Genomic DNA, 72089 nt, shown 5'->3' with positions numbered 1-72089 from the left:
GAACAAGTGGTGTCCCAAGTTTGGGAAACACTGCTTTAAACCAATGGACTTTTCTAGAGTTGTGTGAAACCCCTCAGTTTTGCTGAGTATTTGCATGTAAAACTGGAGGAGATTTTCTACATTGGTGCCATCCTCTATTAAGGCAAATGGAACCCAAAATCTATTTGTTCTCTCCAGCAAAGCTTGGGGGTCCCATGGAAGCCCCCTGCAAAACATGGGTGTGCTCTGGCTGTCCTAGTGAGCTGAAATTCATTGGCTTTGGTAACTGGATGTTCCTCACAGTTCAGGATACATGGAAGTCATGCAGGTACTTGGGGAATGTTTTCAAAGTGCTGGTCAGAGGCCCCCTCTGTTGAGTCATCTTTACTGGGTGAGGGATGGTGGCCTGGTCACTTAAAGTGGTTTATGTTATAGACAATCCAAGGAGGTGCAGAGTGCCTCCTGCACCCCTGTCTCTATATTATCTTAGGGTTTTATTCTGCCGCCCAGCACTATAGCATCTGAGTAGCTTCCCCTCAAGTCAGTGGCAGTTCTGGGTGCTCATTGCTCACTGGTCTCTTTTCTCTTATCCAAACTGAGAGCCTGACCCAAGCATGCAAGTCAGAGATCTCTGCTCCTGTCAGAGCCCCAGAGGTGAGGACAATTTCATCTCATTGGGTCCAAATGTTTGTGCACAAGGGGCAGCCCAGCAGACTACACTGGCAGCTCAGTGTCCCAGCTAGCCTTGGGTAAGAGGTTTTTCAAGTGTGGCAGATGAGATCAATGAAGGGAATTTCTGAGAAAACCCTCACTCATTAAAAAGCATCTTGCAATAAGTGTGACTGACTGGCATCTCCATGCAAGTCTGTTAGTGACAGAGCTGAAGGTATATTTTCATTTCTAAAAGGGATCTGGCTATTCCCACTGGCTCCAAAGGAAAAAAACCTGGATATGTGTTAGCACTTGGTGAGTTTCTTGACTGGAGAATGAGATCAATATCCCACCTCAGAAATGCTCTGCTGGAGAGGAATGACCTGAAATGAAACTACAGGAGCAACCAGTGGAAAGGAGGCCACCAAGGAGGCATGGAAGTTTCCTGCCAATGAACAACAGCCGTTTGAGTTACTGTAACCAATATCTGTGGAAATGACAGACACACACATTTATTCTCCTGATTGTAAGTATGGGGGCAGCTCTATGCACATTGGTCCCTCTGGAGCTGGGAGATAATGAATCTCACTCCTAAAGTCTGGAGACTTGCACCCCTAGTCAAAGCCCTGCTAGCATCACAGACCACAGTGATGTGCACGTAGAGCAGAGGCGGCTAGTGGGGACAGGTGGGAAGAAGCGGGATGAGCAGGGCTGCAGGAAAAACTCGACTGAAACACTGAGCCCTTGGCGAGATACAAAACCCAAAGTGACCATTTTATTTCAATCCATCTGTGCGCTGCCTCACCCCAGCCAGACCAGGAACCAGGAAGAGCCAAAAATGCCAGTGCAGGAGCCTGGGTCCCAGACCAAAGCAGCTCCAATAAGTTTGCAGAGGCAGTTTTGGTTCTTTGACCCACCAAGCTTGCTCCTTTAACTAATGGTTTGCTTAGGCTAAGCCTCCTGGTCTTGTTCAGACACAATTCTGCCATCCCAGGATCCAAAAACGCACAAGAGATGCGTGGCTCGGGGGTGGATGGGAAGAGGAGAGGAAGTTCCTATGTGATCACCTAGGACATCTCCCCTGAACAGCACCCTGAGCTTTGCACTGTCCCCGAGTGACCTGCCCTAGCCCTCAGTTCCCTTTTCCCCTTCAAGATGCTTCCTTTGCACTTCCTCCCTCCATCTGTCCAAGGCAAAAGGACCAAGCCTAGGACCCAGACTCTGCTAGCCCTGTCACCAGCTCGCTGCTCAGGGCTGAAAGGGTTCCTTTTAATTAGCACCCCAGTGAAGGTCTCCTGAAGGACGTTTACACTTTATTAGTGACTTATTAATGTCATAATTAGAAAAGGCAGAGCACACTACACAGTGCTGCTTTTGATGGATTAGCCTCGCATTAGGATAATTATCCATACTCCTGTAAAACAACCGCCGCCATACTAAATAAGGCTCTTATGGAGGGGCCATCTCAGTGAGACATTTCTGAAGAGATTAGCCAAGTGGCACCTAGCATACGTTTGCAGAGGAATAAAACTCCACACAGCTCCTGGTCATATTTGGACAGAGCTGCTTTCCCCCCCACTCTGCTGAAGTGTATTGAATCCCTAGCGTTAAGTACCTCTCTGAGTGCAGTCTGGATAGAACGGTCTCTTTAAGGTTTGAGGTGCTACAAAAGGTCAAACTGAATTATCAAACTGAGAGGGGGCTGGAGAGGTTTCTCAATATGAAATCTCTGTGCACAGACTGAACAAGCCTGAGCACACGGCCCCCAGAAGGGACAGGACAGTGCCGCTGATGCTGGTGGAACGTTAAGGGGCTGGCTTACTCCTGCAACTTAAGAGTAGTCTAGGAAGCCTAGGCTGGGGGTAATACAAAGGGTTCCCATCCTGGGGGAATTTTTTGTTCCCATTTAAAAGCCACTAATTTGGGCTTTTATTCTTGAAAATGAAAACTAGAAAGAGAATCACTGGTGCTTTTTCTAGGTTTCAGTCCTGTTTTTAATTCATTCCAGGGGGACTCAGTCTAGCTCTCTGAGCAAACGAACAAAACAGAAGAAGAAGAACTGAGAGCCTTTAATTCTTCACTGCCCTGGTCAGGCACCTGACTGTAACAGCAAGTTTCCCCCCTTCCCCACTCCCCCTCCAGGAAGTGCTGTTCCCTAAGGACCTGCTGGGGCTGACTGCAAATCTTTTAAAGGGACACCACAGCATAGGGCTAATGAGAAGCACCTGATACTACTTGAGCTGAAGTCTTCCCTTAGCCCAGGATTAGGCTGGGCTGGGAGGGGTGTTCCCTTAGGGCAGGTGTTGTGAGTATCATAGTGGAGGATGAAAGAAGGTTTCACCTGTGGGGCTAGCGGTGGTTTTAGTATAGAGGGAGGTGGGAGGGGTCTGTCCTTGCCTGTAGGAAACAGGCTGAATTGAAAGGAAGAAAAGCAAACTAGGAGAAGGAGAGTGACTGATTTGTTCATGAGACTGTTCCTGTTGCTCCCTCTACTCTGCAGGCTCCCAAAGTGCTGTGCAAACTCAACGCAGGCCGTGCAGGGGGATGTTGGGAAATCTGCCCATCGGTATTACAGGGAGAGCGGCAAGGGAAAGTCTGGTCCCTTATTTAGATAAATCTGGTTCTTAATGTCTCCGTGCCTCCGTTTCCCTTTACTATAAAATGGGGATAATAGTATCTGCCTAAGTCACATGAGTGTTGTGAGGTTACAGACATGCTCACTTACTACAGGGATAAACATACCTTGCTAAGTCTGAAAAATGTACACCAAGGTGGCTACCAAAATGCAACCACCTCTAAGGTACCACGGAGCTCTTTAACAGTGCTTCACAACCCAGGTCTATCCAGCAGGGCAATAAAATACAGCAGCATTTAGTAGAGCCAGTGGGTGTTTCTCAGCAACCAAAAGGCACATGCCATGTGCCTGCCTGTGGTCCCATGTGGTTCAAGAGATTTTGCTTATTCCAGTGGCTTCTGTAGCATCACACATCTACTCCTGAGAGGAGCATCACCCTTCTTAGGAAAGCAAGCCAGCCACCAGTGCTGCAAAGGAGCGGCTGTGGCACACACCACACGCCTTGCTCTCCTCCCAGGGAGTACAGCTGACCTAGGACAGGAAGTTTCTCATGTATCAAGCTGCATAGGAAATGTCAGAGATGATCAATTAGGAGAAGAGACTTGCTACTGATGTGCCGCTGGAGACAAGGGGAGATAGCTGGAACCCGCATTAGAGAGGGGGTGATACTGACAATGAGCCTTAGCGGTCTGAGGACCGTGTGCCCGCCCTGGGACTGAATGCCCATGAGCACTCTGGGCTGGGGAGGTGCCCATCGGCTGGAGCTCACTGCACATTTTAAAATACAGAACCGAATGCCCCAAGACAGCAGAGAGCAGATTTTGTAAAAGTCTCCACAATTGTTCATGTTTATACTTCATTTTCTAAGGTATTCCAACTAGTTCTTTGAACATAGATGGACAAACTGCAAGTGGTATAAGCTGCTCAGGGCAATCAGCACTTGGATATATGATATCCTTCAATGCCATTAACAAATACATGCTAATAACTTTCAGGACAGGGTTTTTCCTCCCCCAGCCAATGACAGATCAGCATTGTGATGGAGGGTTCCCCTCTGGCTTTGATAATTCCCCCCTGTACATGGGAAAATAAATGTATTGAAAGAGCTCAGTGTGTGGCAGTACCAGGGCAGGGAGAGGAAGGAGAAAATATTATGGGGGGTGGAAAGAAAAGGTTTCTTCACCAAGAATTTCTGCTGAAAATTTGATAAACTCCATGAAATCAAGTTTTCTTATTTAACATGCTCTGAACGAATGCAATAAGGCTGTTCTGAGGCAAGTCTCCCAGTGGCTGCTGGAGCACATTGTGGGGTCGGGGGGAGTAGGCACCTTCTGCAGTTCTCTCTTACTAAGGGAGTATGTTAGTGCCTGGCTCCGGCCCCCCAGCACGGCTAAGTTAATAATGGAAGCTGCGAGTCTGTGGCTTTGACAGGAATGATAAAGCACCCTAGAGCTGATGCATACTAATGGCAGCAGTGGCTCCTTGGTGGAAGAGTCACAAACCCTAGAACCACCCAGAAAACAAGACTTCTGTTGCAGCTGTTCTAGCAAAGGCTAGGACCGTATGGACGCTGGATAGAGGGGGGCACGGGGGAGGCCAAAGGGAATTCTTGCTGGACCTGTTTTCAGTGAAACAAGGCTGAATCGGGGGGAGGGGGCAGTTTGTGTTTGGATTTGAAGGTGCCAAAATCTCAAACTGCTCTCCTGAGGATTTCATCCCAGCTAGTGGAAAACTTGCGAGGTTACCTGATCTGGACTACCTCCTCATGAGATTTTTACTGCATCCTAAAGAGAAATTGGACAATAGACTCCTTCTGATTTTAGTTCACCTGGACCCTAATCTATACAGGCAGACAGGATTACAGAGATTTTAATCCTCCTGAAATTTCAAGTGGCTCAGATCTGAGGTTCCTGTTTGTCTCTCTCTAATCAATCACCCATGGTAGGGAATTCATCTGACAAACTTCTTCTAGGGGAGAACCTTCCGTATCACCATCCACTTCCAGGATGGTGTAATCTGGTTACCGAACTCACTATGAACGGGTATCTTCTTGTCCTGAGTTCATGTTTTTGATGGGGTGAAAGAGATATGGGAGGATTAAAGTACTGAATTTATTTTGGAGAAGAGGATGTAGTCAGAAAGATAATTTTTAGGAGATATTTAAAGTTTAAATTTACCTTGTATTTCACCCTCAGTACAAATCTATTCCCTCCATTGCAGACTTACTATTGGCTTTTATTATTTATGTGGGAGCGCTGAGAGGCCTCATTTAGGACTGGGCACCATTGTTTTGGCCCCAGACAAACCTATAACTAAACATGGTCCCTGGCTGGGTTTGGAAGCTGACTAATCTGTAGAAATCTTTCTGTATTTAAAAGTCACTGATATATTTTTTCTTCTTGTGATAACATCAACAACTTAAAATTCACACAGCATCCTACAACCATGAACAGTGTGAGAGCATATTAGATCTAACCACTTTGAAGAGGAATCACATTTTTCTCCATGGGAAAATGGGGTACCTGAGGAGCACTGAAAATTCGCAGCATATAAGTGCATTTTATTCACTGTATTTTGGGACTGAAGAGTAGTCAATAGCCCAATCGCTCACTGTTTAACAGGTATTAGAGAGGCAGCACTACTCAGCCATTGTAATCCCAGTCTGTAATTTGTGATTCTTTGGAGAGAATACTTTGAAATTCTTTGGCGGTACTTTGGCGTGATTGCTCTATGCAGCATCCCATCATTTGGGCTAACGGTTTTGCAGCCGTCAGACCACACCTGGAGAATGACTTGTGTTTGGAACATGGAGCACAAAGGAAATGAGCTCTTATCTCAACGGTAGAGGAATTGTTCCCCCCAAATTTGGGGGCCTATCATCATGGAAGCATTAATGCATCAAGTACATACCCTGCAAAATAGAAAGAGGGCAAATAGACACTTGGCTATTGAGTTATTTAGCCAGTGCAGAGAAATCTTGTCCCCACTGAAGTCAATGAGGTTATGTCTTCACAGAAGAGTTACCCCAGGCTCTGACTTGGTGTTGCCCCAACCCCTTTCTGTCCACGCACATAACCTGCTCATCCAAGTTTGGTGGTGTTTTCAACCCGGGCTAGCTGGCTTGGCTCGGGGGGATGGGTAAGAGCCTGCATTCCGCTTTCAGTGAGGCTGGTTACCTGCCCCCTTTGCAGTGAGGATGCAAGCTAACCCATTCATGTGCTGATAGTCCTCCAGCACCTTCCCACAGTTCACCCCATGAGTTTAGTAGGGCAGACACGTTTTCCCACAATTCACCGGGAAAGAGCGTCTCAGCTCATTGCAGTGCAAAGACCCATGTGGTGTGCCCCCAGCGACACACATGGGGGAGTGCAGCAACAGGCTAGCACAGGGGTAGTCAATAGGCAGCCCGCAGGCCAAATCCAGACCGTCAGACACTTTTGAACAGATCCCGAAATCTTTTTAGTTACTTATCATTATTGTTATATTATTATTATTTTCTCTAGAGTCTGGACCTTGACAAAAAATAATTGACTGCTCCTGGTCTAGTAGCTAACACCCAGGCTAGACCATGTGGCCAGACCTGGGTGCCAATCACCTGGGTGACTGCTGCAGTGAAGACCTACCTTGGAATTTTTGCCATGGATTTAAATGGGGCCAGAATTTACCTTCAGCGAGAGTGCATTCACCTGAAAAACAATTGCGTCTGACAAATCCTTTTGAACATGAATAAATTTGATAGCTCTGCCTGAGTATGTTAAGATGACTGAAGACAAAATTCTTAGCCTTGTATAGTGAGGATTTCTAAACTTGCTTAAATGGCCTACATTTAAAAAAAAAAATCATCTTAATTGTAACATCAGTGCTGCTAAACAGAGACAGTCTTTTATTAATCAGATCCTTTTATTCCTGTCTATTCCCGACTCATTGGTTCCCAAACACACTCTGGCACTCAGCAGCCCTTCCCAAGGAATCTCTTTGGTTGTGTCAGTAATCTGTACTGCAGTGTAATCTGACTTGGCACTCCTGATGGTACCACCCTCCAGTCTCCTCTCCAACCAATTTTGTGGGTTGCCAAGGGAATTGTACACTTTTGTGTTGATCAGACCCAGGGAAGACAGATCTCTAATAAACAGTGTTTGATTAAAACATGCATGACAAGGTCTCAGATGAAATGGCTCAGGTGTGTACAAACATGCTGCAATCACAGAACATTTTATGTGGGATTAATCAAGTCAGAGACAGGAAGGGAAGGCTGTGGTGCTTTTTGGGTGTAAAAGAATTATAACGTCCTTTGGCTTAACTCTACAAAAATGCAGTCGCTAACTGTAATAAAACCATAGGTCCGGCTTCCCCTTTTGTCTATGTCTCTGCAAATCACAAGCAACTCCTTTGAAGTCAGTGATGTAAAATTACATTGGTGTAAATTATTAAAAGAGAGAGAGGAGAATCACAGGCCTTTGGCATCAAGCTGCTGCTCAGCACCAAACCGGTTTGGCATTGCTGCCTAGAAGAGCCATATTATATGCTTTTTTCTAGTCTCTGCTGTCACATTTGGAATCTGCTGAAGCCAAAACAATTGGCAAGTGTTCTTCCTATTCTTAATGCATAGTTTGTTATATCAGATGGCAGCAGTAGTGAATGGGGTGCAGTATAGCCAACACTTGCGATTTTATCATGAGTCTCACAATACTAGGTGTTTTACTTAAAGCACCAGCTCCAGAGACATGGGATTAGTGTCAGCCAGGTGCAACCCAAAGGCTCAACATCCAGAAGACAAATAAAAGATCCCAGCTAGAGCTGGGCAGAGAAAGGCAATTCCGTTTCACAGCGGGTTTTGATATTTTTAACTTTGGTTTCGTTCTGGCTTTGAATGAAAGCCAACAATTAAGAAATTCTCCATGAAAGAGAATGGAGGCCTGGCTCTGGGGCAGTCCACCTGGCTGACTTGTCCAGAGTCAGGGACCTTAAAAGGGAGGATGAAGTGATTAAAGTGCTCAGATAATCCAGGGATGGAGTCAGTATAAGTACATACAGAGATTCGTAGATTTTAAGATCAGAAGGGACCATTATATCTTCTAGTCTGGCCTCCTGCCTAACATAGGCTAAAGAACCTCACCCAGTGATTCCTGCATCCAGCCCATTATTACTGTTTGAGCAATAGCACAGCTCTCTCCATAGAGTGAGATCATCTTCTGCCTTTAACTCTAACAGCTGTCACTACCTTCAACTTTAAACAATTGCCATTGTCCTGTTACTAATAACATAAGAACGGCCATACTGTGTCAGACCAATGGTCCATCTAGCCCAGTATCCCGTCTGCTGAAGGGAGAAATTATCACAAATACTGACTCACTGAGGGCACTGGCTTGTGTTTCTCCTCCCATGCCTGCTATAGGGCGAAGCCAGAGTCAATCCTTTCAGGAGCAATGGTATGTGAATTAAATGCAACATTTTAGTGAACAGTTACAGGAATGTTTAGTTACAGGATCGACCTGCTTGTTGAGGGAAAAGATATAGTTTGGTTCATGCTCAGTCACAAAAAGACTGTTCTCCTCCTATGCCTTTCTCTAATTGAACTGGTTAGAGCAATGCAACCTTCCAACTAATGAGGCAGTTCATGACTTCAAGGAAGAGGCTAGCTTTTGATGTGTCCCCAGGGGCCAGGAAGCAGATACTTTTCTTCTTTTGATGAATCCGGGCTTGGAGCCAGCCCTCACTGACAATAAATTGGGAATGGAGTATCTTCCACAATACAGCCCAGCCTCTCCCATTTTGGGAATAATCAGTGTCTGCTTATACAGGTGTTTGTTTTGGGAGGAAGTGGAAAGGGGTGGCGAGTTGAAAGCAAGCTGAAGCTAAAAAGAATCACATTTTAGAATAAACATATTAAATATCATTGGAGAATCTCAGCTGAGCCCCCGTAACTACAGCTGAGTGGGATAGTGGTGCCTGCATTGCTCTTGCGTAGGGCAAAGCTAATATTCGTTGCAGACTGCACTATCAAATGTGCATTTGTCTGCATTCCTGGTCACTTTGCAGCACGCTTAAAGAATTACCTTTAACTAGCAGGGCTTCTGAAATTCTCTGTATTTTGCTGCCTGAGGCTTGAGTACGTACTGAGGAGAGGGGGTTGGGTAAGAAGTGGGGAACAGGAGTGAGAATACATGATGGCAAAATTTGGAGGAATGCGTCTGCTCAGCTTCCCCTTCCCAGTGGTTTGCACTTGTGCTCAAGTGATAGTGTTTTTCCCTAGTTCTCTGGGGAAGGTCTTCCACAGCTGAATAAACTAAACCCATAAGATGTTTTTCTTGCTATTCAGTCTAAATTTCCATTTGCCTATTTTGACTTCCAAAAGCCATGTTCTCCCTGTGGAAATGTCACCATTTCTCCTGATATTGAATCTCTGCCAGGACCTGGCACAGAGCTCACTTTTTGCATGCACATGTTTGCAAAGGGACACGGGATAGTTTCCCCATCAGTTGTCTATCAGTTCCCTTAACTGCGATAGCCTCTGTTGTTAGAAAGCAGTGGTGATAGGGTAAGCATAAGGAAATCCCAGAACTGGCATCATGATTTTTTCAAAAGGGTATAATTTGGAAATAGAAAAGCTATTTCCACTTTATTGGTTATTTTTAGTTGAACAGCTGTTCTCTCTCTGTGTTGATATAAGTCTGTTTCTATCACTTCGAAAGAAAAAAAACCCTCTCTTCCTGTGGCTGTAGAATTCAACTTTAGAGGTCACTTATTGTTTCCAAGTTCAATGTGCTCTGGAAAGAATCTATATTCTTCTCATATGGTTTCTAGGCATGAATGCAATCTCTAAATACTCAGAGGATAAAATGAGGTCAAACCTGCAATTCTGCAAGGCTGCTGTCTAGTGAAACCAACACTAAGACCTGCCGCTTTGTTTCTGTCAATGCAGTTTAGAAAACAGCACAGGGAAATTATTTCTCAATAAATAGAAACCTAAAAGCACAGACGATTCTGCAGCCTTGAGTTCTTCTGCGATATTCCCCTACGAAGAGGCTGAGAATTTCAATTGGCTGGACTAAATTTTCAGTTGAATGAAGAGCCATTTCAAATACAAAATATTATAATTGCATCATTTTCAAAAAATCACTCCTGTGGAGCAGAGACTCCTCATTGCAATCTTTCCATCAACATAGGACTCCAGAAACAAAGCTTACCTCTGCACATGGCTTAATACAGATGCTTAACAGATAAGGGTGGGCTACAACAGACAATATTGTGCAACCTGTACAGAGGGTGAGATCTTCTCTCTTTTCATTACCTATCAGTGTAAGCAACGGAACAGGAGGAATAGCTCCAAAAATATCACTGCAAATATTTGCTTATATAAAAGAAACAGTGGCTCAGACCTTCATCTGGTTTCACATTGATTTCAAGGGAGCTATACCAAAATACACCAGCTGAAGATCTGGGCCAGCAACCTTTAAGATAATATCAGAGACTATTTGTGGAAAGTGGATTTTGAACTTGAAAATGTGGCGATTTAAGAATTACACCTATCTCATGAGAACAGGAACGAGACCATGAGCTGTACTTGCCCAGTCAGAAATAACCAACACATCTGGAACTGCAGCCAGAGAACATTTGCAATGAACTGCTCATGACCAAGGCTAAGAATTCAGCAGATGACTTCAAAGGGAAAACATTTTGGAGAAAACTAAGGAGAATTTGTGAAAAGAAAAAAGACAAAATATGTTGAATAAATTATTTGTTCTGTCTGAAAAAGGAAGCAGCAGCCTCTGGATATAAAGGGCCTTTGAAATGGAGGCTCTTGTATATGCCAAGCTGTGTTGGAATTTAGCTAGTGAGGGGTAGGGGTGAGTGTGTGTGCATGCAAGAGAAGAGCATTTACATTGAGTGTGATGTCCCAGGAAAGATGTCAGGGCTCATTCTAGGCCCAGAAGGCCTCCGTCAGCCATGGTATCTTTCTGACATTCCTGACAGGACTCTGTAAATGCACTGTAGCCAGTGAATCCTTCCTGCTTTGCAGTGTATTCAGTCACATTTCACACTCCACTGTTTAATGTGTTTCCTTTAGGAAGAGATTGTAAACTATGGATAAATGCATTAAAGGGTGTGAAGTGCTTTGAGATCTACTGATGAAAAGCATTATGTAAGAGCTAGGCACTGTTACAATTACTACAAGCCCAGACACATTATTTCAACCACTGAGTTATTTAAATTAAGTAGAGCGGTTGTATCTGACAGTGCTTATAAAGATGTGACTGTCACGTGTCATGTCACAGTAGCAGATCTTTCTTGTGCTAAGGGGATTGCAGGGAATGTGCAGCCAGACACTGTATCCACACTTAGATTTACAGTCTTCCCTGTGATTTTGAACATTTATAGTAGGTGAGGTTTCCCCCCCCATGATAGGAATCCAGATTTGGCACTGTCTATCTAGACAAGTAGAGGAGCCAGGAGTTTCTCTGGCTTGATATATTAACACTTTTTGTCCGATAGCTAGGCACCAGCACAACAACTCAGCAGACCCAGAGCAGCTCAGCGGTATGTCATGGTAGGGAATAGCCTTACATGTACTAAAGATCTGCCAGACCTTCATAGTAACTGATTAAATAAAAGTATTTAAGCTAAATTGAGAATCATAGACCGGTATATAACAGAAATAGTGGGGAGGTGGGGAAAGAAGGGAATATGCTACCAGCATAGACTATATATTCTATATACAACCACTACAGAAATTCTGTTAAAGGGCCAGGAATAGAACCTTGCTGATTTATACCAGCTGAGAATCTGGCCCCAAATCTCTCCTTGATCTCTGTTTTGCCATTTGACCCGCCCTGGTCTACAACTAACAAAACACAGGACTTGGTAGTGAGGGGCAACTAACTACCCAGACCTCTAATGGGAAAAGAACACAGCCAGCCACAGACTATTCAACAAGTTCTTCGACTCCATCGGAGACAATTTTTTATTACAGAGGGTGGAGAAAGTGACTAGAGGAGAGGCTGTTCTAGATTTGATTCTGACAAACAGGAAGGAACTGGTTGAGAATTTGAAGATAGAAGGCAGCTTGGGTGAAAGTGATCATAAAAAGACAGAGTTCATGATGCTAAGGAATGGTAAGAAGTAGGGTTACTAGATAGCAACTGTGAAAAAACAGGACAAGGGGTGGGGGTAATAGGCGCCTATATAAGAACAAGTCCCAAAAAACGGGACTGTCCCTTTAAAAACGGGACATCTGGTCACCCTAGTAAGAAGGAAAACAGCAGAATAAAGACAATGGACTTCCAGAAGGAAGACTTCAGCAAACTCAAAGAACTGGTAGGTAAGATCCCATGAGAAGGGGGAAAAGAGTTCAGGAGAACTGGCAGTTTTTTAAAGAGATATTTTTAAGTGCACAAGAGCACACTAACCCAATGCATACAGGAAAGATAGGAAGTATGGTAAGAGACCACCTTGGCTTAACCAGGAGATCTTCAATGACCTGAAACTTAAAAAACAATCATACAGAAAGTGGAAACTAGGTCAAATTATGAAGGATGAATATATATTAATCCCCTGCCCCCAAACATGTAGGGACAAAGCTAGAAAAGCCAATAACCAATCAACTTGGAAGCACCTAAAAATAATAAGGCAATAAGTAACAGTCAACATGGATATGCCAAGATCATGTCAGGCCAACCTGATATCCTTCTTTGACAGGGTAATAGCCTTGTGGATGGGGGAAGGGGGAAGTAGAAGATTTGGTATATCTTGGCTTTAGTAAGGCTTTTGATATGGTCTCCCATGATCTTCTCATAAATAAAGTAGGGAAATATACTCTAGACGAACCTACTGTAAGGTGGGTGCACAACTGGTTGGAAGATTGGAATCAGAGAGTAGGTACCAATGGTTTAAGTTTAAGATCTATAAAATGAGGGCTGCTTCTCCCTCAGCAAGTGCAGGTGATCAGAGGGGAAGTGTAGGAGGACGCAGAGTGCTGGATCTCCAGGCAAATACATGTTGGTTTCCACACACATTTCAGCTGGGTTTTGGGGCAGTTTCTCAAGCCCCTTAGCTCCGGGCCATTCCTTTCCCAGTTCAGAGGCAGGAGAGCCCCAGTTGCAGTGTCAGTAGTCATGCAGAAAATAAAAGTGACAGGCTCAGCCGCAAACTTTAATCAGCCACAATGCTGGGGATTAAATGCCTAATTACGGCAGTTAACAGCATTAGTGCCCCCTGGAAGCCCTGTGACCATCGCTAATTATTGAGGATATTTCTGATACAGGGGACTGTGCCCCACATCCTTCCCCCCCCCCCCACATCCTTTTCTTTAACCCTTTCTGTGCTGCACAAGCACAGCACTCAGTGGGCCATGCTGTTTTAAGGGAGCAGCATCCCTTCTGCAGTGGGACAGTAACTATATTATTGTCCAGTCTTCTTCTTTAACGGCTGGCAGTGGGGACGGCTGTCGGCATGAAGCCTCACACATTCTCATTGCTCCATCAGAATGGCAGCAGCGCTGACCTGACCCTCAACAGGCACAGCCAGTAAGTGTATGTGGACTGTCAGTGGCTCAGATCCTGGGTGTTCCAGAGGTTGAGTGCTGGGAGAACAAACTCATTCCTTCTTGGAAGGCCCTTAGCCGTATGTTTAGGAGCCATAGCTGTACCTAGATAGGCCCTTTGTCTTATCCTCCAAATAACCTCATTTTGCATCAAAAGAGGAAAGGGCTGTGAAGGGCCCTCTGCCAACCCTCCGAGAGTCAGTACATGGGATCCAAGAGACATCACTGGCTGGCAGCCGTGGCTGGAGAGAGACCTGGCAGATCCAGGGGTGAAACAGAGGAACACCCTCCTCCCATCCAAAAGATACCCATAGACAGCAGTGCAGGTGGAGAGTGTGTGCCTTCCAGAGAGCCCAGGCACTGGGCACTGGCTTGAGGATGGTGATATGGTGCTGTGAACTGAGGCAGTCTCAGTCTGCAGAGAGGTGCAGAAGGAAATTGTGGACCCAAGGAAGTGACCATCATCCATGCAGAGAGCCATAATGAGGAGGCTGGGGCAGCTGATTGCTTGGGCTGTGCAAAAGGTCCTGTGTGAAGCCCAGGAGCTGAAACCACTAAGGGTGTGGGGCCGAGCTCGACGCCGAGTGCGGTACCTGAGGCTGGGAGGTCGTGTTCCCTGCACAGAGCCATTACAGAGGAATTACTTTTAAAAAGCACATTTGGGTGATTATTGCATTTCTCCTTCTGCCCCCCTCAGTGTGGGGATGGGGACTTGATTTGAAAGCAAGCGTGCGTGTTAAGCCAGCAAAGCGCAGGGAAGGTGCGTGTTTATAAACCTGAAAGTATCGATTAACTAGGGCGGTGAAGGGAAAGGGCTGTACCAGCTGCACTACCACCACCCTGCAGTGGTGCAGACCCGAGCCTTCCTGCCCCGGCCCTGCCCCAGCATCCTGTGGGGTTTGCAGTACCAGAGGCCTGCTCATTTCACTGGTGGGGCTCCTTTCCCTCAGTCAGGCTTTTAATCTCCCATCCATTAACTTCTCTCTGGCCCTTCAGGGCTCTCCAATGTTCTCCCTCACTATTCTAACCCTGAAGAACTGCAAGTTCTTTCTTGGAGGGAAGAAAGCCAAGATATTTCCACCTCTTTCTTTGCCCTGGCAGACCCACACAAGTCATCTCCTCCCAGTTTACCTATGAGTTAATTGGCAGAGCCATGTGAGGGCTCTCAGGGCTGACACAGAAGGGCCATTTCAGGTCAGGATAAGTTGCACTGTTAGGTGGGTGGGAGGCAGGACTGTAAAACCGGGTTGCTGTTCTGGAGTGTGATGCAGCAACAGAAGGGATGCATTGTGATGCAGAGGGTGGGGAGCCGACATTAAAAAGGCTGATATTGCCTCTGGCTCAGGCTGATAATATGAATGCCTCATTTTCATGAGCACCGAATTCCACTCATCAATTTAAAACAGAGCCATGGATGGGCTAAGAGGCATGATGAAAAAACTGGCTTTCTGCAGTGAAACAGATGAAAAGGGATTCTATTCTGTATTCCATTCTATTCAGGTTCTTATACTGTGCCCATCGTCTTGGTATCATTGTATATGGTGTGTATCAGGAAACAGCTGCTGAAGTGGTATAAGTGAGCTAGGACCAGCTTTAACTATGGTTAAACAACTTGGGAGCTGTGGGGAAAGCTCTGAGTGGGTGGCAGATGAATGGCTGAAATGAACTTCAGGAAGAGTTATTAGCAAGTACACTACAGCTCCCACATGTTACTCAGAGAGGCTGTACGGTGAGAGGTTTGTGCGCAGGGCTCTAATAAAGCACTAATTGCCAGATCGAGGCATTTAGCTTTATTCCATGTGCACTTCATCTTGGAAACCTCCATTGTGTCTGAGGCTAAGTAGCGGTTTTAATTACACTACTCTCGTTTCCAAGGTGGATATTACAATGGATATCCTGTTGCAGCTAGAGGAATAAAAAAATCATTAATGTTCCATTTGGAGAAAATAAAGCATTTTCAACTCCCCCCCAAAAGTACTTAAAATTGTACACCATTCAGCATTTGCAAAAGCTGCAGTTAGCTAAGCTAATGCCCTGCTTGGCTGAAATAGCTGACTTGTCTCCTTGCCTATACTCATCATGAGGCTGTGAGTGCTGTTCTGTCCAATTACCTGATTGATTTGCTGAAATTCATACAGTAGGAAGCTTAAAATCCCAGAGTTTTTCCTTTAACCCCATCTAATGGGTCTCCCCTCTACCTGCCTCTTGCTTTCTTCCCGCTTCCTTGATTTCAACTAGCCAGAAATGCCATAAAAAGCAGTTCCCCCCACAGTGTTTTGCTGACTCTAGTCCTGGCTCCAATCAGGAATTGCAGAGACAGCAGGAGCATTGTAAAAAGGAAAAGTTGAGTGAACTTTTCCACTCTCTAAAAGAGCTCAGTTCTATTTCCAGCTTTGGATAAGGGCTGATGCCAGTTCTTATTTGACCCAAAAGAGTTTTCCCACACTGATTTATGATGATACCTGATTGATAAGATGCTTGGCAGGCAATGAACTTCTGGGTGATTAAAGCATGCTTTATAAGTGGTTTATAAAACATGGGATCAGATCCTTTGGTGGAGTAAATCAGCATATTTCCATTGATGTAAATGCAGCCACACTAATTTATACCAGCTGGGGATCTGGCCTATGAGATTAGTGACTCAGTGACGTTAATCACTTGAGTGCAATAATTCCCTACAGATAGGAATTTACATATAAACAAGGGAAAGTCAGATTACTGCATTTCCTGGAAATGGATACCCCCGGAGCAGGCAGAGATGACTGATGGAGTGAATAGGATATTATTTCTGCAGCTGTCAGTCATCCTGGATGTGCTCAGAGCTTTCCTGATCCATTCAGAATCAATGCAGACCAGAGCAGCAGTTTTTCTCCTTACTGCAATATAAAAAGACGGATGCTCTTTGGATTTTGTGTAAAGAAGCCCTAGGAGATCCAGGAGCAATAGAATTCCTACGTTCTGTGGTGTTTCTGCTATAGCACATCTTCTCCCTCCTCCGAAAGTGTGCAGCATACCCCTCTCCCCTTCAAATAGCATATACCAGCCAGAGGTGCATGCTCCCCTCCTCACTGGAGCACACACTTCCCTGCCTCGCAGCTTTATTATTGTGCATACAGGAAATACATAAATAATTTTAAAAGCCCCAAATAGCCCAGGAAAATCCGCGTGTTCACCCTGGTGAGTTGTCCGATTCCACTTCTACATTCATTCCACTAATGAGGCAGAAGGGAATGTGGGCTGGCAGACTTCATCTGGCTCGATACCTACTTTAACCTAACACTTGTAAAGTCAGTTGTATAATACTCTGAAGATAGATGTTATACTTGATTTCTCCCTAGTGACTGTAATGCTGATCAATTGCTATCAGAAATGTATGACAGGAAAGCAATGTAGCTGCCACTCAGCAACTGCAGCCTACCACTCTAGATGCTTAAAAACCAGCCGCACAATCCAATAGAAAGCCTGGAGCTCTCATACAGGATCAAATTCATGTACTGTTCTTTTGGGTAACGAGTGTATGAATTGCATACAATGTGCTGAAGTGACTTAGACAGGTATTAGGTTAGTGTCGTGGGGTCCACTCACCGCTGGGGCTCCTACTCCACTCAGGTCTGATGCACCTATTCTGCTGCTGGTTGCTCATACCACATTCCCTCCCCCCCTCCAGGATTCGGGGTGCTCTCTCTTTGTGACTCAGCCCTCTGGCCGGGTCGGTATAGTGCTCCCCTTCTGGGGTATCAAAGTGACAGTCCCATGGGATCAGCTGTCTCATCCGCTCCAATCTTCCAGTCCTGGGCCAGGTTCTGGGCCACGTTCCCAGTGGCTAGCAGGGGAACCCAGGCCCGCCCACTACTCAGGGTTCCCGTCCAGGTACCCTGTGTCTAGCAACTACGGTCTGTTTCCTCCCAGACCCTGATGATATTTCCCTGGACTCTTTCCTACTACATTGCTCTGTCATCTGGCTGCCCCCACCCTGGCTTTACCAGCTTAAACTCCCTCCCCTGGGGGGGAAACTCTAGGCTACTTCCCTCTCTGGGGTTACCGACTCTGGCGAGACATCAAACACATCTCCCTTCTCCCAGGAAACAACCACAGACTATTTGCCCTGCAGCCCCCTGCTGTGCTCAGCTTGCTGGCTTCATCCAGGCTCAGCCTGCCCCAGCCCAGCTGGGCTTCATCATCAATTAGCCTTCCAAACCTGGCTTGCCCCCAGGTGCAGCCTGTCAGATTTCTTGACCCTAATTTAACGTGCTCTGCCTTGTGTGAGGTGGACACCCCACCACAGTTAGATATTAGGAAAAACTGTTTAACTATTAAGGATAGTTAAGCACTGAAACGGGTTTCTTCAGGAGGCTGTGAAATCCCCATTGTTGGTGGATTTTCAGATGAGGTTACCCAAACATCTGTCAGGAATGGCCTATCCTTCCTTAGTGCAGGGGGCTGGGACCAGATGACCTCTTGCAACCCCTTCCAGCCCTACGTGTCTATGATTATGTACCTCTCCAGGAAACATTTCGGGTGCATGATCTTTAATCACATTGTGCTGTTACATTGTGCTGTTCATCCCACAGAACCCAATAAAGTTAAACTGATATGCTATCTATAGATACTAGATACACCCACCACAAAAATGCAGGCACCTCTGGTATGAAATGCAGTAGCTGTTTAACAGTTCATAACAACTTTACAAATCCATTATGGACATGAAGTGAAGAAGAGTACTTTGTCCTATTGTAATTTCAAGGGGAATTTAGAGGCGCAGTAGGAGGTATTGGTAACGAAGTTACAGTATGGCCGGGACTGTGGGATTAAATCATAGGATCTAGAGATGTGAATGACCATGACCATTCTCCTGCCACAGCAGATCCTGCAGAAAAGGCCATAACACCTTCAATGAGACAAGTACCCAGGTCCTTATCTCACTTAGAAAATGACATCTGGTTTGGCACAGTGCCCCTCAGCGCGCTGCTGAGCCGTTGGTTCTACAGGGATATGGCTGGAAAAGTGCCATGTACCGAATCACCAATAGCACTGCTTGGGGTACCTAGGTAAACAGATCATGCTTGGAGGTATACCACCTATTCTGATCCTTCTTAGCTTGTGGGACCTGATGGGATCATGGCTAAGGTGGTGTGGCTGCAGTCTACCTTAACGTCAGATACCCAGGCCATCCCCATTAATCAGACTAAGGGAAGACTCATCTCCTAAGAGGGTGATATTCACCCCTAGGAAGAGGATCAGTACAAGGTTTATGCATCGTTTAAGCCCTCAAAGTAGATCTAACATGGGACTACAGTGGTGCATAGCTCTTGTGCTGAGTAAATTACACCCACAGTGAGGTCTAAAATTCCCCTTGTTAAAGACATGCCAAGCATTTCTCCTTAGCTCTGCATGTGTACAAAAGAAAAATGCAAGAACTCTCATAATGTTACTGTTGTTTTATCAGCTGGCAATAATTATAATTTTTCAGAATTGGGCAAAGGATTAAAGTTTCTCAAACTAAATGTTCGCATATATAAAAAGAGCTCTTGTCACTAATGTTCTGCCTCATGTTTGCTCAAGTTTGGCATTCTACTTGCTCTATCCTGTTCAAAACCTATAAATCAATATTTTTAACACCACAGAAGCAATGATTAATTACATGAATTTATTTGTTGCTTTCTCTCCATGTTCTTGGGCTTATTTTAGGAGGTGTTTTTCATCTTCTAAATAATCTGAACAAAACCCCAACAGGCAACTGCCCCAAAAGTCCAGGTGAAACAGTCTTTTCATACAGCTCTGAACATTACTGGGATTAGAAACCCATAGGTTTCATGATCCCAGATGGAGAGCTTAGAGGTGACTGAACAGGTTTAAAAGCCATGACTTTCTAATAAAAATATAAAATCCTCCACTATCACTTCTGTGTTTGCAGTTGCATTTATTTTTTAATCACTTCTCTAATCCAAATACAGTAAAAATGTGTATCCAAATCAGAGACTTGTTCCTCTCAACTCCCATAGACCTCTGCACTGGAAGATACAACATTATGTGCAATGTCACTGACAAAAAGAAACAATCCGTAGAATTTGAATTTAACATAGAGAGCTGTTGTATTGATTTTAAGTATTTGCCACTGATGCACTTACACGTGCATTCTGGAAAGTTGTGTGTGTTACCGTTTAGTTGCTGGAGGGGTGGGATTCAGATTTCTGATGTGACCTTGGGACAACACTTAGGTCCATGATTTTAAAACTGCCCAGTAATTTTGGGTGCTCGACTTTAGAAATCTAGAGCCCAGTTTCTCAGTGGTGATGAGCTCCCCTGGTCTCCACTGGGAGTAGTGGACGCCCAGCCCTTCTGAATCTCAGTGGCCATTTCCCCCCCCAAATTGGCCTTAAACCTCTCTGTGCCACAGTTTATCCATCTCTAAAATAGGTATAATATTTCTTACCCGCCACTTGGGGAGGTGCTGGGATGCTTAATGAATTAACAATGATCAAATTAATAGATTCCAAGACCAGAAGGGATCACTTTGATCATCTAGTCTGACCTCTTGTAGAGCAGGGGCTAGAGAACTTCCTCACAATAGTTCCCAAAGCAGATCTCTTAGAAAAATGTGCAATCCACCACAACCCTTGGTGAAGTGTTCCAATGGTTAATTACTCTTAGCGTAAAAAAATTACACCATATTTCTAGTTTGAATTTCTCTAGCTTCAACTTCCAGCCACTGGATTGTGTTCTGCCTTTCTCTGCTAGATTGAAGATTGCATTATTAGATATTTGTTCCCCATGTAGATACTTATAGATTGTAATCCAGTCACCTCTTAACCTTCCCTTTGTTAAACTAAATAGATTGAACTCTTTGAGTCTATCACTATAAGGCAATATAATCCCCATAATGTATATAATTGCAAAGTATCCTACTCTGTATATACAGAGTTGCTGTAGCCATGTTGGTCTTAGGATATTAGAGAGACAAGATGGATGAGGTAATATCTTTTATTGGACCAACTTCTGTTAGTGAGAGAGACAAGCTTCAAGCTTACTCAGACCTGAAGAAGAGCTCTGTGTGGCTCGAAAACTTGTCTCTCTCACCAACAGAAGTTGGTCCAGTAAAAGATATTACCTCACCCACCTTGTCTACTTTGTATGTGAGTAATGAATGATTGTGGATTAACTCTGAAGTCTGCAAAAAGACATTAAAAGCACAAGATTTAAAGTGTAAATTACATTTGACAAAATCTATTTAAGATAATTTCTAAGGCTGATTTACCAGCCTGCCATTCCACACCCTTTTCAGGAAAGATGAATACATTTGCTCTATCTTGCTGACAATTAAGGCATCAGCTCTGTTTGAATGCCCTTTTGTAGTTTGGAAGCCAAAGACCTGGGGCTGCGTCTCTTGCAGAACACTGATCTCCATTGGGGTACAGTTAACGCAAGGCTGAGGAACAGAATAGCAAGATTGGGAAGTTATTATAACCGCCACCCCTTTTTTGGTTTTGGTTACACTGAGCTATGGCCAACATCTGACGTGCATTTTGCTTAAAAATTGAAGTAACTCGGTACAAGGGGTTCATTGTAGTAAAATTCCCTCAGAATGGCTTTTTCAGATCTGCCTAGTTGATACACATAAGTGATTGATTGACCTCAAAACTTTGTGACAGGAAATCTATCCCCTTGTCAATCAGCACAGCAGAGTTGCTGTTTTAAAAGGACTAAGACAGATGGAGCCAATGAATGGTGGAGCAGTGAAATGAAGTTAGGAACATAACTTCAATTTTTCACTGTAATCTATACCAAAATGTCACTGTGCCCATATGCAGTATTCACATACAACGCCACATACCACGTGTATAATGTCGGTCTGTCTGTAGGCTTAAAGCAGGGGTATAAGTTAGTTATAAAGCTTTCGCGAGACGTTTGTGGAATTTTAATATTATTTACCATAAGTTTCGTTAGATTAGATTGCACTGGATACCAACTAGAATTGAACTAAGCTATTCTATAAAGAAACATGTGAGAAAGTCAGGCATCTGCCTGTGCTGCTTGTTCTGGGCAGGAACAGACTCTGCTCTCAGCGAGAAGCACATGGAATTTGGTTTTCTATAGACCCTTTCTTGCTTGAGTTCTGTCAGCAAATGTTGCCAACTACTGAGTGGAGCTGGGCAATGATGCAAAACTCTTCATCAATTATTTTTACATGAGTTTGAACCTCTTGATATATCAATGGTTGTCGAATTTCTAAAAGCAACACCTGAAAACTCACCCTGTTTTCACATGAAAGTTGGTGTTTGTGAATTTTTGACAAGCTGCCAGTGGAGAATGATGGCACATACCCACGGTCCACATGGTTTAGCGGATAAAGCACAGATCTGGGCAACACTGGTTCCTGTGGTCCATTCCTATCTCTGCCACTGCCTGGCCTTAACACTTTGCATTATAAACACTGGGCCTGAATGCAACTCTTATGTGTGTTGAAATCAGTTGCAGTACTCCCATGATAGCTACAGAGGAATGTTACTGTAAGTCTGTATGAGTGACTGCCAATGTGTCAAACTCACCCCTAATATAAAGCAGTATCATTCTAATGAAATGTATTTAAAAGCTAGCTATATGATGGAGAGAGGGCTGAGTTCTAAATTTTTTGAACTTGTCCCATTACTAAAGTGCTGTGTTGACCAATCTCTATCCTATTACTTTCTGTGAATGAAATTCACTTCTTTGTACAAGACCTATATACCACCTACGTCCTATTTTGAGTGCTTAATTGATACCTGGGAATTGTGCTGGCCCTCTGCACAATACTTTTTCTTCCTTAAGGCAAACAACTCACTAGCAGAGATTTTGCTTTACTTCACCTAAACTCCTTTAAGAAAAATTTTATCTGCAACACCAGGGAGAAAAGAATATTAAAACATGCTTTTTTCATTATTTGAAAAAAGTTTTGCTATTACAGATGGTGTACTCACCTGGCAACTATGCTAAAATGTATATATTTTGGAGGAGCGGGGAGAAACAGCACAGAACACAATTATCTTTTTGCAGAAAGCTACTCAACCCCCCCCCCCAAAAAAACAAAAAAACAACCACCAGTAAAATAGAGAAGGTACTTCCCATGTGATGCTCATCTGTTATTTTTTGATTGCTTCCCCCCCCCACGCTTTAGTCCATTAAAGCAAACATTGCACACCAACAACAAATAATTAAAGTTCCACAAATGAAGGTTGTTTACAAAAAGGTTTTCCAACATTTCAAAGGGCAACATATGTGAAATCCTTCTTCAAAGGACCCCAACTCACAGAATACACGAGAATCACATTCTGCTACTTGCTATTGAGCCAGATATGGAGGGAAGGATATATTTTAAAACATCATTTTGTATTGGGTAGGAGTAAGCCCATTAGGTCTGTAATTCCTTCCTTCTCATGAGGAAAGGGGAAAAAGCTTAAATGAAAATGTGCAGCGTTAATTTCTCTTGATTTAGTGGGATTCCAACTCCGTTTGTTTATACTGACTCAATGTTTCCTAATTTAAACTTGGGGCATTTGCAATTTCAAGTTTATTTGCAACTGTTAAGACTTTAATATATTGGCTTGAACATTTTTGTAGAAATATGCTGACCACTATTTTCATTATAATTAGTGCCGCAAAACAATTTTTGTTCCTGTCAGCTTCACTTTTAATATTTGATAATCAATTGCTCTATAAATCTCCTATTATAACAATGCAGCAGAGGGACCCTGTGCCAGTGAAACAAGGATGAAATTATTCTGAAACCCAAGTGGTGCAGTTAACATTTTCTTTTAATTTCTTTATGCCAGAAAATAACTTGGACTGTCAACAATTCTGTATATAACGTTTATAAAACATTTACATAACTCAAATCTCCTTGTGACATCACTGTTCAGGGCCCTGCCACAAGTGATCGATGCCCATTACAGCTTTTTAATTTGCTGACAGTCTGTCAGCCCTTGACTGTTTTTGCAGATGGGAAGATTAATTGTATCAGGCACCTTTCCTCCAGGTTGTCCCAAGGCTCCCAACAGTCATTCACATTCGCAGCCCTCCCCCAGGTAGGTCAGTGTTATCCTGATTGGACAGAGAGGGCAATTGTGGCCCAGAAGTGTCTTGCCAAAGGATGCACAGTGAGTCAGTGGCAGAGTTGGGACTGGAACCCTATGAGTGCTGATTCCCACTTCCCTCCCATAACTGCCAGCTACATAATAAGGCTGAAGCCAAATGCCTTGACTAGCAAAAAATGCATTTCTTGTTCCCTTTGATAGGAGGGGCTAGAGTTCATCAGAGAAGCGGTGGGACCACTCAAGGACAGGCAGAATCAGCCCCACAGTGATTGGTGTGGCCCAGGGATCTCTCTGGTTGCAACCTGAAGCTCATTGCCAGTGCCTGTTGGAACTGTCCAAACAGCTTCAGCTGAAATGCCACAAAAACGGTTTTCTGCTGTAACAACTCATTCATTTATATCCCATCCTTCCTTTCTTCCCATTCGCACACTGTAGCACTTGGATTCTCCATGCCTTGTAACCACTGTCAATGCAGCCGGTCATTGAACAATTCTGCTGCCTTGCAATAATCACTGGAGGAGATAGAGTCCTTCTTTCAGAGAAATGAGTTTCTGGGACGTTTTCCCCCACTGCCCTGTTCTCTACAGGATTTGGATAAAGGGTCCCTGTCACTAGGCACATGAAAGTTACATTCTCTCTCTAATCGATTGGACAAGCAGAGTAATACCAGTATCTGATCTACCATTAATTAAAGAGACAATTACTCTAGGAATCCACAGGCTACATTCCCCATGATTAGTGTGAAATCATTATCTGCACGTCTAGGAACTTTAGTTATACTAATAGTAATGTATCAAGTATGACAAACTATTACCATTGTGTTAGTGGGATAGACAGAACATTTCAATAATTGTCCCCCCCACATTGTTAGACCCTCTTCACAGAAAAAATATTTACTGGCTGGCCTGTAACTTTGCCCAGCAATATGTGATCATGCAATTAAAGACTATCTCAGGGTGCACTCACTGCCGGTGGTGCCTCCTCCTGGCCGCTCTGGGGATTAGCTCCTTCCCGGTGCAGCTGCCTCCTCTGGTGATTTGTCCACTGGTCTCTGCAACTCCAAGGTGCTCCTTCTTTGACACTTGGCCCTTCGGCCAGGTTGCTATGCACATCTCCCCCTTTCAGGGTATCACAGTCTTTCGAGGCAAACTGTCCCAGGCAGACTGCTCTCCAATGTCTGGTCTGTGTCACTTCCCCAGGGACTGGCAGGGGAACCTGGGCCTGCCCCCTACTCTGGGTTCCAGCTCAGGGGCCCTCCGCTCAACAGCCAAGGCCTCCACTGTCATGCCTTCCTGCTTTCCTCCATCTCCAGGTTCGCCAGCTTCCCACCTCCCTCCTTTCAGGGAGCGACTGCAGCCTGCCTTCCGGCAGCCCCTTCTGTTGCCAGCTTCCTGGCTTATATAGGCCCTGCCCAGCTGAGCCTGTTCTAGTCAATCCCCGCTCCCTGTCTCCTTCTCCAGGTGCAGCCTGGGCAGTTAATTGGCTCTCTTAGCCACCTTATCCCTCCCAGGCCCTGTGTAAGGTGAACACCTCATTACATACAGACAGGGCCAGATTTAGGGGCTGGTGACCGCCTGGGGTGCTGGGCTTGGAGGGTGCTAAGCTCGGGCTGCTGTTCTTGTTAGCGACAAAAGGGAAAATAGAATGTTTCAGGTATTCTGTATGTGGAGTCATTTTTCACTAACCTCCTAGAATTTTTTGGACCTCTGTAGAATCTTGTGGAACCTTCCAGACTTTCTGAGAACTACCTTTTCCTCCAGCCTCCTAGAATGTTGTCAGCCATGCCCTGTACATTTTAAAATGAAAAAGTTTCTATAAGCTTAGAGGAAACTATTTTTTTTATTTGCTTATATATGGCATGAATAAATACAGATTCACAGATCCTAGTGTGCAAATGTATCGTCTGATATGACAGGGATAACTCATGCATCCAAATCGTGCATCAAAGGTATTCAAAAGTTTAACCAATGGAGGAGGGGGTGCCATTTGGCCCTGCACACACATACGAGGGAGCTGAATTATGTTTGTCATGAGAACCATAATCTGAAATCTCCCAGTTGTTGTGGATTTGAATTCTCTCACAGAAGGTTGCACTAATTAATTTTATATTTGGCATTAAAAAGGATAAAATGTCAGTCTTAAAAATAAGAAGCAGGTTCAAATGAGAAAAAGCAACCTGCAAGAAACCTGACTGTAGAGTTCACATGACTGTAATGCCACTACTATATGCAGGTGGCTTGGGCAGATATGAATTCCCCTGGGGAAAACACCACTTGCCTTTAAAAATAATTAAACAGTAAGTTTTGATCAAATATGCACCAAATATTCAAAGTCCGTGTAATTCACCAGGGAGGGAGGGAGGGAGAAAGCTGTCTGACTTTCAGAGGGGTGGTCAGTTTTACGGACACCGCTGCTTTGACCACTTACTTAGGGCTAGTCTATACTGGGAACGTTAAAGCGTTGCCGCGGCAGCGCTTTAACATGGCTTGTGTAGTCGTGGCGCAGTGCGGGGAGAGAGCTCTCTCAGCGCTATAAAAACCCACCTCCATGAGGGGTGTGGCTCCCAGCGCTGGTCCACTGTTTACACTGGCACTTTACAGCGCTGAAACTTGCAGCGCTCAGGGGGGTGTTTTTTCACCCCCCTGAGCAAGAAAGTTGCAGCGCTGTACATTGCCAGTGTAGACAAGCCCTTAGTGGGGCAAAAGTGATGCACAGATTTGTGCTGGGCCTCTGCATAGCAGGGGCACTGGGGGAGGAGCTGTGGAAAATTTAGGGCTATGTCTCAAAAGCATTTCCGAGTACGCGCTATTGCTGGGGCGGTGGTCTCTGTCAGATATAGGTATGTAAGCTAGTCAGGCATCTGTATAAACTGAGCAAAACACAATGAGTTCACAATGTCAGTCTTGGGACTCAACAATTAAAGGAAAATACACAGGGATAAGGCAAATGCAACTGTGATCAATACAAACATTCTGTGAATGAGACAAATAGAGAAGTGAACCCAGCAGTGACAAGCCAGGAGTGAGACTGGGTGGGAATAATAGCAAAAATGCTGCAATTACTGCCTGCAACAAGGCCAATGTGACAGATAAGATAATCAATGCTATAAAACTGTCACAATTACACATCCTCTTGCAGTAAACAAAAGAGAGTCTAAACAAACACAGGCCTTAAACACAATATGTTAACAAAACAGAAGAGCTTGGTGCAAACACTACAGAGCTCTCTGTGTGAGACTAAATACCAGAGCAATGACCCTGCAGATTGGGGGCAGCTGGGAGAGGAACATTTGAATCTGGAAAGTTTTGCACAGCTCTTGCTAAGTAGGCTGTTTCATGCTCTTTCCATTGCCTTGACCTTCATCCCGGTGCTCTTAACTGCCTTAGAAGCAGAGCAGCAATTTCTTGAAAGGTGAAACTTCATTTGCAGAACACGGGCTTCTGTTTAGCTAGAAAAACCATGGATTTTTTTTTTTTAATTTACTCTGAAAACAATGTTTTAAAAACAAAAAGGAAAAATATTCCGGGGACTTGGAAGGTTTGTGAAAGTCAGCAGAGAGTTGAATGAAATCCTAACCCCAATCCTAACAGTTTATTCTGTCCCTGCTCAGAAATGCCCTGGAATAGACCCCAGCAGGCAGGGTGGGGCTTAGGAACAGCATCTTCCACAAATCCCTTTGCCACCAGCTTGCTCCCCCATGCCACCCATCGGAACTGCTGGCAGGGCATTCTCCTTGATTCTGGAGCTCAATCCACCCACCCTTCCTGCCCCGTGGTCTGCTGGAGCCCGGATTTGTCAGCTTTCTGGGCACCCTACAAAGCTCATCATCTCTTTTTCTCTCCTCTAAGGCTGTTTAGGAGATTGGGGAATGTATGGACAGTCCTGTGGGGGGTTTTGTACACTCACTGGGCACCTACACATGTTAGACATTTGAATTAATTAATTATGGAGAAGCCCGGGCTACAGTGGCTCTTCTTCCATTGCTGAATGCCCAAGCTACGATGTTCTTCGTGCTCCATCCGTCGCTCATTTTGCAGTATTGGGCTCTCATTCTGGTGCTGAATGCTGGGGCCTTATTACAGTGCTTGGGCTTCCTGCCGTCAGGGTGATGTTCAGACCTACGTAGAGGACCCAGGCCAGTTTTGTCCCACTAAGCCCTCAAAATATTTGTTAAGGTCAAAATAGGACATAACCGGGCCCCCTCTGCACAGTGAATTCCACCTTCTGTGATTATGCCAAAATTTTGATGCACATGCTTCAGGTGCCAGCTCAAGTTATATATAGTTACATCCCTGTAGATTATTCTTAGGTTTTTATTTCCTAGCCGTTAACACTGTAGATGCTTTCCCCCACCCAGCTGAAAGTAGATTAAAAAGAGATCCTGGCGCTTCTGTGAGAAAAGTTCTTGGTGGCAGATAACGAGACAAACAGGAAATGAAGTGCAACAATGGCCTTCAATGGACATTAAAGTCAGTGGCACTAGGACAATTGACACCAGCTGAGATCTGCCCCTTTGTGTCAAAAATATGACTTGGTAACTTCAAGTATAATTAAAACATGAATCTCTCAGCATAGTAACTGTATTTAGGTAGACGGTAATTATTGCTGAACACAAGAGAAGTTCCTTCTTGTGGATGTAAAATAGCTTTCACCAGGTAATAGCCATCAATACTTTCCTGCCTCAGTGTTTCCTCTGAGTTTGTGTTAATCTCTTGATGGCTTAAATAAAACAGAGGCAGACACATCTGTAATATGAGTTGTGATGATAAATTCATTAATGTTTGCCAAGGGTTTTTATATCCTGGGATGGTAGGGGCCATAGAAATGCAAATCATTATTATTGCCTGCCTAGTTAAAGGTCTACATGTGTGAATCATAGCAATAGGCATTCAGTAGCTCAGGATGCGTGCTGCTAAGACTACATGTGTGCAAATCCCTGATCTGTGTGCATGCACTGGGGACTGTTTGAGCGCACAAAAGGGTACATGAATATTTTCATCCAGACTTTTTAAAATGTGGGATTGCCTTTGTAAGCAAAACTCAAGCATGAATTTGCTAAAAGTCCTCTTAGGAGCACACTGTCCCAGTGTTCAGAATCAGAAAAATCACTTGGGACAAACAATTGTAGCCATAGAGAAGTTCCATGGAAGAATAAAGTTCTATTTGAATGAGCAGTTATGACCAAATAACCTTAGCACTCGTTGGACAGGAAATTCACAGCTTGTCCTATGAAACTCTGATGAGATGAAGAAAAAGAACCCAAACCTTTTAAATGTACCATAGATCTGGATGCATTCCAGCTCCTAGCACACTATTTTAAAATGCTTGCATTTAAATGATCTTTGAGGCTAGAGTAGGTAGAATATTTACTATAGATGGTGTGCCTCTGCTGTTCCAGTCGGTGTTTACAAGAGGCTGTTTAACATTCAAAGCTCATACCTCTGTTTCAAAGTTGATCTTCCCAGGGAAGTGTCTGTTTGAGCAGAAGTTCCTAAGCAAAATAAACTTCTTATGTAGGATCTGTGCCTTTGCCTCAAACTAAACCTCCTTTGAAGACTCTCATGACCTGACATAAAGATTTATAGCAATTTGTATGCAGATGTGTTTATTTAAACTGAAGTTATTTATGCAACTGCATTGTAATAAGATGAGAAACTCAAGGTAACTTTCCCAGTTGATACCCTTTCCCTTAGCAACAAATCCCGACCAGACTTCCCAGGCAGGGGTTAGCCCTGCTTTTCTGAAGGTCTGTGCACATAACCTAAAAACTGGCTTTGCACACCTAAGCAGAGCAGAAAGTTTTACTAGGGATTCTGCTTTTTGCTTAATGATGATCCCTGTGCACCAGACTGGTGGTAAAAGGGGCTGTCAGATCCATGCTTTGGCAAAGTATGATCACTGGGATTTGATTTTTAATTTGTTTCCCTCATGGGCAGGAGGAGGTATATTTGGATGTAATGGCAGATAATGCCCATACTAAAGCATTCTCAGTGGAGTGCGGTTAAATTATGAAAGTTTGGGCTGTGTTGCAAGATCTGAATGATAGATCTATGGAGAAATGAAGACCTGTTCCCACCTCACACAAGCTGGCATTTTCCCCTTTGCTATTCTAACCACTTCCATATCTGTCTCATTCCTCACTAATTAAGTGCAAAGTAATAATCAGCATGGGAGATTCTGAACTCATTCAGTTGATGGCATTGTACAGCACTGAACATGGAAAGGTCAGGGTGCTTTTCATAGAATTCCAATCACAGCAGATAAAGCGAGAGTTGCCCAGGAAATTAACAGCTAGGCCCCTTTGGAGGTAGGTACCTTTTTAAAGAGGTTCAGACAGCTAGAAAGAGAAGTGAAAGGAGATCAGAGAGTTACCAGATTGGAAAAATACTTGTTTCTAATCACATCACAACAAACACCCGCTTCTCTCCTGAATGCAATAACAACCACTGTCTATACAGTAGCCTACAACCATGTGGAAGTGCAGCTTGCTAACAAAATTCAGTGGCTAGCCAATAAAGAATGCGAACACTCCCTTATCATAAGAATCAGAAATGAAATTGTATTCCTGTATTTCATCTAGTGCTGGTGAGATCTTGGAGATTAAGCATCTCAGAGGCTAAACTCCTCTCTCTTCACCATGTGGTCTTCCTTTCTGCCTTCCCGAAGTAGGTACAACACTGACACTAGAGCTCCCCCACTGTGCCTCATTCCTAGCCTAGAGGGACCTTAGTCTCAGCTGATACTGCCAGCATGGATGCCAATGGATGCCAAGTGGGGTGGTGCTTTTGTGATGACCTCTTCCCCCTTTGAACTGGCCTGTAACGGCAGGTGGCCAAAAAGGTCTCAATGTGAACAATTTTAAGGGAGGAAGGGGGAGAAACAAACGGAAAAGGAAACCAAAACCACAAACAGACTCATCGCTTGCAAGGCCAGAAGGGCCCATTGTGGGCCTCTAGTCAGACCTCCTGTGAGACACAGGGCAGAGAACCACCCAGGGTTCCCTGCATCCGGCCCCTAATGGCTGTTGAAGCTGCAGTGTCTCTTTTAGCGGGACAGCCAGCGCTCGTTTCAATTTGAATCGCTATAGAAAAACCCATTAAAAAGTCCAAACAAAAGGAAATCGTTCCACTTTATTCAAAACTTTCCCCAGTTTTTGACCATCCCTACCTGAAACCTACCAACTTTTTGCACATAGACTATCCAGGATCTTCCAGGCGGTGATGACTTTCAGAATGCCAAACACTTTTCCCCAGGCACATCTCAGGAAGAAGACAGGACAGCACGACTTTCACACAGAAAGGACCAGGAATGTACCCTGCGTATTGTATGGGCCATCTGCAGTAGGGGATCACCAGTTAGATGAGACCAGAGAGCTCTGAGGATGACAGGATGGAGATTCCATTATGGAGAGAAGACGGGGTGTGACTAGGAGATCAGACAATAGTGGGGAGAGAGCATATCCAGAGAGGAAATATCAAGGCACTGGGACAGGTACTGGAGAAAGTCTGATCTAGAGATGGGCTGGTGAAGAGGAAGCATAAAAACAGGGTTATTCAGTGTCGTGGCAGTGAAATGGCATGGAGCTATTATAATTCATCACACTGCAATTGCAGCATGTTGGAAATGTTATTGTGTTTGAGGTACAGCATTTCTAGTGAGCTTGAAGGCTCTGGGAAATGACCCGAGGCTCTTGCCATCTCCTGCCACGGCCCCCAATAACAATGCACACTCACTAATCATCTCCAGAGCAGCTTGCGCCGGAGAAGTGGATAATGTTAAATAGCCACTTGGATACGCATATCATATCTCAAGTGCACAGCAGCAGATGCCTGTGACCTGAAAAGTCACCAGGAACTATTACAGAGAAAGAAGTTTGTCAATCACATTTTAATCAGGCAATCCTGAGAAATCGTTGGATAAAACAAAAGAGAACCCAAGAAAAAAATAAATGAAAAATGGATGAGATGTAATGGAAGAAAAGCTGAGATAAAGTGCTGTCTGGAGAAAAGGGTGAGGAAAAATGCTCCACAAAATAAATTGAGAAACATGAGAAGATGAGGAGATCTCATTTATCTCTCGTGCGTTTCTCTTTCAGTGATTGAGCAATAACCGAGGAATAAAAGGGCTGCTTTGAAATCTCCTCTCTTGTTCGGGATTCACAAGAAGAGCACCCAGTGAGGAGCAAGTGTTTGGCTGCAGCTATGCGTTTTTTAAAAGGCTTTCCTGAAACAATGGGCCGTGGCAACATCAATTAGCGTGTCAGGCTCAGAAACATCCTCTGCCTGAGTTTGGGCAGCTGAATGAAGCAGGCTGTACTGAATTTGGCCAGTGGAAGCATTTCAGATAGTATCACTCACAGTGATGGAGGAGAAAGGTCCTTGGTCAGAGGAATGACAAGCTTTTGTGAAACAAACACATGCACCAACTGAGTTCCTGAATCAGCAGCAATGGATACAGGCTAGCTTACAACTCACGCATTCCTATGGCCACAAATCAGTGTCACTTTCAGTACGGTGATAGCAATTATTATTATTACTTATTATTTTATTGTAGTAGCACCTGGGGGCCCCAGTCATGGATCGGGGCCCCACTGCACAAGACACTGCACACACACATAGGAAATGGGAGTACGTGCCCCAAAGTTTGTATTCTAAAAAATGCTGAACCACTCCCCAGCACCCAGCAGCCAGGTCTCTGTCTCCTGCCTAGATGGGAACTCTCCTGGCATAAACAAAGCGACTTATCTGTCTCTTTTCAAGGGCTGCAACTTGCTTAGTGTTATTCATGGGCCCCCAAACAACCAGCGTTTTCCACAAGCCATTGGGGGGAGGGATAGCTCAGTGGTTTGAGCATTGGCCTGCTAAACCCAGGGTTGTGAGTTCAATCCTTGAGGGGGCCACTTAGGGATCTGGGGCAAAATCAGTACTTGGTCCTGCTAGTGAAGGCAGGGGGCTGGACTCGATGATCTTTCAAGGTCCCTTCCAGTTCTAGGAGATGGGATATCTCCATTAAAAAGAAAAGAAAAAAAAGCACTAAATTAGGGATGAATCTGGTTGCAAAGTAGCTAAATGTATCTGATCTTCCACTCTCCTAGGAGCACTGCTGCCTGGCCTCTCCCTCCTGAATCCTGGTCCATCCAGCTGGGTGAGTAACTCTTGAAAGGGGTTTGCCAAGGCCCAGGGGTGTTTGCATTAATGTTGGGTTGGAAATCAGTAGCGGGAAGCATTAAAGCAAATGTTACCAGCATGGGCCTACCAGAAAGGGCTCCATGGTTATCTGCAGTATTGACGTTAATTTAATGGAATCCAGTGAAGATCCAGAAGATACAATATAATTAGCCATGTCTGCAAAGGGAATATCTGGCATTCCAAAAGATGTCTTCTCAAACGTGATGGAATCTCTTCAGGCCATGGTTAGCAGGAGGGTGAGGTGTCACTAGTTACCAGGGCCTTCTCTAGATATAATGGTGTAAATGGAACACTTCAAAGCTTCATTCTTACAGCTCAAGAGTCAGAGGCGCTGTACGTTCGATTTATCAAACTGTTTCCTCAGCTCCACTGAAAAACCAACCACCCTGATGCGTGTGATTTCTCCTACAGGTGACAGGTCTTGTAATGTATTCTGAAAGGATCAATATTCATTGATCCAGCAGGACTGACTACTGCAACTGTGCCTTGCCTGACACATACATGTCGTTAGGGGATTTGCTAGCATAGACTTGGGGTTTGTTTTCCTGTTCAAAAGCCAGTCCATGGAGAGAATCAGTCTCTAATCTGTCTCTCACTTATGACTAGTCTTTGTCCATGCTCGCTGATGTCTGCTCAGAAAGTACCCTGCAGAGAGCTAACTTAAATCTGAAAAATAGGGACGCTGTGATTTGTCAGTGGATGTGGTCCTTAGCAGAGGTGCTCCAAATGTTTGAAGCAAAATGTTTCCTCATCCAAAAATGCAGTTTCATCACAATTAATATGTTTTGTAAAAGCAGCTCAATTTGACATTTTCAATTTTTTCCCAGTGAAAACAAGAATTGAAATGAAAAATGTTATTTAGTTTCTAATTGAAATTTTTGTTTTGGTTTGGATTTCAAAAATGACCTGAGAAGTTCAGTTCTTTTTGTTTTGTTTTGAAAATTTTCATAGAAAAAATATCAAAATTTTCCACAACATTTTTTGAACAAAATCTTTTTGGTCAAAATTTTTCACAAAAATAATATTGGCTATTTTGAGCCTTGCACAGAGGCCATCTTCCACTGGAGAGACTGGAGGGTTTGGGATTATGTCTCAAATACCTTGCCCTGCTCGTGTTTCTCTTTGTCACTATGTGCACAGCTCCAGCTAGGGGTCTTTTCTCAAGCATTTACTATTGGGTCTGATATTTCTGAGTCTCCCATTAATAACATACACAAGCAATCTTTCCACCAGTGAGTGCTACTGTCTGCAACAGAACAAGCACAAGTCCACCCCAGACCAAACCATCACTGTTTAGACCTTGATCTAAATATATATAAACACAGACCCTTTTTGTGCAAAATACTAAATATATATATACACACACACTTTTTGTGCAAAATAAACAGTTTCCAACCAAAACATTCCTTTTGTTTTTACCTCAAGTGTGACACAAGAACAACCCATGCTCATCTTTCTCACGGATGCTTGGAAACATGATCTACTACTACTACCGTTCCCACACATCTTGATTTTGCTGGTGCTGTTAGTGTATTCACAACTCTCTAGCTATGACCTCCAATGGGAGAAGTAACATTGATCTCCCTATGTGAGAGCACTGGAGAAAATTAAAAGGTTCTGAATTGAGGAAGCATTGTCTCTGTGCTGTGAAGAATGAAGATTACTGAACTTTGACCCCATCAAAGATCTCCTTTTTTTAAAGAGAAAAAGAAACCAAGACAATGGGCAGAAATGGAAACACACTGTGCATTGCCCATAAGCACCAAAGGGAAGAGAGGAAAGGAAGAGGTTAGATGGCAGCTCATAGTACCAAAGTCATGATTGCCACAGCATAAAGAATCTTTACCTTGAAAATTCAGGCAGGGCGATCTACAAGTGTCAGTGATGTCCAGCTGTGACAACCGGGACATGGGTGGTCTGACCTAGTAGTCAGAGTGGGAGTCAGGGGCCAGGTCTGGATACCAAGACACCAGAAACGGAGGTAGGCCAGAGGGCAGCCCAGGAGTCAGGGTGAATAGATGGGCAGGCTACCAGGAGGTCAGAGTCAGGGAGCTGGTAGTGTAGGGGAGGCAGTTCCAAGCAGGGAAAAACCTAGTTACAACAGATGACTTCCTGTTCCTCTGCTTGGTTTAAATAGACGCAGGGAACCAATCAGGACCCTTGGAGTTTCACCAATCAGAGCCCAGGACTGGAGTCTTCTGCCAAGTTGAGCTTCAAGTTCTGACAGCTGTTAACAGGTCGCTGGGTGGGGGTCAGAACATGCCTTGTGGGCCAAGGTTCAAGCCCCGCAGTCCTTGACAACAGTAATGGGAAGGGTCTTACATGATTGATGGATAGAGATCCCCACTCCATGGGCTCTAAGGCAGGTGCACAGAACATTAAGAAAGAAAAAGAACTCAGGGATGTTTAGCTACTATATTATTATTTATCATCTGTATGGCTGTAGTGTCCGCAGGTCCCAGTCCATATCAGGAGCCCATTTTGCTGGGTGTTGTACATACGCTTGTTAAAGGTAGTCCCTAGTTAAAGGTAGTTATAAGAAGTGGCTCCAAGACCTCTGAAGCTACTGGGAGTGGGGCAACTTCTCAACTCACACGGGGCCTCGTGCAGCTCCCATCGAAGTCCATGGGAGTTTTGCCATTGGCTGCAATGGAAGCAGGAGAACGTCCATCATCATTTTTGTAGCTTTGGTTTGAATCGCTGTTACTTTGCCTGCAGCACTGAGCCCTCTTCCAAGTGGAGCCCCTTTTAATCTAGAAACCACCCCAGAGCACTGGGAAAGTTCTGGCCTGAACGATTCCAGTGACAGGCCCAGTTTTTCTAACTTTGTCAAAGAGTTTCACCTGACATTAGCAGATCCAGCTTCCGAGGTATAAAATGCCAGAGGGACATTGTTCTTCCACTTCATCAGCTCTTTAAGCAAATTAAACCTTTTCAGAAGAGGTTAGGAGAGGCAAGTCTCTGAGGAAAGTTCAGGGCAGCATAATAAACTTAAATGAGGCCAGAAAGTAAATCACCCATTGCACAGACTGAAGCTAGCAGGCATTTCATGCACCACACGAGTAGGCTCCATCCAGGAGGCTGGGGGGGCTTCTCCAAATGCTGAGAGTGAAATGCAAGCTCCTGGGATGGATTTAGAGCTCTGCAATACAAAAATCAGTCTGCATTTTCTCCTAAAACGCTATAGAATTCATAGATCTGGCAGTAAAATCCTATGGGGGAAAGAACTAATAAAAAATTATTGTCGTCCAAAGCTTGGTTTCTATTGCTGGAGACCTACCCTGCTGCTGGTTTGCCATTCCATTGCAGTTGATAATCTGGGAGTCTGACAGTCTCTCCACTAATAGAGGGTTGACTATTGTGAAAGAAAGCAATTGATTCTGGGGCTGAGGTGGGATACCAAGGGGTAAAACTCTGAGCACTGATAATGTTCAATTTAGACAGGTTTTGCGAGGCTTCTGGATGTTTAAGAAGCATTTTGAGCAAAGTCAAAAAATCCAAACTGCTTAACGATATATGCAACACAGAGGGTAAAACTTTACAGGCTCAGAGGAAAGCAAAGAAGATTTACACACCCGGTGATTAACTCCTGCAGTACATATGGCACCAAGACATCACTAGAACCTCACTGCTCCATGGCAAGTCCAGACTTCCAGTCATTTCCAGTTTCCTTCCATTTATTTTACTCATTAAATGGAATAAAAATTGCTGTGACTGTAATTTAATTTGGTTGCTCCCAGTAGCTAATGCTTTCTGACTGCTGATTAATTATTACAGTTTTTCAACCTTCTTTTGAGGACAAAATAAAAAGCTGATTTGGAGACTGAATTCTCCAAGGCTGCCTGTACAAATACTATGGATGCAGCTTGCCTTGGAAATACGATTAGGATATGTGGAACTGAATATATTCATAGCAGGTGATTAGAATGTCTTATAAAAATAGATGAGCTCTTTCAGGCCATAAAATGGGTCCACTTCCCCCAGCAAAGGCCAAAGTAGCTGAAGATTGCCAGACAAAAGCTGCATTTCCCTTTCCATTCTGCTCACGGACACTCTGGAAAAGGAGCCAGAAGGGGCCAGACTTGCATTCCTGTGCTAATAGAATGTGAAAGTTTGATCTGAGTAGAAATTTTCCATCACGTCATATTAGTCTTTGCTTCCCTTGATGTGGTCTGAACAGCTCTCATCACAATTACACTTCAGACATGTTAGAGGAAGCCAGTGCTGATACGACAGTAATGCAACATAATCAACATAGCAAAACTGCTAATAGCACAGGAGTTTGCTAATGGGATATGCATCCTCCAGGAAAGGCATGGAGAGGTTTGTATGGACTCTTAGATACCTGCTAACTCCGTGCTAGACTCTAATGGCACTGGCATGACAAGGTTATATGCCATTTCACAGGTACAGTGAAGCTGTAGTTTCTGAACCTTCTGCCATAGAGAAGTTATGGGCAGTAAAACCCCCTCCAGCTCTATCTACTCCACTGTTCACGGGCTGCTGCAGGAGTCTCCTCTACAGTATATTCCCCAGTGACTGGTCCAGTCCAGGTACAATTGTGGGTGACATTTGTTTATAGTTTAAAATACAGCCAAACCAGGGGCTGGACTTTGAATCCCTGACTTCCCCTAGTGAGTGGCTCCTCAGGCAGGCCTCAGACTGGTACCTGCTGAACTTTAAGCACGTGCAAAGTTACATTGAAGTCAAGAGGCCAACTCCACAAATAACTGCATGGCGGCACAGGCAAGGGGTTCACTATTTGGCCCCACACTTGTATTTTGTTTTCTCTTCCCCAAAATACACACCTTGACCTCCATCCAACCCAGAGTCTGACCTGGCTGCCCAGGAAAGATTTTATGGCCAAGTGATAAACTCTGGTCCAGAGAAGCTGGGGCAGCTCACACAAACCATTCTAATAACTACAGTAAAAGGAGTTACAGGGATGACAAACGCAAATGTTTCTGTGTCATCCATTACAGGAACAGCCTTGGAAACGATTATTCCTGTGTTCATTGAACAAGGAAAAATGCCGTAAATTTGTACTTGTAAAGGGGATGATTGTGTTAGAGCTCGGAACGCACTAATCCCCACATTGTCATATAGCCTGTTGTTCTTTTGTAGTGAATAATCAGCATTAATTCTTTAAAGTCTTCTTCGCCCTCCCATCCCTTACTCCAATAAATGTCACAAAATCATTTATTAGTCAGAGACGACAGGCTGTAGACTCTAATTTGATTCCCCTATGTGCACGCTGATGATGTCCCTTGGGAGACTGAGTAATTTTTGCCACTTATTTTTAGAAAATGACATTGCTCTAAATGCCAACAAAGGGGGGTTAAAAAAACCCTTCCGCCTGTCACTGGTAATAACAGCGAGAGAAGATTTTACGCCTGAGCTTCTGCCTTATCCCTTTTAACAGTTAATAGCGCGCTGGTGGAGCCAGGAGAGCCGGTCTGCCGGGTAAGCACATTGCAAGGGAAGCAATCTCTACAGCCTTTACTCCTTGCAATGATCCCAGGGCTGGATGGATCCGCTGTTTTTTCTTCAAATCTCTCTGGAGACCTTTGCCATCCTTACTGATGCTCTGGTTCTTCATATTACTCTGCAGTGTTCCAACGAATGAGGAAGCGAGCAATGCAGGGAGACGGCAATGCATTAGAGCTGGCTGAATCTTAAGATGTTCAAAGCTCCAGCTTCTAATAAACCCTGAAAGGTCTGGATGCTGATCCAAACTTTTGAGCCAGACACATCAGAGTTGTCTTTTCATTCTCTTCCTGACCCAGTCAGATTCCTTCAGAGCAGAACCATTGGGGGCGGGGGGGCAGGGGGAGGCTCCTGCCCTAACAAGTTGCTATGGTAACATTCTGCAATGTGGCAGGCAGCTAATCTCACAAGGGGTCAAGAGACATTTCTACGCCTTTAAACTTTCTGTATGCTGTGACGCTGGGAGTACTTTTCCCAGGCTAGAGGAAGAGCTCTGTGTGGCTCGAAAGCTTGTCTACCTCACCAACAGAAATTGGTCCAGTAAAAGATATTACTTCCTCCACCTTGTCTCTTTAAACTTTCTGGTAATTTTGGATTATCAAAAACAAAAATGAATGCTACCACAAAGGAGAATGGAGTTACCAAAGCAATGATATATGGACACCAAATTAAGCCCACCTCCACAATATGCATAATATCCCCCTGAAATCTAGGATGCTTTGCTTCCTAGTATTTAGGTTATTTTCAAAATATTTATATAAATACTATAATATACTATTAGATTTCCCAAAATGTGAGTGCTCAGTTTTCTCTTCTATGAGTATAACCATCAATAACATGTAAATATTCAAATTGCATTGGCTTTAGCATGCTCAAGAACTACCACTGTGAAATGAGGAATTACTACATATGGCCATTGCCTTTAACTAAGAGTCATGCATGTATGCAACAATGTCCAGTATGGCAGAGATTTAATTTTAAACCTTGAATAAGCAAACCATATAGGAGCCTACATCTCTGTGTATTTATCTTCAGCCTCCACAGACCCAGGAGTTTTATTTAAATTAAATATTTTTAGTGCTTCCCAATATGCTACCGAATAATGAAAAAGGATTTTTGTTGCTTTGTTTAGCTCCACTTTTATAGCAGTAGTCTGATTCAGCCTGAAAGAGATAGTAAACTCTAGCAGAGTTTAAAATGACTTAACAAGGTCCTAAGGTGCTTTTAACCTTTTGGAGATGGATGCTCTAGGACAGAGTGATATAAACTCTTTGGACTCTGGGAGTTTTTTCTGTCTCGGGATTCAGTAGGTTTCATGATGACATTGCAAATACTTTAGTTTTAGTATCTTCTGCCTGAACATTCCATGTTAGCACTGTAAGTCCTGTGTATTTTTTCTCTCCCCAGAAATCTTGACTGCACATTTGGCTTGTGCCGAAATCCTCTGTTGTCAACAAAAAAAGGTTGACTTGGAAATTGATCTGGGTGGTACAAAGCCTTCAGCTGGAGCTGTAAGGGGAATCAATTCTGAAATAATGCACATTGGCTGCCTCCAAAACATGCCACTAAATTGCTTTCCATCTCCTCTTCCTGAGTGATATGCTCCTTTGGTTTTTGTTCAGAAGTTTACATTACAAACTAGAAATAAGATAAGCCTGATAGTGAACTAGAATGGCTCAAAATGCTCACAACTGACCACATGGTACTCATGTGACTCAAGACAAGATGACTCCTATTTCAAAGGAAAACTAGATAGTACCAACCCCAACCCCCTCAAAAAAAAAAAGACAAAAAATAATAATTCTGAACCTTGAAACCTCTTAATGTTTCTATAGCCTGCAGCGTTTTCAGATCTCAGTTACATGGTTCTATATTTTTGGAAATGATAGTAATGCTGCTGATGAAACTTTGGAAGACCACACTTATATGCATTTGATTTAACATGTCCCGGTCTCTCAACATTACCTGGTTGCTATAGCAAGATTCTGATTTGTGTCACACTTGCCTTTAAATGAGACGGGAACATTTTAAAAAGAAACGTTTGTAAATGAAGGGCCCTGTTCCTTGTCTATAATGGATTTAAGGTTCTTACATTCCTACAAACAGAAGTCACTGACATTAATCAATTGCTAAAATAGCAACAGATTGTATCAATCAAGAGAAGAAGAGAAATGGAAAATGGCAAGTAAAAATAAACTCTTTAGAGCCTTTCAGAGACAGCAAAGGATGGTCAAAGATAGCTCCTTTCTGCAGAGAATGTTACTTGTCACCACCTGTATCTGTAATGTACATAAACCTTCCTTCTCCTGGGTGATACAGGTGGTACAAAGGAGAAGTTTAATGTATTTCCAGGGTTATGGGTAGAGGTCCCTTTCAAGACAAATACAAGGTTTGTCTCAAGTTCCTATCTAGAATGTACATACACTTATGGTTCTAGGAGAATTAAAGTAAAGCACTGGTCACCTTTGATGATATTTTGGGGATATTACCATCCAAAAGCTTATGGGGCAAGGTCTAAGTAAGAAACCAACATACAAATTCAGTTTGAGGGAATGAGGATTTGCCTCTGTTGACCCATTTCAGCTGCAATAGTAGGGCCCTCCTCTTCTAGTTTATTTAACACAATGTTATACTGTTAATGGCACAGTGCAAAGGTAAGAAGTTATTTACTGCTATGATTGCAGAGCTAAATGTAATTAGCAATGCGTCTGAAAAAAGAAGCCATTCGGGTGTGAATGAAACTCCAGGAGTTATAAAAAAGGCAGGCCCAGAGTTCTGAACATTTGATCTTGTGCAACTTACCGTACTTGTTTTTTTTATTGAGTCACCTTATTCACATTCTATTTACTGTTGGAAGATCTAATCCCAGCCCTCTCTTGTTCTGAAATTTCAAGCTTTGGTCATTGCATGGCTCTGAACTCCTCTGTATTATTTTTCATCTTCATTAAATTTATTTGTCCTTTTGGGCTGTTTTACAGGATTAGTGAGAGAGCTTCCCCCCACCTGGCTTCCTTCTCTGGTGGCTTTTTCCCTGAGCCTCATTAGCATTCAGAAACATATTCTTTAGGGTTCTGTTTTCAAGGTTAAAACATTCTGATGGCAAGTAGGATTCCTGGTCTAAAGTTTTCCTTTGAAGTCTTTTTACAAGCCATTGGGGAAGTAACTAGGCAGCAAGGCACTGCCTGGAATACTGACACTGGGACTTAGCTCATGAACTAATGCCCAGTGAAATTTTGCAATGATTTCTGGAAGGGTATTTGGCTAATGCTACAGAACTTTAATTCTGAGAGAGAGAGAGAGAGAGAGAGAGAGAGAGAGAGAGAATGAAACCATCACCAGGTAAATTAATCATTAGCATTTTGTTTTCAAAACTGTACCTGTTCAATCAGTTAATATTCATGAAATAACCTATGTACATTACATTAAAGCCATTTTTCTTCAATCTTTCCACTGTGCTAGGAGAGTGCATGCTATGTATTGTAAAACTGAAAGAATAATTAGAATGCATTACTAGGCAAGGAAGCTAAGTAATTACCATTAAAATCCTTGAGCCATTTTCTATCAAGTGGGCAATTCAGATAAGGTATACTTCAATAATCAATAACAATGTGCTTCAATAACCAGTGATAGAACCAGTGCCAGCAAGTTACCCTTCCAGTATGATCCACCTCTATGTAACGAAACAGGTTACAATGCCTCCTTGAACATAGTTATGTCACTAATGAATACGTAGATCCAAAAGGAGGGAGGTAATGCCTAGCTATCACAGACAAGACTCCCTCTTGCTAGAGGCAGGGAGTAACAAGGTGACTCTCAGTCCCGGGTACCTTGAGAACCATCACAGGAGCTTTGTGTGGAATGTCACAATCTGTCACAAAGATCTGGCCTCTCTTCAATCACTCATTAGATTCAAAGGCAGTGTTGCCGGCTCTTCGTCCGCGTCACCAGGCTGAACCCCCCAGCACACAGTGCTCTCAAACTCTCCGTCAGCGTGCAAAGGGGTGCATGTCCTGACCGTGCCTGGTGCCACTTGCAGGGCCGCCCCAAAGATCTGTGGATTTGCAGGATTGAGCCAGATTTGAGAGCTGCACTACACAATGCCTGGTGCAACACCATCAACCATCACAATGGTCCCAGTAGCCTATACATGTTTGATTGATTTGTGGTCAGCATGGCTGGTGGATCTGCAGCTTCTCAGCCTAGGCCTGTGGCAAAAGAAGAGAGACTGTATTTAAGGGGGCTTGCTTCTTTGAGCAGGGTCCATCACTATTTGCAAAGAACTGGCTGCACAGAGAGGAAGTAGGAGGGACTTTGCCTGACCTGAAATGCTGAGAAGACCTTGGGCTCACAGAGGGGTTGAAGTCTGACTAGGGTGGGGTTCTTCTCAGGACGTGAGTTATTTTGCAAAGATCTGTAACTCTCTAGTGCTTTTAAAAAGCAATAAGAATTCCTTTGCTAACCCTAAATTCCTTTCCTGCCATGTCGTCCCTGAAGGGGTTATATTAGGATCTGAAGAGAAACCAGAGTGACCACAACCTAGTGGGACTCAGAGGGAGCGTGTGTAAATGAAAGGGGGAGCTCAGGAGGTCTGAGACACTGGTTCCAGTGTCGGGGGCAGCTGGATTGTAGTGGCCCATGGAAGGGCTTAGTCAAGGGGTCTGAACCCGGAAATGTGTCTTAGAGACCCTTGGCTAACAACAGTGACTAGACTCTGCCTAGACCCTGTTGGCTTAAAAGCACATAGGACCCAAGAGATGGGTCCACTCAGAACAGCGGTGTCTGTCTAAAGCGGGGACTGGGCCAGTTTGTGATGGTAAGCGCTTCACCTCTCATGGCATTGCACATTGGGATTAATAAAAGCAAACCAGGACTTCTGCAGCCAGGTAATCAACACCCCGGCCTGAAATTCACCCCTGGGCAGAGAGTCAGCACAGAGCCTATGGGACAATGAAGTCTGGTTTAAACTCGCAAAATAGGACTCAGATGGGAGTTAAGAAGTGCATAAGCTCTGTGCTTGCCTTCTGCAGAGGGATGAATTTCACCCGGTATGGTTAGAGGTGGAGAGTGAGTGACTCCTTTGCACAGACTGACTCTCACAGCTTAAGATCCCGCTATGCCAGCTGGCATGGGACCACGCAGGGAAGCCTGCCAGTGTCAATACGCAATTTTAGAAAAATAATTTTAAAAGGGGGAAAACATCGGTATTGTCATGTGGAAAAAAGAAAAGAAAAGAAAGACACAAGCCACCACAACAACCATCTTTATAATCCCAAACAGCAACCCAATGCCACTCACCTAGCAGATTAATATTCCAGGTAGGAAATACAGATCTATTGTGTCTCATCTCCTTCATCGGCTGTTAATTGTCAGTGCCCTGAATCAACAAATGGTGGAAGGTGTCAGTTATCTTGTAAAAGACAGAGCAGCAGCCATTACCTTAGCAAAATATCACAATTTCCTTACTCCCTTCAGAAAAAATATCAAGAGAGTTACTGGGAATCTCCATAAAGATTATTGATGGGACAACTTTCCTAACTGATCAATCATTCAGCAGTCTGAAAGGGAAATAACCCATCACCTACAGGAGCTGATTACGGATTGATGCAGGCTGCTGAAATTTAATTCTGCAGTGATGCTTTTTTGTAAGTAGAGCCAATGCTGATTATCATTAGAGTAGCATCCCGAGGGCACATCGAGTGCTAACACATAGGAAGACATGATCCCAGTCCGGAAGAGTTGTTGAGGTACTTATCTGGGCCTCCCCTCACCATAGTCTCTGAGTATCTCACTGGGTTTTATCCTCCGGGCCCCCTGAGGCAGGGACGTGGGATTATCTCTATTGCACAGATCAGCAGTTGGGTCACAGGGGAGATTAAGTAACCAATATCACACAGAAAACCAGGAGTTTAGCCCACATTCCCTACGTCCCAGGACAGTTCCTGTCCAGTACACCAGCCTTTCTACCCTAGTTTATGCCTGCAAACAGTTATGTATGTGCTTGGCTTTTTGCACGTGCATAATTCCATTCAGCTCAATAGGAGTACATGTACCCAGGAGTGGGGCCTAATTTAAGATAAGCGGCGGTAACAAACATAAGGAGGGAGGGGTGAGGGAGAATGAGAGTGATAGGAAGTTTGTACAGGCTGGGTGTGTGCACAGCTTGATGGTGCTGAGATGTTTACATTTCTAAAATGATATAAAGCAAACTTTAAATATGAGTCTCCTGTGGATTTGGAATTAAAGTTTAGTGCAGCTCTGGGTTTCTATAGAATACAAGCAACACTAGGTTGTACAGGGAAAACAAAGGAGAAAGCTCATTTGGCCATGCTGATCTATATAAGACTGTACAAAGGGAAAGCAAAGGAAAGTCCTTTTAGCCACATGGATCAATATAAAACTGTATTCACTACTAAGCAGACCTTTGGTTTTCATGCAAACTTCATAGTTCCATTAAAAGTTAATGGGATTTGTGCTCCTAATTCACTTAGGAGCTTTGGAAAATCCCACAGTAAAATGTGAACCCATTTTGTTTCACCTTGTCTTCTGCACAGCATATTACAGTGGGCCTGCACTTCATGGAGTAACTACCAGTGAGGCAGCATGTCTCTGGCGACATACCATTTTATGACTATGTGTGCACTGAGTCTGATGGCTGAGCATGCATGAGGAATTTTAATTCCTGAATTAAAGTGAGGACCCCGGCAGATTAGATCTGGATTGAAATCGCTGTTTCGCTTTCTGTTAGACAATTTGATTTTCTATAGAAGGGAAGGCTGACTATTTTAAATGCTTTTGATCAATTCTTTTTTCAGCCGTTATTTGCTGAAATTAAGTGAGTTTTGATTGGAAAATAAGCTTAACCAACTGCTTTATTAGTCAGCGGAAATTGCTTTGGCTAATTGACAGAGGAAATATTGGAAGAGAAATCAAGACCTGGAAAATGTTACTTAACAGGAGTAGTTCAGCTCCCCTTAATCATGTTAGAATACAATTTTGTGGAGATATTGAATGCAGGGATGTTATGGGCTCTTTTTCAAGGCAAAATAGTAGAAATTTTTCCTACTAGAGGAAAGTAATTGCATTAGATGTATTGAAATAAAGATGATTTATCCGAGTTTGTGCCTGGGAATATGAGTTCTAGAGATGAAGAAACAAACTTGATTATTTGATTCACTTTTTTATACAATTAAAGTTTTATTACTTGAAGATGGAGAAGGGAGAAAAACATTGCACTTTGTTCCCAGCAAACTAACATTGGCAATTGCCTCTCAGCGAATTCTTCACAAACAAGATTGAGTGACACTACCAAAGGATCTTCCTGCTGATGAAAGAGACTTTGCTTTAGGTAGAAAGATACACACATCAGCAACATGCATTGCACCAACATCCTATTCCAGCTTAATTTGGCGGGCACATCGACAGCTCTCTGGGAGTGACTGTATGTGCAGTGTACTTTGCAAATTCATTGCTGTCTCATGGCTCCTTTTTAAAAATCTTTTAATGTATAAATAGCCCTTGTTCTAGATTTGCATGCAAAATGCCAATGGGTAGCTCAGCACTGTTGTGTATACAACAATCATGAGTCTGTTACTTGCCATATCTGCTAGCTGGGGTCTCTGCTTTCATAAGCTATTTCTATGCCCTTGAATTTTCACCACTGAGCCATCACAGGAAATGTGTCTGCAAGGAGCAGAAGACTGAAGTACTATCTGTTTTCTATCATTTCAGTGGGGCTCAAGCATAATTTGTGTTGCCCCAGGCTCTCACATTACTGTGTTCTTAACATAGTTTTTTCCCCTTCTTTTTGTGTGTTTTTTTTCAATAGCCATAAAGGGTCAAAGTGTGTGCGCACACATGCATATAGACCTTTCACCTTGGGGACCCCAATGAAGAGTGGTGAAATGGAAACGCTATTTAAAGAAGTACTTTTCTAAACTTCCCTAAGAAGCATTGAATCAGTTCTAATCGATGTATTTCCTTCATTCTGAAACCCTTATGCTGCCTGCTGCATCCTTTGAAGCCAAGAAGATGGTCTCATGGCTAAGGCACATCAGGAGACGTGTGTTCAGTTCCTGGCTCTGGCATAGACTTCTCGTGTATCTTTGGGCAAATCGTTTTAGGGTCAGGTTTTTAAAGGTAGGTAGGTCCATTGGAGTTAGACACCAAGGTGCTTTTGAAAACCTCCACTAGGCATCTATCTTCATTTTTAAAAATCTGGCCCATAGAGCCAGAGTCTGATGCCAATACTTCCCAACTCCCAGAATGAACCCAGAAATGGGTCTGAGACAGTACAATGATCAGCCTCATGGAAAAGCCTGTAAATAAACCCATTTTTAAACAATTTATTTAAGAAGTTTTAACAAGTTTACAAATCTTTGCCATGTAAATATCAGAAACAAAACAATTATTGCAACAGTTAGCTTTTGTTTAAAGAGACATTATGCAGGAATATAGTCCATCAGATCTTTCCATTTAACAGTGTTACTATATTACAGAATGAGCATCATTACAACACCTTTGTCATTTCTAGTGACTTTATTAAATTGAGTGAAATTTCTATACACACGTATTTAACAGACCATGTACATAAGAACATAAGAATGGTCATACTGGCCATTTACCCCGTATCCTGTGTTCTGACAGGGGCCAATGCCAGATGCTTCAAAGGGAATGAACAGAACAGGGTAATCAAGTGATCCATTCCCTGTTGTCCAGTCCCAGCATTTGGCAGTCAGAGGCTTATGTCTATCAAATGTCAATATTCAAAAAAATTGGACGGGTGTGCTGGTGTTTTTGCAGGTGATTGTACTTTATCTGAATACTGAATAAAAGGTACCAAAAATATCTAAGTATCTACCTGTCCTCTAACTAAGTTAGAAAAGGATTTTACTGAATAGGTGGCCAACCATATGTATTCCATGGCTCTCCCAATCTTTGAAGCTCTCTGGTTTGTGATTTGGGTTAAGATCCGGATTATTTGCAATGGATGTCATTGGTGAGGGGAAATAACTAATTTATCTCTAGTTCTATCCTAAATCCATAGCGCAGCCTTTGCTAAAGGGTCTGTGTAAATTTCTGGAGAGTGTGATTTTTTATTAATCCACAGTAGCCTAGTGATGTTTATTCTGCCACAATTTTCTTGTTCAATAGAGATCCTGTGTTTGGATGGGTTTGGAACTCTCCCCAGTCCACTGCTTTGGGCTGGCTGGCTTAATAGTACCATAGAAGATTTGGAATGGCCAGTCCACCCTGTTTAATGGGTCTGTACAAAGTAACTGCTCTCTCTCTTGGTCTTTTCTTATTCCACATAAATTCTGACAACATCCTCCGTATTCCTGCTAGGGTTTTATCTGGGATAATCACAGAAAAATTTTTGAAACAAGAAAGATATCCTTGGCATTTAAATGTGGAGCGCTTCCAGGTTGTTTGAGATTTGAATTCCCAGGTATTTTATAGAATTTGTTATCTATTTGTATCCCAATATAAACCCATTCTTTGCTATGCTGAATCCAAATAGCACATGCTTGCTGATTCCTGCTATTCTTACCTTCCCTTTACAGTCCCCACAGCCATGCTGCACTCTGCCCCTGCAATATCCTTAGGAGGAGGATGCACAGCTGAGCCAGCCAATTCTCTTGGGTTTGGACGGTTATTTCCCAGCTGGGGTTCAAAGGCCCTTCCAGCTGAGCTCTAATTAGAAGAGTTGCACAGTCCAGAAGCCAGGGCAAGGAGTCCTGGGGGAAAGAGAAATGCTACTCTGATGACTTGTATTTTTTGTCTGGTGTTTTTAAGTGCACTCCTTGAAAAGCTGCAGCTGGAGACTTTTGTCAAGTTTGATTAACCAGAGCCCCACATAAAAGCCCACCTGGAGTGGGTGACTTTGTGTTTCAACCTAGACCCCAGTTCCCTTGAGCCACTCCCTCTTGCTAGGATGCAGGTTTCGTAGGCCACTCATCTGCTTGGAAGACCTACGTTCTAGATCACAGAGTCATCTTCTATTATCTATATTCCAGTAGCACCTGCTGGCTACCACTGAGATCAGGGCCCCATTTGCTGGGTGCTGTACAAACAGAGAGAGAGAGACAGTCCCTGATCTGAAGAAGTTAGTCTACTTAGACTTGCTCAAGATCACACAGCAGGGTAGGGAAAGCTAGAACCCAAGACTCCTAGGCCAGCGCCTTGTTCTCTAGGCTAGACCACTCACTGCATATCCATTGCTTGAGAGCCTTTCTGTTGCCTGTTACCCAGCAGTAGACCGGGGGGCGGGGGAAGGGGGGGAGAACGTAGAAAGCTGCGGAGCGGAGATCTTGGTGACAGATTGTTAAGACCCTGTATAAACCCTTCAGTATGGTATTTGAGAAGGAAGCTGGAAGTCAAATCCTGGATACTTTTCCTAGGTGAGGAAAACAAAATGCTAAAGAGCTTTATGGCGGCACCAGGGCTTCCAGAGCTATTGAGGGCACTGAAGGATGGACCCAGAACCCAAATGGAACTCAACCCCAAATTCAAACAGAAGGAAGCAGAAAAAGTAAGACATCTTCGGCAGGGACCTTGAAGTCACTGGGGCCCCTTATCACAAAGCGGGGGTTAGAGATAACGGACCATCAGCCGCCCACTTATCTCCCTGCTGCAAGCACTATGCACCAGTCCATGGAGCGGATCAGGAGCTCCGTTGCGGCACAGCAATAACATTCCCTTCCAGTCAATAAACATCTGAGATGCTATTAGCTGCACAGCTGATTTGCAGTGCTTCCAAAAAATTTAATTAAGGCTGTAACACTCTTCTAATGCACTGGATTTCCAATCTCCCTGGGCTGTGGATTTGTAGCCCAGCTGTAACAGCTCTTCCAATCATCGATCAGTCAAAGCTATAATGGCTATCCCGCCAATTAGCCTCCATTCCAGCAATGCTGATTAAGGCTATAATACTTCCACTGGGCAGTGGGATCACAGCTTCCCGGGACAGATGGGGATGACGCGTTCCAAATGCAGCAGTTAAAGTCAGAATGCAAAGGGCAGAGCCATCTCTTCCAAAGGTAAGTGCCCAAGCGATGAGGATTCGGTGGTTGGGCCAGTGGAGTGACCCTCAGAACCCTGACCTTCCCGAACCCTCCAAAAACTCAGCCAGACCAGGAAAGGAGAAGAAGAAAATGTTTTGCTCTGTGATTTTTTGGCCAAAGCACACAAGTGAGTGGAGCACAAAACCGAAAGGAGATGTTAGTGCAAAAATACAAGGCCACAAGCCTTTCCATTTGCTGTGTGTGGATAACAAGCCAGGCCTGTGGATTTCCTAATTAAACACTGGGTTTTTAAAGCAGACAGAACAGTCCAAGGAACATGGCACTCAAACATGCCTGTCTCTCAGCACGCTGTGCAGACACGGCTCTGAATCAGGAAACCGAGAATGTGAAGTGCAACAATATCAACTTTGGCCATTCCCAGGCACTTCCAATCAATAGGAACATATCAGTTTACAATACACAACCGGGTGACTAGCCCGTGTACATAACTGGGAGCTAATTTACTACTTAAGACAGGCTCAGCATCCACTGGGGTTAATGGGCATCTTTTCATGGACTTCACTGGGCTTTGGAGCACGGCAGCTAGTCACTATACTAAAATATAGCTCTACCAAAGTGCCTGTCAGGAAACATCAGGGCTTTTATCACACCCATTGAAAATTTGTGTGCTCCAGACTGTTGCTCATGCATTCTGCTGTTTAGAAAGGTTTATGGGACACATTGCTGCATGGGGCTACTCTATTTCCCACATCTTCAAAAGTGTCCTGTGATTTGTGGTCCTCAACCTGGGAAAGGGGCCTGGTTTTCAGAGAGCGGGTGTTCAGCACTTTCTGAAAATTGGGCCATTTTGAATGTCTCCAGCTGGAAACCCAAACTCACAAGTGACTTTACAAAATGTAGGCCTGTCTACTCACTGCCTGCTCACCGGGATGAAGTCCCAAGGGTCCCAAGGTAGGGTCTCTAAGAGGGAGATATTCCCACCCTTGGACATCTCCCCCACCTGTTCATTAACTTGAAGTCTGCACTTCTCACCATGACCAGCATTACACATTCTCCATGTTGGGAGCATTACAGATGCCCTGGGCGGGACTTGCATTACATAGCAACTTTCACTGCAAGTCACCCAACTAAATATGGCCCCATCTAATCACCTGCAGCTTCCATCACCCTCTTGCTACCAGTCCTAGAGGCTGAGATCTACAGGGAGCCACGAGGATTGAATGGCATATTTCCTGGCAATGTTTTTCTTTATAGTGCTGGAATAATTGAAGTCTAAGCATTAGTTCCTGGAGGCTGCCAGAGGAAGGCAGCAAGAAGCAGGGTGATGTAAACAGCTCCTCTCTGTGAAAGTGCCTGAAATGGCTCCTCTCTGGATTCTGTTTGGAAAAAAGGCTTTAGCTGAATAAGGAGAAGGATTGTCCTTTCTTTTCATGGCTCTTCTCAGTAGACCACACAGAGCATCTTGTAAGGCCCCCCCAGACCTCCACGCTGCCCAGCCCAGAATGAGATCTATTGAAACCTGAAGCCATCATTCATACACTGTAAAGAGAAGTGATGACTCCAGTCCCTCCCACTTCTCCTCCCATCCCCAGGCTCTGGCTGGATCACTGAAAGTGATGGACTCAGTCTCTCAAAACCGTAATCATCCTTCTGCTTCGGTCACTGACGGGGTGTGAAAAATAATCCCGCCCGAGCCCATCTCTTTCCAGGTCCTGCTGGGAGCGAGCGGCCGGAGGGGAAAACACCCCCTGCACAATGCTGCCCTGCTCGCTTAATGAAAACGAATCCCTGCTTCTGGCCTTAACGAGACTTCCTAAGCGAGGGGCTGCGGCTGGAGCTGGGACCTCACTGGGTACGTCTACACCGCTTGCGGCAGCGAGTCTGGTCAACCAACTTGGCTACCACACTGACAATAGCTGCGTGGGCAGCACTTTTAAGTTGAGGCTTGGGCTGGGACTCAGGTTCTTCAGTCTGTCTCCCACCCTAGGCTTCAGAGCTGAGCAGCAGTGTCTACCTAGCTAGGAGGCTGGCTGCCCTGGGCTGTGTAGAGATACCCCCCGAGGCAGAGGGGTGAGCTGGGGGGTTGGGAGCAGTGGGAAGGACCAGCTTTGGAAGAAGAGAAACAAAAATCCATCTCCAAGTGTTGACTTTCAGAGCTGATCGCTTGTCCTGCCAGCATATGGAATGGACCAGGCTTCCTGGCTCAGCGCTCCATCATGCTGACAGCTCCTGAAAAACTGCCTTGGCCAGCTGCTTTGCATGATTGTTAGGCTCTCAGGCTCCAAATAGTCCCATCAATCCAGGCTTGTCAAGGCTTGTTGTCCCTTATAGTGGTCAAAACAAAAGTAAATCTAGGCAGCAGCTGTGAAAAAACTCCTCTGTGAGCTCTAGGAATGCACTTCTATTCAAGCAATTAACTCCCCCAGCCAGGCTGGTCTACACTGAGATGGGAGCTAGGACCTGGGAATAAACAGGTCCAGCTATTCTGCAGCAGTGAATTTCTCCAGCCTTCTGTGACTTTACAGAAGAGCTTCCGAGCTAGACAGACGAGACAGAGAGTGTGGAAGAAAGGACACATTGCAATACCCATTGTACAGATGAGCAGCTGAGGCACAGATTAAGTGACTTACTCAAGGGCACATGGGGAGTCTGTGATACAGCCAGAAATAGAATCCAGATCTCCTGACTTCCAGTCCAATGCCTTAACCATAAGCCCATCCGTCTTATCAGCACCCTATTATTATACCTAATGCAACTATAGCACACAGCGGTGTTAGGCTCAGTTATAACTTCCTAAGATAAAATTACTTGAAAGAACTTTTAAAGACTGCTTGGTTTGTAACTTTATATACCTGTTGCCCCTGTTAGGTTCATTTGTGTGTCAATTTCAGAGAGAAGGAGAAAGGTCCATTCAGGATAATGTCAGTTGAAGCATCTGTGCCAAAGATTGAATTACATTTTTCATCATATTTTCCCCATGTTCTCCATTATATCATGGAGAAATAATTAAACTGTTCTCCATTATATCATGCCAAGGGATGTCACTGGCCCTTTGTGCTGATTTATGGGATCTGCCGAGTAAGGTTCAGAGTTAAATCATGGCCATGTGCTGCAGAATGGTTGAGAGGTGCTGGAAAGATTGCATCCTGCCATCCCTTTCACTCAAAAAGGCTCCTAAATCTATTGCCAGGTGACCCGCGTCGTGAGCACTGTGTCCACTTGTCTCAGGACCTTGCGTGTCAGAATGGAAGGGCTGGAGTGAGAGTCTGGAGCAACCTGTCATTCTTTTGTCCAATGCAAGAAGAAATCACAATAGACTTGTCTAATTTTAAGCTGTGGGGGTGGGTCTGTTATATGGATTATAAACTATCTAAGATGTTTCTAATTCCCTCATCAGCAAAGTCCCTAGACACCAGCCATGTCACCGGTGTCAGTTAATGAATCCACATCACTAGATAATTTCTATATTTTAAATAACTATTCCTGAGAGGTGCCGCATAACTGCTCTCCCCTCTGTGTGGCTGGCTTATGGAATATAGCCATCAAACATCCCACCGTCCAGCATGCACCATTAGCCCTGCCTTACACAATGCACTAAAGGCTTAGAATGGGATTTTGCAAAGCATTCAGCATTAGCTTAACTCTACTGCCACTGAAGTCAATGGTAAAATTGCCTTAGCTAGGACCAGGACCAGTTTAAATTATGCCCACCCCGGTCCCATGTTCCCTCCATAATTCCTAAGACTCTCTCTCCCCAGCCTGAAGCTGTGCAAATATTTTCAAATGCCGTTCAATTTACTTGTATGTATTTTGTTGATGGAATCAGGGAGCCTGGGCATCTCAATCACCACACTCATATTGCTGGAATTTCACCAGAATCTGCCGGTTTTAGCATTATAACCCTGCCAGGTAAAAACTGCCCATCCAGTTGCTGCCTCTGTGCTTGCCTCAGACAGGTCAAGCCATGGAGGGGGAAATGATCTGGAGGCAGCAGGCAACATGCTCGCTTTCCTTTGCTGCTTGGTTTGTATTTAAATGACATGTCGCAAATGCTCTGAGCTCTTGGGCTCCAATGTCCTGTGATGAGCTGGCATAGTGCAACATATTTCTGTGTCAGAGGGACTTAGTTCATGCACCTTTTCGAATGAAAGCACACCTGAAACATCGCAGATCCTAAATGGCATGCCAGTAGAAATTGTGTTAGTAGTTTCTCTCTCATTTCAACCATCTACTGTAGTTCAGAAGGAAATCTTTAGTTAAAGATAAATACAACAGGTCTGAAAAGTTGATGGCCAACATTTGGTTTTAATGAGAGCTTACCTCTGGTTATTCTGGTTTCATTAGCACTTAGCCCTTAAATCTGATGCAGCTATGTAAACTGGGTTGTGTCACCTAAAGAATCATCTCAATTCATGTTGTGTGGTCTGGCCCTGAAATTTTTATGTGGTGAGTTATTAGCAGGGTGATAAATACATTTTGTCATTTTCTACATCATGAACATTTAGTTCAAGTGCTAATTAGAACAGATTCATTGCTACAGAAGTTATAAGTATCAATAAAACCTTACAGTTGTTGCACTAAGCACTCTGCCTACAGCTGTGCCCGCACAAATCCGGAACACAGTAACAGATGGCAGGTATTATGGTACAATTAGCTAGAAATGCTGGGTTATCTGCTTACCTGCGTAATTAAGGAGGTTGGAGAAAAATGTTCAGTTAAAGCAGAAATATTGTCATAATGTGTGCTCTCGCTAGCCAAGTTTTGCTTTAGCGCTTTCTATTAACTTTTGTTCTTGGGAGCAAAAGTTCCGGATAATAGTCTGACATCAGGCGTGCTCTCAGAGAGAAGCAGCAACTAGTAATAATGATTTAGACAAGCAAGTTTGAAATGTTCAGTCTGGCCCTACAACCAAATGTGAGCATGGTAACCGAAAGAGCAGAGACTAACCAGCTCAGAAGTTCTACTTCTGCTCACCTGCCTTTGCCCAGTACTTTAATTATATCATTGTCTTTCATCTTATCCCAACTAGAGCCTAGGTGAGAGCCAATATCCAGGGACATTTGATTTGTTTTTGCTACCTACCCCCAGGACTAGGCCTTGGAGGCACTGCTGCTATAGGTACCTATGCATTTTGCTATCACAGTAGGGTGACCAGACTGCAAGTGTGAAAAATCGGGATGGGGGTGGGGGGTGGGTGGGTAATAGGAGCTTATATAAGAAAAAGACCCAAAAGTGGGGACTGTCCCTATAAAATCGGGACATCTGGTCACCCTATATCACAGAGCGGTTCAGTATTGAGAGTGGATTCCTGCCTCTGTTCTCCAGACAGGAAGGGAAAGTACAGAGTAGGCCAGGCCTGCTCACCTAGAGGATGGAGTATTGCCTCTGTTCCTGGGAAGGTGCTCAACACTCACTGCTCCTGTTGACTTCCTTGGGAACTGACAGTGCGTGGCACACTGGAGGATTGGGGTCTTTACAAGCTAGCCCTTAGCAGGGAATACAAATGATCTGCAAGCCCCACACACAATAGATCCCTGTAGATATTCATAGAATCATAGATTAGGGTTGGAAGAGACCTCAGGAGGTCATCTACTCCAATCTCCTGCTCAAAGCAGGACCAATCTCAACTAAATCATCCTAGCCAGGGCTTTGTCAGGCCAGGCCTTAAAAACCTCTAAGGAAGGAGATTCCACCACCTCCCTAGGTAACCCATTCCAATGCTTCACCACCCTCCTAGTGAAATAGTTTTTCCTAATATCCAACCAGGACCTCCCCCACTGCAACTTGAGACCATTGCTCCTTGTTCTGTCATCTGCCACCACTGAGAACAGCGGAGCTCCATCCTCTTTGGAACCCCCCTTCAGGTAGTTGAAGGCTGTTATCAAATCCCCCCTCACTTTTCTCTTCTGCAGACTAAACAAGCCCAGTTCCCTCAGCCTCTCCTCATAAGTCATGTGCCCCAGCCCCCTAATCATTTTTGTTGCCCTCCACTGGACTCTCTCCAATTTGTCCACATCCTTTCTGTAGTGGGGGCCCCAAAACTGGACGCAGTACTCTAGATGTGGCCTCACCAGTGCCAAATAGAGGGGAATAATCACTTCCCTCGATCTGCTGGCAATGCTCCTACTAATGCAGCCGAATATGCTGTTAGACTTCTTGGCAACAAGGGCACACTGTTGACTCATATCCAGCTTCTTATCCACTGTAATCCCAAGGTCCTTTTCTGCAAAACTGCTGCTTAGCCAGTCGGTCCCCAGCCTGTAGCAGTGCATGGGATTCTTTCGTCCTAAGTGCAGGACTCTGCACTTGTCCTTGTTGAACCTCATCAGATTTCTTTTGGCCCAATCCTCCAATTTGTCTAGGTCCCTCTGGACCTTATCCCTACCTTCCAGCATATCTACCTCTCCCCCCAGCTTAGTGTCACCCGCGAACTTGCTGAGCATGCAATCCATCCCATCATCCAGAACCTTAATTAAGATGTTGAACAAAACCAGCCCCAGGACCAACTGGGGCACTCCACTTGATACCAGCTGCCAACTAGACATCAAGCCATTGATCACTACTCATTGAGCCTGATGATTTAGCCAGCTTTCTATCTACCTTATAGTCCATTCATACAACCAATACTTCTTTAACTTGCTGGCAAGAATACTGTGGTAGACGGTATCAGAAGCTTTGCTAAAGTCAAGGTATATCACGTCCACTGCTTTCCCCATATCCACAGAGCCAGTTATCTCATCATAGAGGGCAATCAGGTTGGTCAGGCATGACTTGCCCTTGGTGAATCCATATGGACTGTTCCTGATCACCTTCCTCTCCTCCAAATGCTTCAAAATGGATTCCTTGAGGACCTGCTTCATGATTTTTCTGGGGACTGAGGTGAGGCTGACCGGTCTGTAGTTCCCCAGATTCTCCTTCTTCCCTTTTTTAAAGATAGCCACTATATTTGCCTTTTTCCAATCGTCTGGGATCTCCCCCGATTGCCATGAGTTTTCAAAGATAATGGTCAATGGCTCTGCAATCACATCAGCCAACTCCCTCAGCACCTTCGGATGCATTAGATCCTGCTGCATGTGATGCTGGAATCAGTCAGGGGAGCACCTGCATCTGAACATGCTTGCCAAAAACCGTGTAAAGTGACATGACGCTAACATGGTTTGTCCTGGCCTGCACTGACCATTCAGGTATGTTTGCACTCGGAGCTAGGGGTTTGATTCCCAGCTTCAGGAGACGAGCGAGCGCACTAACAGGAGAAGTATAGGTGTGGTAGCATGGGCAGCGGTGAGCAAGCCTTGGGCTAGCCGCCCTGCATACAAACCCACCCAGGCCCCATGGATAGGTGCTCAGGGCAGCTGTTGCTTGCTGCTGCCTTACACTACTATATTTCAGAGTAGCAGCCGTGTTAGTCTGTATCTGCAAAAATAACAGGAGTACTTGTGGCACCTTAGAGACTAACAAATTTATTAGAGCATAAGCTTTCGTGGGCTACAACCTACTTCTTCGGATGCATATAGAGTGAAACATATATTGAGGAGATATATATACACACATACAGAGAGCATGAACAGGTGGGAGTTGTCTTACCAAGTCTGAGAGGCCAATTAAGAGGAAAAAAAAAAAAAAAAAAAAAAAAAAACGTTTGAAGTGATAATCAAGATAGCCCAGTACAGACAGTTTGATAAGAAGCAAGTGTGAGAATACTTACAAGGGGAGATAGATTCAATGTTTGTAATGGCTCAGCTATATTTAGCACACTAGTGTGTGTGCATACTAGAGCTGGGAATCACACCCGCAGCTCCAAGTGTAGACATTCCCCATGTCTGTGTTCAGCATCATGGCAGATAACTAGATTGCTGACAACTGAGCTGAGATACATTTCTCTTCCAGGCCTAAAGTACAAGACACAGTGGGTACGTTTACACTGCAGCCGGGAGGTGTGATTGCTAATGCAGGTAGACAGACTTGTGCTAGCTCAGCTTGAGCGAGCATGCTAAAAATAGCCATGTGGACGTTCCAGTATTGGTGGCAGCTCAGGTTAACCACCTGAACTTGGGCCCAGGAGGTTGGGCCGATTTGGACTTGGGCATCTAGCTATTTTTAGCGTGCTGGAATCACACCTCCCACCTGCAGTGTAGACATACCAGTGTTACCATCTCTTTAAGCAGCATCTTACATTAAAATAGCTGTTCAATATCTTTCAAATACATTAATTAAACTCTGTGCTTTGGGGAGATATTACTTTTCTTTTCTATTTTTTTAAAGGTTATAAACAGTTTTAGCCCCTAGATGAATCCAAAGTTTCGTGTTTTACATGATCTTTGGGGAAAGCCAAATGTTCTCTTTACGGCTATCCAAAAATGTTTAGCTGTAGAGTGTGTTCCTTGCTTTCCAGTGCAGAACACACATTTAATTTCACAGTCCCAACTGACGTCGTGTCCATTTGCAGAACTTTCCTGAGGAGGAGGGATTCAGTGTAAGTGGAGAGAAGATCTCAGTGGACCTTTCTGCAGGATGGTGACAGGAGAAGTGATATCTGTGATTCCTTGCTCATGATCTTACAGTAGTGACATTGAATGGGGGAATGTAATCTGGTAGAGAGGGGACTGGGAAGCAGGACTCCTGGGTTCCACCTTTGCTGCTGATTCACTGTATAAGCATGGGTGGGTCTACACTGGGGGAGGGGGGGCGATCGATCTAAGTTACGCAACTTCAGCTTTGTGAATAATGTAGCTGAAGTCGATGTACTTAGATCGACTTACCGTGGTGTCTTCACCGCGGTGAGTCGACTGCTGCCGCTCCCCCGTCGACTCTGCCTGCGCCTCTCGCCAAGCTGGAGTACAGGAGTCGACGGGAGAGCGCTCGGGGATCGATTTATCGCGTCTAGACTAGATGCGATAAATCGATCCCCGCTGGATCGATCTCTGCCCGCCAATCCGGCAGTGAAGATATACCCTTAGGCTCTGATTCAGCAAAGTACTTAAGTACATATGTAACTTTAAAGATGGGAGTAGTCCCATTTACTTCAATAATACGTAAGTACCTGGCTGAATCAGAGCCATATTTCCATATTTTCTACTTCTGTATTTGTATAACGGTGATAACAACACTTCACCCCCTCACCTGGGTGCTTTGCAATGCGCTTTGAAGTATTTGGGTGAACTGTGCTATAGAGGTACTGAGTATTATCATAGCCATGGGTTGTATTTTGGGTTTACAAGGGGTGGGAGCCAACAAATATAACAGGGAAGAGTTTGGAATCATCAGCAACACACGCACACAACAGCACACTGCAGCCCTCTCTCCTCCGTGAAGTGCACTCTGGTGAGGATACAATGATATCTTAAGTAGGAGGAACTGAGGATAACTTTGGCAAAGCTAGAAAGGCTGATTGTGGTTTAATTAAAGCTTAGGAGTGAAATGAAATTAAAAGCATCAGCAGAGCCAAGTAAGGCAAAATTGTGTCCTCATCACCAGCTGCAGTGCATTCTGGGAAGCTTTCTGACCCTGACCTTCCCACCTGCAGGTTTCTAAGGGTCTGAGGGGCGGCAAGGATGGTGTGGTTCAGGCACTGCACTACAGCTCAGAAAAACAGCGTTCGGTCCCCAGCTCTGCTACAGATTTTCTGCAGGTCTCTTAGGCCCTGATGCAGCAGGTATTTAAGCATATGAGTATTCACACTGAAGTTATGCATGTGCTTAAATGCATGGAAGAATTGGAGCCTTCATCTCTGTGTTTTGATTCCTTATTTGTAAAATGGGGATAATAATTCTGCCTTTCCCCCGCACATCGTCTATGTTGTCCAGACTGTAAACTCTTTGAGGCAGGGATTGTCTCTTTCTAGATATTCCTACAATCGGGGCCTGATCTTATGGCGACGTCTAGGCACTGCCATAATCCACACAGATAACTGATGATACATTGTTCAAATCAAGGATGACATAAGTGCCTCTGAAGCCAAGGCATGTCACTGTCTTTGGGTTTCCAGCAACAGACGAGGGCCTGTGGATAACTGACCAATGTCACAAGAATGTTACAGATTTGTAAGTAATTTTCACCGGTTTTAAATACTTCTCAGAACATTTCTCCTCAGTTCCCCCTGGAGCCATGCCAGTGATGGAAACATGTAGGATTCATAGTTGTGATGCTACACCTTAAAACTACACTACCTCAGTGGAGTAGCTACTGCTCAGGGATTTGTAATGAGAATGGGAGCCTTTCATTTTGCGTGTGCTGGTTCCAGTCTAGCCCATGTTACCAGTGAGTGAAAAATGTCTTGAGTGAATCTTGCTAGAAAATGATTCTGTTTGGTGGTGTGGGTGGAAAAACAGGATGGATCTCAATCCACTTCCTAATGGACAAGTAGCTAAATTATAGTAGAGCTTATATAATATTCGTAGATCAAATCTTTAAGCTCTTGAACATACTTTCACCTAAACTTAAATCAACATCCCCAGCTCTTATTTTCTGAGGCTTTGCTACTTTTATTTTCTTAAAGACTCAGTTTTGGAGACTTGGCCATGCTGTGTTCTCGCCTTATATTATCTGACATTTCATTGATGCTTTCTGACCTTAAGATGCGGATTAGTTTTTTAATCAGCAAATTATGATCTCTGTTGAGCTCACCTCTTCAGTAAATGTCACAAGCAGAGATTTCCCATCCTTGGTTGATTAAGGTAGGGTTAACGGTGTTTATCTGTTAATTCATTTACGGGGAGGACAGCGTCCTCATAGATTCACCTGCTTAAAAAATGAAATTATTCACAACAGTTACCAAAGTTTGACATTCAAAGGTTTCCTGACTGGCCTGTCAGCCTAGCAAAGACCCATCGATTGATTGGGATTTGCACAGATTTTAAGGTCAGAAGGGACCGTTAGATCAGTTTAGTTTTTCATCCAGCATAAAACAGGCCAGAGAATTTCACACAGCTACCCCCATATTGAGCCCAATTGGAAAGGCATTTGCTGTGCTATGGGGAACACAGGTTGATATCCAGCTGTCTGAAGATAATGGCAATTTTACCATTGATCTGAATGGAGCCAGGATTTCCCCCCTGGGCAGTTTTGACGTGGAATATGATCCTTGTTCTTTTTTTGGGTAATGTTTAATAGATAAACGGAGTCTGGTTTCACTGGTCCATGGAGAGGGCCTGTTCCGGGTGGGACAGAAATTCTGGATGTCACGTCTAAGAGGTTTCTATCTGTGTGGAATTGAGGCTGGCTTGGCCTATGCTCCTCAGTATAATTCAATGTCTGGGAAGCAGGCTGAGCATTTTAAAGCAATGTTCCAACAAGTAGCCAGTATGACTGTAACCGGAGCAAAGAGGTCCAAGTGGAATTCAGAGTTAGCACAAGGCCTGTGCCCCACATAAGTCACACACGGGCCTTATTTTATAATGTAAGCAGGCGTTTAGCTCACCCGCTGCAGAAGAGGAATTTCACCTGGGGTGAAAGAAAAAAATGAAAACCCTCAAAGAAACGATTCATTGCTGATTATTCCTGGGGGCTTAGGGGATTTGCTACATGTTCGTGGGGGCTAGGAGAGTTCTTTGATGTCACTTTTTTTGACAGTTTGGGAATATTATTTTCATCTGTGTTTTTAAGCTTAGTGTGGCCAGGCAGCCTGTGCTCGACACACTGCATAAATACTGGAAAATACAATTATATAGAAAATGGATGAGACTCAGAAGCACATGTAGCAAATTTTAGCCAAAAGCACATTTTTACAGCTAGGTTAGAAACCTCAGAGGGAGAAAATGTTTCAACAGCATTCCCGATGCAATCCCCTGTACGACATGTGAGCTGGAAGTCGCAGCTGACTCAGAGCAATGGACACAAGCAGACACATTGCACTTGAAGGGCTGTGCCGGTGACATGAGCGGAGTGATGCTATGCTGACAGGCGTGCAGTGCCCTCCTGATGGGAAGCTTCTCATTTTGATACAGCATGCCCTATAAATTATGGGTGAAAGAACCATCCAGCACCACTTGAAAACCAGCCAACACTGACAACAAACGCAGAGACCCAGCAAGCACTGCCAAGCTATACTGCTGTGAGGCGAGGCAATAGGCAAGGGAGCTGATGGGCCAGATGGAGCTTGGCATAAGGACTAACCTTAGGAGAGAGAAACATAGCCAGACCAAAACAAAATGGAAGACAGTGTGGTCCAGTGAGTAGGACACTGGGCAGGGATGAGAAGACCTGGGCTCTATTCTCAATTCTGCCAAGATGGGGTTGCAAGCACTTTGGAGGACTGGATTAGAATTCAGAATGACTGTGACAAATTGGAGAATTCGTCTGAAATCTAAAGATGAAAGTCAGTAAAGACAAGTACTACACTTAGGAACAAAACCGCAAATGCACAATGACAAAAAGGGGAATAACTGGCGTGGTGGCTGTACTTCTGAAAAAGATCTGGGGGTTACCGTGGATCACAAACTGACTAAGAGCCACCAATGTGATGCAGTTGCAAAAAAGGCTAATATCATTCTGGTTGTATTATAGGAGTGTTATATGTAAGACATGGGACATAACTGAACCACCCTACTTCGCACTGGCAAAGCCTCAACTGGAGTACTGGGTCCAATTCTGGGTGCCATGCTTTAGGAAAGATGTGGACACATTAGAGAGAGTCCAGAGAAGAACAACAAAAATGATCAAAGCTTTAGAAAACCTGACCTGTGAGGAAAGGTTAAAAACACTGGCATGTTTAGTCTTGAGAAAAGAAGGCTGAGGGGGGAACCTCATAACAGTCTTCAGATATGTTAAGGGCTCCTATAAAGAGGACAGTAATCAATTACTCTTCATGTCCCCTAAAGGCAGGACAATAAGTAATGGACTAAATCTGAAGCAAGGGAGATTTAGGTTAGAGATTAGGAAAAACTTTCTAACTCTAAGGATAGTTAAGCTCTGGAACAGGCTTCCAAGGGAGGTTTGTGGAATCCACGGTCACCGGAAGTTTTTAAGAACAGTTTGGACAAACCCCTGTCAGGGATGGTCTAGGTTTACTTGGTCCTGCCTCAGCGCAGGGGGCCAGACTAGATGATGTCTTGAGGTCCCTTCCAGCTCTACATTTCTATGATTCTCTGATTCTGTAAGTCGTGAAACTCACTGCAGCTGGCAATTGAATGGCTGTCAGTCTGCGTCACTTCCTCCCTGCCTGCAGCTCCAACACCACACAGATAAATGGAGCAGCTCCTCTGAATTTACATCTATGAGCACAGATCACACTCACACAGGAGTACTTGTGGCACCTTAGATACTAACTAAACATTTGTTAGTCTCTAAGGTGCCACAAGTACTCCTGTTCTTTTTGCGGATACAGACTCACAGGGCTGCTACTCTGAAACCTGTTTCCTTACTGATGCACCCTAAATGGAGTTTCTTTCAGCCAAATGTGTATTTCGAGCTGCCAAGATAAGGATGCATTCAGTGAATTCAGGGCACTGCGGTGTCTGTCCAGCACTTCGCTCACACCAGGTGTCTGCCTGAGGGATCCAAGCAATGCACTCAGTCCAGAATATCTGTTCCTTGAGGTGCTATGAGGGTGCATGGTAAAACTGCAGCAAACTTTCATCGGCTCACTCTGAAAAGCACTGCAAATATTTTAGCATTTAGGCCTTTCCTGTGGCCGGTGCTACAGTTTCTGAATGTTACCCGATAGGGCAATCAGTAGGAATAATTAATGCACAGCTCATTTTCAGCCAATGGAAACTGGAAGTGTGTTTAATGTGATTCTGCTGTTCCAATCCCTTTAAGCAATCTGTTCATTAAAGGAGGGGCAGCCCGAGCTAGCATCAGTCACACAACTGCCCAGGACTATGCTCCTGTGGGCAAGTTGCTGCTGCTCTTGTGTGTGGGGGAAATGGACAAGGAATCTAGAATGTCAACCGCTGAGGCTGGAGCTGGGCCCGAGCCCAATGCTGACTCTGCATTCGTACCCAGATGTGATTTCTGACCTGAATGTACAGCTTGGGCTCAAAGCAGTAATAGATCCCAGGGGCTAACAGCCTGAATGTATGGATCAAATCTGGGTTTGGAATCCACAAACCCAGCAATGTTTGGATCTCGGATCCAGATTCTGCTCTCCTTTACACTAGTATAAATCTACTGACTCCAACGTCGTTACTCCAGATTTACACTGGTGTATGTGAAAGCAGAACCTAGCTTGAGAAGTTTGGATCTGGATTTCTGGTTCAGGCACATCATTAATTTTGCTTTACCTCATGAGAGTGAGGCTGTGTCCCCTGGTTGTGTCCTGTGTCATTATTCACCTTAGCAAGTACCAAGGGACACTGACCCAGAAATGAGAATTCAAGACTTCACAAGCTGTGACCTGCCACGGCTCCCCTTGGAGAAGTGCAGGTGGGACAAGCCAAAGGCCAAACAGGAGAGATTTACCTATTCTCCTCTCGCTATTGATCTGCTGTACCAGAGGTGAGAGGAAGGTGAGAGTAGGTGGGGGGTGCTGTAGAGGGCTGGATGGTGCTCAAAATGCTTTTAGACTGGATGCACGAAATGCAGATTTCTCTGCGCAGACAAACCTTGAATTACTGAAACACGTAATGGCTAGACAATGCAGCCTAATATTTTAGCTGAGACAGGCGGAGATACAGAATGAGACCCATTCTCCGTTGCCCCGTGTGGTCACTTACACCAGTGCAGAGTGGTGTGAAATGCGACCATGCTGATCTGCAGTCAGGAACTGGCCCAGTATTGAATGTGCGAGTGTGTTCATGTCACTTCCTGTTTGCTGGAGGACTGGCTGGTTCAGCTCTAAGGACCCAGAACACTTGCTGAGTATCTCCAGGTAGCGTTTTACTGGGGCACAAATGGTGAGATCCTTTTCCTACCCCTTTGCACCAGGCTGAAGCACAAAGGGAACATGGCTTTTTGCATCTGGGCTCTCCACCACTCTTCCAAAGGCCCCGCACCCCAGCATCGGTTCCTACAAACGACATGCTTTAGAGCACCCCAGAGGCTCACATCCTATGCCACAGAACAGTTCTGCCTCCAGCAGTCTCCAGGATTCAGGGAGCAGGGAAAAGTAGTTGAAAGCAATGATCCCATTTCCCCAACCTTGGTTTCTACATAAAGCAGATCTCAGACAGATCCAAGAATCTCGACCATAATTTTGAATCCCCCCCCTAAAAGATGCAAGGTTGGGGTTAGATACTTCTGTTTTTTTTAAAACATATTTTCGTAATAGTTATGGAGGATGGGTGGGGGAAGTCCTGCCTCTTGGGCTGTGCTGGAGATTTGCTGTTGATTTTGTCTGAGTTGTATTGTTATTTTAAATAATGGCTGCCTTTTTATATATGTTGTTAGGAATTTGGAAGAAAGAAAATAAAGTCATAACACAAGACTAAAATGCTAAAGGAAAAAGTATTAAAATCAATATAAAAAGAATCATTAGGATCTGTTATCCTCAAAGATGTTACGTGTTGTCTCTGCCCAAACTTTTGAAATTTTGGCCATAATCTCTAAATCTGTCCAGAAGAGTATTTCTGAGATCATCTGTAGAAGCAATTCAGCTCACAGGCAGAATCCCCAGCTAACAAAGATTCAATTCAGCCCATGCTTTAACTTATAATATTCCTTGTAGAGTGATGAACTCATAGCATAAAGCAAGGCGATTTCTTCTTGTAATCTCATTTGGGCCAAAAATGACAAATGCAGCTGCTAATCTAATTGTGTATTGAATTGCCTTTCTGCAGTGCTGGCCCAGAAATCAATGCATGGGAATGTGCTCACTGCATGTGCCCAGAGTTATATACACCCAAAAATAAACCTGTGTCTCCTTTTAGTCAATTGCAAAGCAGTGCAAGAGGATGATAAAGGCTGCTCACCAGTAGGCCATTCAGCTGAAATGGATGTAATTCAAAACGGGAATGTTTCTGTTTCAATAAGAGCTGAAATAAAAGGTCACACATTGGCTGCTAGGGGCGAGAAGGGAGTGTTAACAGAAGCACTGTGCATCGGAGCAGGCATGGGGCTTGCATGGGGGAAAATACTTGAATAAGCAGATCAAAAATGATTCAAGGAGTGAGACACAGTAAAAGGAACTAGGAGGCTCAGAGTCACTTCCATAAGGGTGAGTTTTTCAAAGGCGCATATGGGGCCTGGGTGCCCAGTTCACAGTGAATGCCAGTGGGAGTTGGGCAAATAACTGTGCATGGCTCCTTTGAACGGTTAGCTCCTCCATAACGGAGCAGAGCCGGGGTCAATATTGGCTCAGGAGGAACAGGGCTCCCTATTCAGAGCCTCGACAGCAGAGATCCTTTCCATGAATAATCTTGCTACGCTGAGGTTCCTATCCCTACCTCAGTCCATTCTCTCTGGGCTGCTGAGCCCCGAGGGGAAAAGGAGGAGTTTAGAGCTGCATTAATGGGTTCCAGCGGGAGCCACATCCAAACAGTCTCAGCCGAAATGTAGTTCAGGAACCAGGTTTAAACATGTCATTTTAAATAGAGAAGTGGTCGTTTGAGCTGAGCCACGGAGCAGCTGGTTGGTCAGGCCTGCTGACCAAATGAGCATCTGGGTCTGTGCAGCTACTCCAGCATCAGAGCTTGACCCTGCAAGGTGCTGCTGAGTGCCCATGGAGCAGCAGTTATGTCCCTTTACCTGTGCTTACAGACCCACTGGTGCCTCCTGAAAACCCGTTCAGTGGAAATGCCTCTAGGAGCAGGATGGCTCCGCCTTGCATGGCTGAACAGGCTCCACTATTGTAACAAACCACATCCCATGTGCCATGCTCAGCATGTAGGGCACAGCTTCCTTGGCCTGAGTGGGACTGTCTGGAAGACACTCGGAACACCCCTGGGGAACAAGGCAGGATTATCCCCATCAATGTAAGACGTCCCAGGCAGCGCTGGCAACTGAGGTCAGGAGTAGGGTGACCAGACAGCAAATGTGAAAAATCGGGACAGGGGGTGAGGGGTAATAGGAGCCTATATAAGAAAAAGCCCCCAAAATCGGGACTGTCCCTATAAAATCGGGACATCTGGTCACCATAGTCAGGAGGGAAGGAGGGCTTCACACACACAAATCCATAGTCCCTGGCCTGGCAGGAAGCTGCCTGCCTGCTGATTGCAAAAGATGAAGCCAAAGCATAAGGGCACTTTCCAGGCAAATTGACTCTTGTTTTCCTACGTCCTTTCAAAGTGCTCATCACTGAGGAGTGATGATTTATGTGTTGTGCAGAGCACTATCAAATCTAATGCTGGGCTGGCCTTGCAATAGCAGGAAAGCATATCCTCACACACTGGTTTCTTTTGTAAATCAAATGCCAAGCTGGAACTGCCGGGGTGTAACCCTAAAAGTCTGGAATGTTGCGTGTGCTTCAGAACCTGTTTGCTGGGAGGCAGGAGATGTCTACTCTAAACTTTATAAAGGGCTGGGAGACTGCAGCTTTCTAAGGGTACATGCATTACTCATGAACAGATATTTTGGGGAGTGGCCTTTGCTACAAAACTCCATCACTGATCTCAGGACATGCTGAAGAAAATTACCTAGTTGTACAAAAGATGGGCAGACAGTTGATGCCTAGATCGAGGGTCTAAATGATCTCTCCTCAAGGACACATACTGCACGTGCTGCTCACCTTCGGGTGAAACACTGCACTATCCCACGGGAAGTGAAGAAGGGAGAATGGTACTACTTACTCCAGGAGAAACCACAGACGATAAGCAGTTTTTGATGTAAAATGGGAATGATACTTCCTTTCTCCCACCCTTTGTCTGTCCTGTCTACTTAGTCTATGGCTCTTTGGGCAGGGACTGTCTCTCATTATGTGCATATGCAGCACCTAGTGTTTAGACCTGATGTAATGAGCTACACAAAAGAAGCTCTTTGCAGTGCACAACATTCAACAAACCTTATTAGTCCTACAAAGCCCAGGAATTACGCTAGATATTCTTGAGCACCATCTGCTGGCACTTTATCTATTGGGAAATGACTGCCTAGGAAGGAGTACTGCAGAAAGGGATCTGGGGGTCAGAGTGGACCACAACCTAAATATGAGTCAACAGTGTAACGCTGTTGCAAAAAAAGTGAACATCATTCTGGGATGTATTAGCAGGAGTGTTGTAAGCAAGACACGAGAAGCAAGTCTTCTGCTCTTCTCCGCGCTGATGAGGCCTGAACTGGAGTATTGTGTCCAGTTCTGGGTGCCACATTTCAGGAAGGATGTGGACAAATTGGAGAGAGTCCAGAGAAGAGTGACAAAAATGATTAAAGGTCTAGAAAACATAACCTATGAGGGAAGATTGAAAAAATGGGGTTTGTTTAGTCTGGAAAAGAGAAGACTGAGAGGGGACATGATAACAGTTTTCAAATACATAAAAGGTTGTTACAAAGAGGAGGGAGGTATATTGTTCTTGTTAACCTCTGAGGATAGGACAAGAAGCAATGGGCTTAAATTGCAGCAAGGGTGGTTTAGGTTGGACATTAGGAAAAACTTCCTAACTCAGGGTGGTTAAGCACTGGAATAAACTGCCTAGGGAGGTTGTGGAGTCTCCATCATTGGGGATTTTTAAGAGCAGTTTGGACGAACACCTGTCAGGAATGGTCTAGATAATACTTAGTCCTGCCTTGAGTGCAGGGGACTGGACTAGATGACCTCTAGACCAGTGGTTCTCAAAGCCGGTCCGCCGCTTGTTCAGGGAATACCTGCCGCATCTGCAGGTTCGGCCGATCGTGGTTCCCACTGGCCGCGGTTCACCGCTCCAGGCCAATGGGGGCTGCAGGAAGGGTGGCCAGCATGTCCCTCGGCCCGCGCTGCTTTCTGCAGCCCCCATTGGCCTGGAGCGGCGAACCGCAGCAGTGGGAGACGCGATCGGCCGAACCTGTGGACGCGGCAGATAAACAAACCAGCCCAACCCGCCGGGGGCTTTCCCTGAACAAGCGGCGGCCCTAGTTTGAGAACCACTGCTCTAGAGGTCCCTTCCAGTTCTTTGATTCTATGATTTCTATGATTAACTATTTACATCCCTGCAAACAACTCTCATTCAGACAGCTCTCCTGTAACACCTAGTATAACAGAGCTCTGATCCTATTTGTGGTGGGCTTGTATTATAACCACAATAATAGCCAGCGTGGTGTTAATTTTGAATTGTGTATTTGACACAATCTGCAGTGTTTCAATTAGTGACCCATCAGGGAACCATCTGACTGAGGTAACTAGTCAACGCAGTATGAATTACAAATTGCAAACACAAGTTACAGAATCCACTCTCAGGAAATATTTCACAGTTCATTAAAAATGTGTTTTTTTGTGAGTATTAGCACCAGCAAAGCTTGGGAGTTACAAGTTTATGTAAAGATGGTTGAATCAAAAGCCCCTTTCAGATTCATGGAATATTAGTCAAAATGTCTCCTCCACAATTTGCTCTTCTCCACCTACCTCTCTGATGGAAACACTTTGTTTTTGATTTGTTTCCCATTTAATTTGCAGGACATTTGTTTTATTATTGATTTGCCTGATGTCTTGCTTACCTGCAGTCCGTTCTGTGCATTAATGTTGGTGAGAGGAGCTATACATATAAATCTTACAATAATAATAATAATAAAGATGTTTCCTGTTGAGTCGGTAGTTCATCTAATGGACCTGCTTTTTCATGCTGGCAGTGGGCCCATCTCTTCTGTGCGATATTTCACTCTGAGCTTGCCTTTTAAATGCACCTGTGTACCCACCCTGCCAGAATTGCTCTGAAGGAGGGCTGGGAATGAGATACAGATGTCGAATGGCCACAAGTGCTATCTACAAGCTATCTGTCCTGGCACTTCTCTGGCCCTCCTCACCACAGCATCTGAACAGTTCATGGGCACCCCTGGCTTTAACCTCACTACAACCCTGCGAGTGCGCTTATGCCCATTTTACAGAGGGGGAACAGAGGCCCAGAAAGACTAAGCTATTTAGCTACTGCTGTGCTCAGGGTCACAACACCTAGCTGATTTAGGAGCCTGAATCTCATTTTCAAAAGGAAATTAGTCCCTTAGGAATCTAAATTCTATTACTAGCCAATGGGACTAGACACCTAACTGGCTAAATCCCTTTAGAAAATTAGATTTAGGCTCCTAAATCAGTTAGGAATTGTGATGCTGGTCACAGCAACACCTGAATGCCTTTAAAAATCTGGGCCTAAGTGACTTGGGCAAGGTACTCAGGGAATTAAACAAAAGCCCCTGAGTTCCAGTGCAGTGCCCAATTCACTAGACCAATCTGCTCACACTCGCTAAAGGGAAATGGGGCAGTGTCTCAGTCCATTTCTGAGTGGGCAGGTGACCACAGCACAGAAATCACTGCTGTGCTGGGAAAGTCAGCTGATGCCCAGGACTGAATGGGCCATGGAGACTGACAGTTAGTACAGAGCTGAGGTACATTGGCAGAGGGATGGATGTAAGTCACTGCTCCTTTGCAAGTTGCATTTGTTACATGGATAAAGAGAGGACGCCAGTCTCCAGGGCTCTCAATCCAATGCCATTCAGCAGCAGTGAATCCATTTAAAAAAAAAAAAAATCTAAACCACCCCACTTTACGGCAGCTCTGCTATGCAGATTAGCTTCTTCCTGCCAAACAGTCCTGCCAAGCAGAAAGGAGCCAGCAGAGCTGGTATTATTCAAAGAGACAAAGGAAGACAAAAAGATGATGATAATAAAAACTCTCAAAGTCCGTGCTCAAAGGAAAAACACAGCTCTAAGGCTGCATCAGTTAATGTTGCTTAGAGCCCAGAACATCTGAGCCACATAAAATGCTGTCGAAAGAGAGACTGTTTGGTGAAGGATACTGTGGGTGTAAGGTTTAAGGATATATTTCGTGCAGATGTTTGGTGGGATTGCTGTCTGGGTTTGAGGGTCAAGAATAGAGCAGAACTGCCAGATCCCACCACAGCAGGGCAGTGCAAAAATGTAGCTTCACATCCAGGAGCGCCGCCAGCTTTTCTGCCGCCCTAGGTGGCGGAAGGTCCCGCCCCGAAATGCCGCCCCCCACAGAGGCGGCGGAAGGTCCCGCCGTCGAAATACCGCCGCGGTCGCCGCCCCCCAAATTGTAGCACCCTTGGCGACCGCCTAGGTCGCCTAATGGGTTGCGCCGGCCCTGTTCACATCACGAAAAGAACTTGTTTCAGGTAGAAACCTAGAATGAAAGTGGCTGGGTTTCGTTCAAAGTGGTTCAGGCTCCTATGAGCATTGTTTGTGAACCTCACACTAAAACATTGCTATTTTAGGATAGCAATGTGTTCATCAAGACTGAGATCCAGCTCCTTAAAGGTATTTAAACACCTAAATCTCTTGGAGGATCTGGGCCTGAAAGGTTGTCTACACATAATCTTGTGCTGGTTCAGTTAAACCCGTGGAAGCGTACGTGAGACACTCCTATTTTGGATTAAGAGATTATTCGTTTTATTCCTAATCACGTTAAGGTTCAGACTGCAAGCCATATTTTTTCTGCAGTCACAGACATTTCATGTGGAGCGGGTGCAGAATGCTGCTAGGTTAGAATGCTACTGTTCTTGCACATGCTGAAAGTTCTTCAGAAATCCTTTCTTACACAACATGATTCAGGGCCAGTTTCTGAAGTGGACACACTATTCACTCATATATATACAGGACTAACTCTTTTCTACCGCTAGGGTCAGTCACTCCCTCTGAATGCCAAAATATTCCTGTACATTGCTGTCGATTTTACAGGGCTGCTCAATTAAAAAGCAAGCCTGAGGTAGCAACTAGTAATCGTTCCAGAAAGGAAGATTAGACCCCTCTGCTGGCTCTAATGCCAGACCCGCTCTTGGTTAATTATATGTCTGAGGATTACATAACAAAGACATGTTATTCACAGCTTAGCGAGGGATTTAAAAAAATGCAAAAGAGAGGAGAACCAATGTAAAAGCTGGAAAGAGAATGAAATAGAAATACAAAAGATTTAATTATAAATGACATTATTTGCATTCTCAGCAGCTTAATTCAATTTTATTTTCTTATTGCTTTAATCTTTGGGCGTAATTCAGTGGAACATAGTCAAAAAACAGACTATGAAATCCTTGCAAGGTTTACTGGGATGCGAGGCGGCACAAAGGACCCTGTGGGGACAGCCATGGTGGGCACTGGATGCTTTTGAATTAAGCCCTAAGCATTGTTTTCAAATGGGGTGAATATGCTTTTTCTTGATCATGGAGGTTTACATCTGAAAGGAAGATGATACAAATCCAAAATTCCCCCTTTGTGCTAGTGTGAAATGTGACCTGAACAGCTCTAATTTTGATGATAGACCCCAGTGTTTTTTGACATTTAATCAAGGGAGGAAAATAGGGATATTTTAAATGATCAGGAAAAAAATTGACATTGTGCTTGCATTGAAAAAAATCTCATTTACATATTACACAGTACTAGCAACTCAGAGCTGTGCTAATGATGCTAGAAGAGAAATGAGCTTGGTGTTTCAGAGGGGGCTTGCAATGCATTTGGGGTTTGCATGAATTTTAATTAAATTATTAAGCAAAATGATGGTGCAAATCTCAAGGAGAATAATGCATGTAACATGCCCCCTCCCAAAAAAATAGTTGAAATTGTGCTCACAGAGGGCTTACC

The sequence above is a fragment of the Emys orbicularis genome, chromosome 4, assembly GCF_028017835.1.
Source record: "Emys orbicularis isolate rEmyOrb1 chromosome 4, rEmyOrb1.hap1, whole genome shotgun sequence".
Taxonomy (NCBI): domain Eukaryota; kingdom Metazoa; phylum Chordata; order Testudines; family Emydidae; genus Emys; species Emys orbicularis.
Note: the sequence above shows the minus strand (reverse complement) of the source record.